Below are 72,089 nucleotides of genomic sequence, written 5' to 3'. Positions count from 1 at the left end.
CAACTCCTGCCTGTGAGCTTCCAGCGGCATCTGGTGGGCCACTGTGTGATACAGGATTGTGAATTAGATGGGCCTTGTACCTGATCCAGCAGGGCTGTTCTTATGTTCAGTGAAAGAGTTAAAGGCATGCTAGCTAGGGGGAAAACTCTGTGGTGCCCCCCCTTCCCTTGGTGCCCTAAGCATGTGCTTATTTTGCTTAATGGTTAATCCAGGGCTGGGCTCTGTGCTGGGTCAGCAGGAGGTGGGGGGAGGGCAGGAGCGACAGTGGCAGGAGGTGGGACGGTGAGGGCAGGAGAGGCTGGGGCAGAAGTTGGGGTGGAGGAGGGCAAGAGAGACTGGGGCAGGAAATGGGGCAGGGTGGGCAAGAGAGACTGGGGCAGGAGGTGGGGCAAGGAAGGGCAGGGCAAGAGGTGGGGTGGGGAGGGCAAGAGAGACTGGGGCAGGAGGTGGAGGGCAAGAGAGACTGGGGCAGTAGAGATTGTGGCAGGAGGCGGGGCAGGGCAGGCCAGGAGAGACTGGGCAGGAAGTGGGGTGGGGGAGGGCAGGAGAGACTGGGGCAGGATGTGGGGGGAGGGCAAGAGAGACTGGGGCAGGAGGTGGGCAGGGCAGGGCAGGAGAGATTGGAGCAGGAGAGACTGGGGCAGGAGGTCAGGTGGGGAAGGGCAGGACAGACTGGGGCAGGAGGTGGGTGGGGTGGGCAGGACAGACTGGGGCAGGGATTGGGGCAGGGGAGGGCAGGAGAGACTGGAGCAGGAGAGACTGGGGCAGGGGTTGGGGTGTGGGAGAGCTGGAGAGACTGGGGCAAGAGGTGGGAACCGCCAGCCAAAAGAGCACACAGATGCTCTGAGCGGGGTCGGCTAGTGTGCTTAAATTTCCGGTTGCCAGATTTGGCTTATTTTAAGCCAAATTCTGGGTTATGGCCCATTTGACCCACAAGTATACCCCTTAGGTTCTGTTAACCTTATACAGGTGAAACTCAGAAAATTAGAATATCGTGCAAAAGTCCATTAATTTCAGTAATGCAAATTAAAAGGTGAAACTGATATATGAGACAGACGCATTACATGCAAAGCGAGATAAGTCAAGCCTTAATTTGTTATAATTGTGATGATCATGGCGTACAGCTCATGAAAATCCCAAATCCACAATCCCAGAAAATTAGAATATTACATGGAACCAAGAAGACAAAGATTGTAGAATAGAACAATATCAGACCTCTGAAAAGTATACAGTGTACTGTGCTTGATTGGCCAGCAAAGTCGCCTGACCTGACCCCATAGAGAATCTATGGGGCATTGCCGAGAGAAGGATGAGAGACATGAGACCAAACAATGCAGAAGAGCTGAAGGCCGCTAATGAAGTATCCTGGTCTTCCATAATACCTCATCAGTGCCACAGGCTGATAGCATCCATGCCACGCCGCATTGAGGCAGTAATTGCTGCAAAAGGGGCCCAAACCAAGTACTGAATACATATGCATGCTTATACTTTTCAGAGGTCCGATATTGTTCTATTCTACAATCCTTGTCTTCTTGGTTCCATGTAATATTCTAATTTTCTGGGATTGTGGATTTGGGGTTTTCATGAGCTGTACGCCATGATCATCACAATTATAACAAATTAAGCTTGACTTATCTCGCTTTGCATGTAATGCGTCTGTCTCATATATCAGTTTCACCTTTTAATTTGCATTACTGAAATTAATGGACTTTTGCACGATATTCTAATTTTCCGAGTTTCACCTGTATACTACTTTACTACTAATACTATTACTAATTACTAATTAGGGGTACTTCAATTTGTGTTTTTAGGGCCTGTTCAAGGGATGTTCCTAGGAAACAAACTCTTGAAAATTCATGACATCTTGTCAAAAAAGAGTGCTAGAACTCAAACTTAGGGTCATCCAATTAAATGGACTGGCAATATATTCAGGACAGACAAAAGGAAGTATTTCTTCATATAAACCACGTAAGCTGAAGCCAACACAAATATAAAACAGAGAATATAGCATAGTCCTTATTCCTAAGGGAATAAAGATATAGTAACACTATATTCCATGGTCTCTTTTATTCTGTATGCAGCAGTACCTCATTATCCACAAGGCTTCTGTTCCTGCGTATTACCACAGGTAACAAAACCACGAATAATGAGGCATTAAGTCTATGAGATCGCAGGGGTTAGGTTCTCAGACTCAAAACAAACAAACAAACAAACAAACAAACAAACAAACAAACAACCCCCCCAAAGTGCCCCTAAAACATGAAAATGGGCCAAATAAAGTACCCTACCATGCTCCATGGGCCTTGGAGAGTCGGATGCCCCCACCCCACCCATCCAAGTCCCAAAGTCCCAGGGACTCCACAAAAAATTGTGGGGGTTTTGTTGTTGTTGTTGTTGTTGTTGTTGTAAGAAATGAGCTATAAAATGACTCTCCTCCACAAAATGGCAGCTGGAAATGACCTTCGAGGTAATTTCTGGCCACCCAACCCATTGATACATGGAATTAACCCCTTTTCTGCTCTTCCCTCTGCTGCATATGCCAAGGTCGGGTGTTAATACTTGTCAGTAGATTTGCAAAATCACGGATGCTGGATCGGCATATAGCGAGGTCCACCTGTAGTGTAATACATTTTGAAAACCACATTTGTTTGATTTCTAAATGGTGGAACCTACTCTAGGTATAAACTAACCAATGTCTATTCACTTTGGTAAGACAAAGGAATGCATAAGAAAAGCCCTGCTGGATCAGGTCAAGACCACAAACAGGGTTAAGATGGCAACTATCCCCCCCCTTACTGTTCTCTAGCACCTGATGATCAGCCTATGCCACCTCTGATCCTGGTGTAAGCATGTAGTAGGAATATACAAAACATTTTGACATCAGAACATTTCAGCTGGAAATGGACTGTTTCAAATGTTTTAAGCTTGAAACAGAACACCCTTTAAATAAAGGACCTGCTTGGAGCTTAGAACAAAACAACCCCATTTCAATTTGAAATGTTTCAGTGTTTCGATCACCATTTTGGAGGTCTGTTTTCCTCTTGCTGATTTGTTTTCTGGCACTGGCTTGCGATGCTATGGATTTTGGGGAAAGGTAAAAGATTAGTTTAAAATCTCCTGCTTGCCCATTTCTTTTGTGGGTTGGGTGGTAGGTATCAACCATTAATGGTGTGCCCGAACCGGTCCGGCAGCCATTCCAAAGAATGGCCGAACTGCCGGACCGGTCCGGCCCTGCCAGGTTCGGGTCCGGGTGGGGGGTATGTCTTTAAGGGCGGGGAGGGCTTGCTTAGCCCTCCCGCCTCCTTGCCCCCGCCAGCGCCCGTATTGAACACTATAGGGGCGCTGGAAACCAGCCACCCCCCCCGCCGCCGCCGCGGCGAAATAACCCCTAAAACCAGCCAGCCCTCCCTCCCTCCCAGCTAGCTGCCCGCCCGCCCGCCCCCCACCCACTCACCCACCCACCCGGTCGCTCACCCGGTCGCTGGATAAAAAGCGAGAGGAGCTCCGGCACAGAGCTCCTCTAGCTTGGAAGGCCTCCAGCAGAATGGTGGCTTGCGCGCGCGCGCATGCGCGCACCGCAAACCACGCCGTTCTCCGGAGGCCCGGTCTACCCGCCGGGAAAGGGCCGGGTAGACCGGGCCTCCGATCGCTGGGTAGACCGGGCCTCGAGGCCCGGTCTACCCAGCGATCGGAGGCCCGGTCTACCCGGCCCTTTCCCGGCGGGTAGACCGGGCCTCCGGAGAACGGTGTGGTTTGTGGCGCGCGCATGCGCGCGCGCGCAAGCCACCATTCTTCTGGAGGCCTTCCAAGCGAGAGGAGCTCTGTGCCGGAGCTCCTCTCGCTTTTTATCCAGCGACCGGGTGAGCGACCGGGTGGTGGGTGAGTGGGTGGGGGGCGGGCGGGCAGCTAGCTGGGAGGGAGGGAGGGCTGGCTGGTTTTAGGGGTTATTTCGCCGCGGCGGCGGCGGCGGGGGGGGGGCGGCTGGTTTCCAGCGCCCCTATAGTGTTCAATACGGGCGCTGGCGGGGGCAAGGAGGCGGGAGGGCTAAGCAAGCCCTCCCCGCCCTAAAAACAAGGCCCCCCTTCGGTGCCGGTCCGGACTTCTCCGGACCGTGCACATCCCTATCAACCATCATGCCCTACCACCCAACCCACCTTGGTGTCCCTAGGAGCTACCCATGGGGAACAATGGAGTGTTTTGAGTTTCCCCATTGTTCTCAGTGGCAAAAACACTCAAAAACATTTTGAGTTTTGTTCCATTGAAACAAGCGTTTTGACTACTGCTTCAAATGAAACGTTTTGGTGAAACAAAACACAAAATCTGTTTCATGTGCATCCCAATTATGTAGCTATTAAGGCTAGTAATTGTTGATAGCCCTATCCACCATAAATTTGTCTAATCCCCCTTTAAAACTGTGTAGCTAGTGTAAATTCCTTTAGACTCTACCTCAATAATATTTATTTTATGTTTTTAGCATCGTATACTACCATTGAAGATATGGCAAAACTATATCCAATACAATATCTCTTCATCTTCTTTCTTCTGTTCTGAGATATGACATGGGTAGAGCAGAAACAGGACAACTCACTTGAGTAAAATAGAAGAATTGTGCAGTTATTTTCAATGAGAGGTTGTTACAAGATTGCAGTTTCTACTCAAGTCACAATCCACCAATGACAGCAGCAGCATATCCATATTTTGATAAAAATTTGATAATTTGTGAATAAATACAGCTTAACATTGTGAATCTGATGACCAAGTAAGCTGTATGTCTGCTCAGGTGCTGAGTCTAGGTTCTGAGTTCTCAAGGCCCATTCTTCTTAACTGTAAATTTCTCACCTGGTTAGGTTTACCACACACACAGTCCTCTGTCCTTCTCTCCCATGGGTCGCCCACCCTGCTCTCCCCAGCTAGGCAAGAACATAAGAAAACCCCTGCTGGATCAGGTCCAATGCCTACCAGATGCCACTGGAAGCCTACAGCCAGGAGTTGAGGGCATGCCCTCTCTCCTGCTGTTACTCCCCTGCAACTGGTACTCAGAGGCATCCTGCCTTTGAGGCTGGAGGTGGCCTCTTGGCTTCACCTCTTGGCTTGAGGCAAGGCAGCCAGCTGGCTACTCAGCCAGCTTTTTTGCATGCTGGCACAGCAGTGCATGCATCGTTTCCCACTTGCTTGCCATTCTCTTCAACTATAAACATTTATTTATTGCTTTTCACAGTGGTTTTCAAATAAAAATAAATAATAAGATGCTCCCCTGTCCCCAAAGGGCTCACAATCTTTAAAAAACCCACCACAAGGTAACACCGACATCAGCCATTAAAGGAATGCTGTACTGGGGATGAATAGGGCCAGTTGCTCTCTCCATGATAAGTATAAGAGAATTGCCACTTTAACCGAGTAAGGTTAATTAGTTACCTGCTAACCTCTCACTGTCGCCGCCGCCGCCGCCACCACCACTACATGAAGGGAGCAAGCTGCACCTGCTGGGCCCACCTATCCGTGCTCCTGCATCATGTGGCTCTGCAACCTGCCACTCAAGCAGAACCTCCCCTCTGGTTTCCCCATTGGATGGATGGTCAGTAGGAAGGGGAAGGAGCCAGAGGAAGAGAAGCTGCCCAGGAGAGCAAAGTGTTCTGAGCGAACAAAATGTTCCAGCTGCTCCCTAGAACTTTGGACACCACAACACATGCCCCCCACAAAAAAATAAAAAATGGTGTTTGGTCCCTAAAATAGTTGCATGTCCTCTACAAAAGTCCCTAGCTGACAACCCTCGTCCTAAACATCTTTTCTTGAAAGTAAGCCTCCTTGATTTAATGGAACATCTAAGCAGCTTTGCTTAGGAACACAACCTAAGTGGCAATGGCAAGTCATTGCTGATTATTCAACTGAGGATTAATCTTGCCAATCAAAATAAAGTACCTTTGGATCCTTTCAAAACTATCACATACTTTGGGAGTCAGAAAATGAATCCTTGACAAACTCATTTACTGACACTGTCATTCACTGGGAGTCTGCTGGGCCATCCTCTCCTTCAAAGTGACTGGACGCCCCGCAGCATCTAAACCAGAACAAACAGCTTTGCTAGGCAATCTAAAAATATCTTGACAAGTTCAACCATCCTGCTTTAAACCCTTGAGCACTTGCCACATTTACGCAGCCACAACTGTGAATTTTGCTGCAGTGCACTAGGTCATATGTTTGTATACCCCAGAACTCAGCAAGCGGCTGTGGACTCATCTGCATGAGAACTATACGTTCAGCTCAATGGGTCAAGAACTTTAATGATGGGTGAAGCTCAACTGATGATAGTGTTTTGCCCTGCAGAACCGGTTTGTTTCCAGGGGTTAATCGGGTAAATAATGTTGTGTACTGTATGCAGCAGTGTTTTCCAGTCTCCAATAAAACAGGCTGTTTCAAAGCTAGATCCTTGTCCTTTCACAACAGCAAATTTTGCTCAGTGAGAGCAGAACAGAAGCAGATAAAATGGCATCACACTGAAGAGAAAAGGGGTTCTAGGCACTGAACTTTTAAATTTCATTTTAAAACCTGAAATGTACTTTTGACTAGAAGTTTGCATTTCATCAACCGAGGGTCTCAGTGGGCAACTCTTTTATGTCAAGGGAAATATTTTATCATTTTTTTCAGCTGTTATTAGGTTGCTTTGTAAACACTTGCAGCCATTGCTGGTTTGAATAGGTGTTGGACAGTTCCATAGTGATACGCTCTTGGAGCTGCTGAAACATAAAACTGTGGCCCAGGGCTGCTGTGAACTCCTCAGCAGTCCCAACACTGCTCTGAATGAGCAGTTGCACAAGCAACACTCCACTGGTTTCCCCATTGCCACCGATAGGAAACTGGCAGTAGCACTGCTTGTTTGACCGGTCCTTCAGAGCCATGTCGGGGCTGTGGAGAAGTTCAGCCTGGTGCCAGCCTGGTGCGTTGTGACACCAGATTGCTATGCAGCATGTTGGCTATTATTCCTTAGTAAAAGAAAGCAACCCCATGTACATTCATTAAGGCTCCAAAGAGCCCTACCTATTGATAACTAAGTGTATGAGAGAACCAATGTGGTGGATTATGGGCCTGTCACTCTGTCTGAGTGATCTCTCTCAAATGTTTTGTTGTGAAGATACACTGCAGAAAAACCCTATGTGATCATGGGCTCCTTGGGAACATGATGGATGCTCATGTTCATGATTGCTTGAACATTTACACCCACCTGTGCTTCCTACATTGTATTATTATTATTATTATTATTATTATTATTTTAAATTTATATCCCGCTCTTCCTCCAAGGAGCCCAGAGCGGTGTACTACATACTCGAGTTTCTCTTTCACAACAACCCTGTGAAGTAGGTTGGGCTGAGAGAGAAGTGACTGGCCCAGAGTCATCCAGCTAGTTTCATGGCTGAATGAAGATTTGAACTCGGGTCTCCCTGGTCCTAGTCCAGCACTCTAACCACTACACCACGCTATGTGGAGGCAATTTTCTCCAGCCTAGCTCCATCCCCCACAGCCTCCTTATGCCTAACCCTTAATCAAGTGACACCCTTTCTTAAAACATTGCAGGAGAAAATTCTATCAACATAAGAGACAGGATGGGACAAAAGGTGGGAGAAGTAATGCTTACAAATAGAATAGCAGGTCCAACATTATTATGAGTGTCCAGAGTTCAGTCTCAGTGATCTGACCTTTTGACCAGGGTGTCTTTTCTGAGAAGGGATATTGTTTAATGAAGAGCATACAGTCTTTAAAATTTCCACAAATCCCTTTGGTGGAATACACTTACTGCCTAAAGCGATGCACGTTTTCTCAGAGGAAGTCCAGGGAGTACAAACAACAGAGCCTTAGCTCTCTTTTAAATAAATAGAATAAGGCTCTCCACATGAGCAGTGTGAAGAGCCTAAAGGGGTTTTGCGGGGAGAGCGGTCTCGGCCTGCTCTCCTCGCAGACAAGCAAGGAGCCCTCTCTGGGCGGCTGGATCGGCCAGCCAGACAATTACCAGCTCTGTCACGGAGCCAGCTGGCGGGGTGGAGTTCGGGCATCTCCCAGCCCCTGGGAGCCTCAGAATGACTCACGTGAATGCACGGGGCGTTCTGGGGAGATGATTACAATAATGGGGTATTGTCATGGAGCCGGTTGGGGCAGCAGGGATTGGAGGGCCTCCTGACCCCCAGGAGTCCCAGAATGCCCCACGCAAGTGTGTGCCCTGATGCCAGGAGGCTTGTTGTAGCCTCCCAGTTGGGGGTCTCCTCGTGAGTTGCCGCACTGCAGAGCTGTGCCATGCTGGCATATGATCAGACAAATGGGATTAGCAGAGCTCTCGCTCCACTAACCTCATTTAAGAGGGGGAAATTAAGTGGGCTGGGCTCCCTTAGCCCGGTTTCCAGTGTGTGTGAGAATAGCCTCACTGTCTGCTATATCTCACATGTAGTTACTATGAAAGACTAACATTCTAACTAAGGTTGTTCTCAAGCAGCAGAGGCACGTGTGTAGCTGTTCTGTTCCTAGTTAAAGAAGCACTGGCACTCATGCCGGACAGAGTGATTTTCACTTATCGCCCCTTCCCCCAGAAGCATCGATGCCACCCACAAATATGTGCCACACGCACACTTAATTTCCTGCAAGAGCATAGCATTAGTCAAGATGCCAACCATTATCATTTCTATTACTATTATTACTATTATGTTCCACAAGCTGAGTAATAAATACTTGAGGGAGCAGTGCTTTACTCATTAATGTTTTAAGACCCTCAACATAGGACACTAGATACTCTTAGCCATAGAGTTTGCTTTGGAAGGAGGAAACTAGAGTTGCAAAAGTGAACAGAGGTTATCCTGACAGTTCATGGGTAGCGTCACACGGAATGCCCTTGAAGCACTTTCTAGTCACTAGTATTTTAAGACTTAGGTGCGGAACTTCCTATCCAAAGTGACAATTGTTGTCAGACGAGAAAGGAAATCAGCTTTTTAAATTCTGAAATGTTGCTGTTTGTCCTGTCAATTTGTCCTGTCCTGTCAAATGCAACATGGCGTGCTCTGTGGCAAAATTTAACATGACTAATTTTTTTATTTATTTATAAGAGAGATATTTTCAGTAGGAAGTCTGGAGGTACAGTGCTGTTAATAAAAATATACATTAACACTTGAGTAGGGAAGAAATGTATGGAAAAGGAATACGGGATGTCTTTCTGTCTTTCGCCAAAGCTCATGTTAATCAGTGAAGCACAATGTGCATTGATAGCAGCATACATTCTCAATTTGCCATTTTGACAATGTGCATTGGTACTAAATCTGCTTTTCTTTGATGTAGAGCCTTCCCCTCAATTCTTCTTCCACCTGATGGCTATTGTATGCTAACTGACAAAACAGACCTAGATAGACTGTTCACTTAACTATGTGTGCTGCATATGGTTACAATGCCAACAAAAGTGTGCTAGCAATCCCTCTTCAACCATGCACCCCACCACCACCACCTCTACTCTCCATAAATATAATGTTTGAAGAGACAAATGTTGTATTTTGGGAGAAATCATCTCAGTGATTAGGAACATTGGGTAATCAGCTTTCTCTTCTCAGCCTTGGGGAGAACCTCTCCCCAGGTACAGTGTTTGTCTATGCAGACAAATGCTTTACCCATGGAGAGCCAGGTGAAGTGGCTTGAGTCTTGTAGGTGCGCTCCTGTGTGTGATGTACCCGGGTACTGCATTCACAGTATGAGAATGTCTGAAGATGGCTAATGTTTGAAAAGTAACTTGGCCTGGTAGTTATAAACTGAAGGTAGGAATTGTCATATGCCCTCACTGCTTATGATGCTCCAGATACAGAGTCACTTCTCACTTCTTTTGCCTATATCGTGTATGGCTGTTGGGCCACAGCAACTGTTAACACGTCACAAAAATACAGTGCACTCTGGTGAATGGAAATAGTCGAAAATGCAAAGGAACATTCGAGGAAACCAACAGTGAAATATGGTGGAGGAATCTTTAGAAGTTTAACTAGCCACCAAGTGTGGGAATTGGGGCAAATGTAATGATGAGGTTTTGTGGCATTTATGACCAGTTCGATTGTGTTGACGGATTGCTTGGCTTTTTCAATGCCTCGGGTGACTCTTATATCCACCATTATTGCCACTTGCAACAGATGGGCAGGCAGCGCATTTGGACAAGCTGATGGATCTCATTTAAATGTTTGTTTTTGCTGTCTCGAGTTTGGCTGCCCCATCTGCCTCAGTTTAGCAAGCCATGCATCTTTATTCCAGCTGATGACTCCTAATTGAAACAATGCACTAAATGAGTCAATGGACGTGTCAGTGCTGGGATCTGGTAGCAGTTCGTTTCCCGACCTTTTGTTTGTTTTCATTCTGCCAGCACCATCATTTACAAACTTCAGATGCACACTGACAAAATCCCTTGCTGTTTTGGCAGTGCCTCTATCAATCATTAGAGTATGGGCATAATGCTTTACCTCTGCTGTTATAGCTATTTCAATTGTGACAGCAATGCATTCTGCAAAGATAAATTAAAAGTGATCATTTTTACAGGGTCAGAAATACTACAGCTTTAAAATGTTCACTTATTTTACAATAGAATGCCTAGAGCTATTGTTTGGTGGGTTCTTTCTATAAGCAGCTTAGAGAACGAGCACTTCTATAAGAGTGCTCTGGAATAGTCCCATAGACTTAAGTAGATCTTCAATGAGACTATTATGGAGTGGGTAGCTTATGGACTGGAACCTTAGTGAGAACTTGCCAATTCTCTCATCAGTTTTATCAAAGACCTCTTTTAATGCGTAAAAACATAAAATATAAAACAAATGTCCAGAGTTAGCATACGTTTTGATGTAACACATCAGCTTCCGTGCTATACACAAGTGGTTGAAGCATGCTCTTGAATACAAGAGCTAAGTATCATGACTCAGCACATGGACAGCAAACAGCCAATTCTATTACAGTACCCATGCCAGCCAATCCTGTTACAAATTTCTAACAGGATTGGTTGGCATTGGTACTGTAATAGGATTGGCTGTTTGCTGTCCGTTTGCTGAGTCATGATACTTAGCTTTTGTATTTAAGAGCATTAGGGATGTGTGAGCCAGCTTGGCTCAAAGGTTCGCCCTCTAACCAAACCGACAGCCTCCGCTGTCCCCACTGCCACAGCCACCTGTCTAAGGCCCAAAATGGGCCATAGCATGGGGGCTTGGTCATTTGGGAGGCCGGCGGGGGTGGAAGGAGCACCTGCCACCGCCATCCCCTCTGCTGTGGCAGCTTGTTTTTAAAGGCAAACTGTTAAGGGGCACCCCAACATATTAGAACCAGAGGTACCAGCCCAGAAGTATATGGAATTCAGGCCTGTGTCTAGTTCCATTTTATTAAGAAATGAATTATTGCCTGAACTCAGGGTGAATTGACACCCCAGATCTCAACTGGTTTGTGAGGGAAGAGGCGATCCAGCATTGTATTGTGAAATGGATACTCAAGGGAGCACAAAAGCCAGGCCCGAACAATCCAAATGCTAATATGTGACTCACTACCAGATAATGTCTGAGGGAGAGGCCAGAGGCTGATCTCCCCTCTCCTGTTGCAAGAAGTCAGCGTTAATCCTTGCCAATGATTAACTCAATTGCTCTCTATAGAAATTCAACATAGGCAGATGCATACAAAGAAAACACCTATAGACTTTAATTCATACCTTACTAACACTTTAACACCTTTTTGGGGTCAGGCTGGCAAATCTGGGAAGATGCCCATTTGTAGCTCAGAGGTGCAGGTATGCTTTGGGCAATGTCCTCCCCCCGCCCCAAGCGCACAGTTTACAGAAGATGAGATTCAGATCTCTCTGGACTGGCCAATATCCTGAATAATTAAAAGACATTGTCCAGAAGGTAACAGCATTGTCACCCCTTTTTGGGGACCCAGGAAAAGATGAGATTTGAATAGATCAAAGGAAAATACAACTATAAAGAATGAGGCTACTGGATAGAGAGTTAGCAATCTTGTGCCTACATGCAAGACCTGCTCACACGCAATCCCAGAGTTTGCTGCTAAGCCGCGGGGCAACAAGCAGGAACTCTGTCCATGGACAGGAGCTGTCTGCGACTTCTACTGCGCAGTGAGAAGTCAAGACTTCCCCAGCCATGGTGCTCTGACTCTCAGCCATGATCTGAGCAAACTGCAAAAGCTCCTGTCTCCAGCCAAGAGCCTCGCTCCTTCAGCTGAAGAGATCCACCACTCTCAAGTCTCTGGTCCTGGTAATATGCTGCCCCTACAAGCCTTGGATCCCTCCATCTTTTCCCCTCCTTCTCCCCTCCTTTTCCTCTACTAATTCCTGATCTCCCCAAACCATGCCAGCCCTCAGCCTTCCTTACCCCACCTTTTTCCGTCTGTATCTGAATTGTATTAGGCTCTAGGAAGATTTAATACACACACATATGGTAGTTAGGAACACTGGTTGAACATTGGTGCTGGCTAGGATGTTCTGTTTAAAATACTGTTAGTAATATTGATAGAGTGTTCTGCTTTCTGCTCTGCTAGATTGATGTTGTTACTCTTTTATACTCAATAAAGCCCATTGAATCCTTTTTAGGATTGGTTTGATCTCCTTTCTTCCTTGCGCCCAGATCCTACATGGTCACTATATAAAAGGACTTGGTCACTTGGTGACACTATGAGACAGGCCTAATTTTATATGCTAGCTAATGAGCATATTTAGTATATAAACCGGGCCTGCACGGTAACAAAACTACTAAAAGGCTACCTTTTCCCTCCCTCCTGCATTTAGCCCATTACTTCTAAAGGAGAATCCTTGCTGAATTCCCCTTTACAAGTATACCTGTTAAGGCCCTCATGCTGACTTGACTGATGAACAGACCGGGCCCAGGCTGGATCGAGCCAAACCAGGCAATTCAGTTCCATGCACATCTCTAAAGAGCATGCTTCAACCACTAGTGTATAGCACTGAAGCTGATGTGTTATATCAAAACATTTGCAACTCTGGACACCTGTTTTCTGTTTTCTTTTTTTACTAATTAAAAGAGGTCTTTGATTTTTGGATTCTTTGATGAATTTTTGAATTCTCTCATTTGCAGAAAACGATAGGCTGGCTTTCACAATCCACAGGAGGATTGTACAGCCAGGCTTCATGCCCTGTGAGCGCTCCTGAGAAGAGGTCATGTGTGAGCAGAAATTGAGGTGGGAGGAGGGAAAAGTGATCATCTGCTAGCCATGATCTGAGTAAGAGGGCAGTGGACAACCCACATTACGTACCCAGCACTGTATTGAGGGTGGAGGCAAAGCATGCCCCACTCTGTCCTATCCAGCTTGTGTCTAGCAGACAATCACTTCCCCCAACTCTAACCTTGATCTTTGCCAACACATGACTGTTTATCGGGAGTGTGTATGATACTGGGAGCCTGGCTGGATGCTTCTCCTACCCAGCTGTTAGTTGTGAGAACAATCCTTATATATGCTCTGTACTGCATGTATCCTCTGAATTGGAGACTGCTCATCACTTTGTAAATTCTCCAGATTAGTTTTCCTTGTGATACCTTTGAGCCTTTCTCCCTGTCCCTCAAACCTCCTCTGTTAACACCTCACACTCAACCTCCACACATCACTCACAAGTTTCTCTGACAGTCTATGGCCAAGTTTGTCTCTCATCCCAGTCTAAGTGTTATGTAGGTCTCCTGATGTCGGCATGAGAACAAAAGAAGGACACTGCTGGAGCAGACCAAAGGTCCGTCTGTTCAGGCATCTTGTTTCCAACAGCCATCCACAAACTTGGCTACCTCACTGCTCACCCCGACTCCAAATTTTTTATGAACACATAAAAATAGCACCTATCCCAAGACTGATCCTGTAGGTCTCCTTATCACTTCCTCCAATCATGAGAACGGTCCATGAACATGCTGGTTCCTGACAAACCACTCTTATGTTGCTTATTTCTGTCAATTACTGTACATCTCTGATTACCAGATGTTGGGAGCAAGCGAGAGGGGACAGCTGTATCCATCATGCATTGCCTCGGAGTTTTCTAAGAGTCTGTAGATGACCACTGTTGTCCTGAGGAGCAAGGTGACCTCTTAGTCTGATCTAGTAGAGGTAGTTTTAATACGACCATATCAAAACAACAACAACTAATATTTATATACCACTGTTCAACAAAAGTTTCCAAAGTGGTTTACATAGAGAAATAATAAATAAATTATTGGGGGGTGTAATTTTTATCCCCCAGTTAATTAGCAGAGCACTGAAGAAGCTACATACTTCAGTTACAGAGTAGTTTGCAGAGTTTAGTTGTTGCAGCTATTTAGAGAAGACACATGGAGATTCTTGTAGAATAAAATACTAAGTATTAATTGGTGAAGTACACCTTTGGATAGGAAAGACCTAATCCTTAATCTACAGAACTATATAATGAATAGGTTGGGAGAGAGATAGATGTTTCCATCTGCTCTCTAAGAGGAAAGGAAGGGATTCCTGTCTCTCACAGGAAATACCTGAAGAGTCACATCAGGGGCCATGATAGAGTAGAGACAGGTAGAACAGCTAGGGAGACCCTTACTTACTATCTCTACTCCCAGTGCCCCTAGTGGTCATTAGGATGGTTAGTGCAAAAGGTTGATGCACTGGAACTCCAACACAAATATGATGGATCCCTGTCCCCAAAGGGCTCACAATCTAAAAAGAAACATGATATGACACCAACAACAGTCACTGGAAGTACTGTGCTGGGGGTGGATAGGGCCAGTTACTCTCCCCCTGCTAAATGAAGAGAATCACCATGTTTAAAAGGTGCCTCTTTGCCCAGTTAGCAGGGGTCACTTTCAGTCATGGTTAACCTTAAAAATTAAGCGAGGTTATTCACACACGTGAGCAAAATGGGGCTAAGGGAGCCCAGCCTGGTTTTGCACATGTGTATGAACCACTGGTATCAGGCCAATCCTGATGGCTACATGGCGGCAAACCCACCTATTTAGCCAACCTTTAAAATGAGGTTAGGGGGACCAGTGCTCCCTTAACTTCATTTTTAAAAGCCTACTTTCCAGTAGGCTTATGAGATCACCCGTCATTCTCTCTGTGTGTCCATCTGTGTGTTCCCTCCCACCCCCGCATCAACTTTGCAACACCTGGACCAATATGAACCAAAATGGGTACAGTTGTAGGCACACACAGGGACACCTCAATGGCATAGTTTGTGATGATATCATCCACCCCAATCCAAGATGCCCTAATGGCGTGGCGTGTGATCATGTCATCCACTCCCATTCAAGATGGTGGCCACGTGAACATCTGAGGCACAAGCGGGCTAATTTGTGGACTGCCTAATGCATTTGAACCAAATTGGTTACAGTTGTAGTGAGTGACACACAGGGACACCTTAATGGCATAGTTTGTGATGATGTCGTCCACCCTGATTCAAAAAGGCAGGTGTGTAAACCTTTGAGGTGCAAGTGGGTTAACTTGTGAACCGCATAAGTAATTTGAAATAAATTTGCTCCAGCTGTAGGGACACATAGGGACACCTCAACTACATAGTTGGTGATGATGTCATCCACCCTGATTCAAGATGGCAGATGCATACACTTTTGAGGCACAATTGGGCCAACTTGTGAACTGCCTAACTGATTTGAACCAAATTTGATCCACCTGTAGGGGCACATATGGATGCTCAATTTGCATGGTGTATGATGATGTCATCCACTGCAATTCAAAATGGAGGCTGCGTGAACATCTGAGGTGCAAGCAGGCTAATTTGTGGACTGTCTAGCCAATATGAACCAAATTAGGTACAGTAGCAGTGAGTGACATCCAGGGACACCAGTGGCATAGCCTGTGATTATGTCATCCACGCTGATTCAAGATGACAAATGCATAAACTTTTGAGGTGCAAGTGGGCTAACTTATGAACTGCTTAACCAATTTAAACCAAATTTGCTACAGCTGTAGGGGCACATGGGGAAACCCCAGTGCCATGGTTTGTGATGATGTCAACCACTCTGATCCAAGACGGTGGAAGTGTGAATTATTGAGGCACGAATGCACTAACTTGAGGACTGTCTAAACAATTTGGACCAAATTTGGTACAGTTGTAGTGATTGATACACAGGGACACCTCAATGGTGTAGTTTGTAATGATGTCATCCAACCTGATCCAAGATGGCGGATGCGTGAACATTTGAGGTGCAAGTGATATAGCTTGTGGACCTCAATTTGAACCAAATTTAGTCTAGCTGTAGAGAAAGAGTAAGGAAAGTAACCCTCTTCTTCTGCATGTTTAATATCCCCCACAATAGGTTAGGGATGTCCACAAACAGGTTTGGAGGCCCTTTTTTTTGACCTCCAAACTAGTTTGAAAGTCTGGCAGTTCAGCCAGTTCAAAGGTGAGGGGGATAGCTTTAAGCACTGGGGAGGGTGCTCTTATTGGCTCGCTGCATTTCCCCTGCTGGTGCTGTGGTTTTAAATGGTCCCATAGGGAGGCAGCATACCTCCATGCCACCCCGTGTCAGATGCATGTCAGATCAGAATTGCCACCCCGTGTCTGATGCGTGTCAGATCAGAAGTGCCTGGTGCACATGCACTTCCAGATACTTCTGGCTCCCCACCTTCCCCCACCTTTGAACTAGCAGTTGCCAGTTCTGTGCACATCCTTACCATAGGTGGTTAACTTAAATTAAATCACTGATTTCAGTGTGACTGAATCACAAATAACTTTTGCTGAATCAGGGTCAAAATGTTCTTATAGTAATGTTTACAAAAACACATACGCATTCATGAAAGCAAATTTACTTTCAATACGTAACATTATGCTTCTTATTATAGACTTTATTAATAATGGAAGCATTTAATTCTTTGATAGAAAGCATGGAACCACTTTCCAGCATAATGTTTTCTATATTTTGATGGTGTAGATATGTCTCGTTGTCTGTGTGGGTGGGGCAGATAAAACACTCTGAATGTTTGGCTACTGTCTTCCACGCCACACCCAGATTTCAGCCCTATTCTGTTTGTTCTTGTGGTTTTTCTTTTTCTTGCTGCTGCTGCTGCTTATATTCAGCCAGTGGCATAGAAATCTGTTGCAAAAGGTGGGTTGTGTTTCCTTCGGCAACAGGTGCATATATATATTGTTTAGTTTCAAGACACAGCTGACAAAGCAGCTCACATGTCTAATAGTTCGACCATGAAAACCAACCTCCCCTCCCCCGCACCTCCCTCTCCCCCCCTGCACCTCTCTCCCCCTCCCCCGTTCTCCCTCCCCCCCCTCTCACTCACCTTTAGACCAGTGGCTTTCTGCCTTAGAAGAAGCACCAGCTGCACTTGAAACAGCATAGCTGATAAGGCCTTGGCTGTCTCAGTTTCGTAGCTTCACTTTATATTTTGCAGTTTTATGCTGCAAGCCAGTTGAAGATAAACATGTTTTTCTTACATCGCCACTTGCGGCATTCTTCCAAGTTTCATAAAAGGCATCTATTTATTCCGGTTCAGACTTCTAGCTTCTTTTTCTCTCCTTTGCAGCACTTTCTTAAGGTCAAGCCACACTACTTTAAGCATGTTCATGTTGGTGTTGGGGTGTGTGTGGAGGAACATTAAAGTCCTCACACAGCAGAGTATGCTCTGGTGGCAAAGATACTTAGCCCAAGAGACTGAGCCCTTTCTCACAGGCAGTGAGAAAGGGTTACCTGTTTTGCGGGGAAGGAGCCTGAAAGCACTTACCTCCCGCCCAGATCGCCTGCCCAGATGAGCACCGGCTGCTGTGGCTAGCTCCGAGGGTAGGGGTGCCAGGACACGCTGCTCTGTGTCACCCCATGCCCTGAGCTGACATAATGCACCGAGCGAATGAGCAGTGCATTATGGGGATCCCCTTCCCCTCCCCGGGCCTGCCAATTGCGGCTGCAAGCAGCTGCAGCGGACACACAGGCAAATAACGAGGGTTAGGAGAGGTTTGCTCTCCTAACCCCATTTAGAAGGGAGGCTCCGTATGCAGGTTTGCCACCGGAATTGGGCCTGATCCAGCAGTTCACAAACACGTGCAAAACCGGGGTGAGCTCCCTTAGCCCAGTGAATAGCCTCATAATCTGGAGACAGTAGGTTGGGTTCATAAACAAAAAAGGATTTATTAAGAAACTAAACATTACATACTAAGAGAGAGGCACTGAACAACATGCTCAAGTGGGCACTAGTCTTCAACAACTGAACAATTCTAACTGACTCTTAATTGATCAAGACAGACCTATAAATAATCACTGTATAAATATTTGTCACAAATATTTGCCATAAATATTCATTGAATATCCGTCATATTAACATCTCATCATGCCTTTAGTGGCCAGAAGAGGTTACTGTGGTGCTAACAGCAATGCTTTAGAATGCTCACTTCTAACACTTGGAACTGGAGCGCTTGTTTATTTTTGCTTTCTAAATAGCAGCTGTGAGGGTCCTGATCTGGATTGGGAATGAAGAGTGGGCTAGGAGGCTTTAACCTTTTGCCCCCAGCACAATGGTCACCCTCCTATTTGTCTTGGGAGGGATGTTCCCATTTGTACCAATGGAAATTTTCTCACAACCAACTCAGTGTCCAGCAGCTGAAACTGGAAAAAGTTACCCTATAGTTACCCTATACTACAGGGGTTCTCATCTATGGTTCACAAGACCACTGCGGCTGAGGATGATGGAAGTTGTAACCAACATCTGAGGAGCCTAGGTTGAGAATTCATGCCATACTGAGTTTCTCATGTGTTTTTTTTCTAGTATAGCTTTCAACTAGTTTACCCAGACAGCTGATCATGTGGTGAAAATTTTGGACAATGGAAGGAACACAGAAACTAGTTTGAGGGGAGGAGTGATTTTTACTGTTTTCCCCTCCCTCTTTAAAGGACTATTCACTTGCAGGACTGTGTTGCTGCCTCAAAAGCTTTGCGTAAGAGTGCAGATATTTTCTGGAGCTCGCCCACACTTTGAAGTGTGGAGTGCTCTGTTAGAATGGAAACACATTGCAGAGGGTCAAACAATGCATTTTCTACTCTAACAGAGCAGTTCCAGAGAGCAGGCAAGCTCTGGAAAGTCTTTGCACTCTTGCACATAAGCACCCACGCACAGGGGCGTAGTTATAATTGAGCAAAAGGGTTCAAAGAACATGGGCTCCCAGCTCCTGAGGGCCCTTCAGCTCCACTCCTCCCTATTTTCTTCATTATCTCCCTCACTCTGGGGGGCCACCAGAGAGAGGGATGAACACAGGCCCCCTCTCCCCAGCTATGCCCCTGCCCACGCACCCACCAGTGTGGGGTCTAGTGCTACATGTCATTAGATGTTAGGAGTGCCGACAGTATGCTGCTCTGGATGTCAGCCATAATTTGATGATGTTCTCAAGGTGTTCTGTTAATCAGTGATGGCTAGAAACATATTTTAAAATCAGTACTCAGAGTCCCAGGATTATGAACCACCTGCATTTCATTCTTTAAGACTGTCTAAGTGGCTGGGTATTTGCATTTCTAGGCGATATATTAATGTCTTCCCCCTACACATTCATTATCTGGACATTCTCAAAGAAACTTATGCCAAGGTTGGCAGCTCAGGTAGCAATTGTTGGCTCAAGATCATTGTAATTGACCTGGAGTGTTACAGCATTTCTGATGCCAAGTCTTAGAAGACTAAGGGATTATTAGAGCATATTTTAGGTTTCTGCTTAAATGATGTTCTTACTTGGTCACAGAGGACTCTATTTATCCACAATTATCTATGGCCTCAATACCAACCATGGTAGCAAAAGTGATTGACTTTCTGGCAATGTACTATACCAGCTTATCCATTAAAGTTATAATCAGTTATGGAAATCTATTTTTTCTTTCTTTCGGGCAAGCCAACGAGTTGATCAGAGAAGGACGTCTGCAGGGAAGCACTGCCTTGCACCTGAATGATGGTAGCAAAAATGTTTCTGTGCTTATGAAGGTTGCTGCTAAAAACAAATTTTGGAAATTTGCTTGTAGTACTTAGGCAATTACATATCATACATTTCATTCAACTGACCATTAGAGAGAAAGCTTCTGATATTTGCCAAGACCTGGTAGCCATTTGCTATGTATGGCTATGACTATCTTACAGATGTTGTGCTATGATGTTATGTCAGCGGAAGAGATAAGATTGGTCTTATAGGACTGATGCAAAGGCATCATTAATGCCAGTAAAGTCCTGGTATCAGGCTCAACATTGATGTAGCAACAGCCATTGGCACCACTGAACTGAAGCCTTCTCCTTGTTCCTTAGACAAAAAGGTGGACAGCCCAATATGGCTCTGATGAACAAAGGGAAATGGAAGAAAAGGCACTCCTATACAGCATTCAGTAGTGGCCCATACTAACTAGCTGGAGGGGAGGTAAATGAGACAAAGCTGTTCTTGTACTGGCAGCTGCTCTCTCACTGCGTTCTGGCCCCATCCCAGCTGTAATTGAGCCCTGTAGGTTGGTCATCTGCCCAGTTGGGAATGGAAATGCCCATTTGCCTTGTTGTGTTGACTGTTGGATCGGGGTTGGTCAGAACCCAAACAGGCCCCCTGCCCTGCCCTACTTCTGGGACCTTTACTTTTACCAGGGGATAGGCTTCCTCGCTTTTTCTTCCTCCTCTCAGAGCAATCACTGGGCTATCTGCTTGCTTTTCTGATAGAAACTTAAGTTTTAAAAGTCAGATTTAGTTTCCTTTAGCTTTCTTTCTAAGTGCCCCAGGCAATCCAAGAAGCCGCTGGGCTGCTCAAGCACCACGTAGGACAGCTTTTCTTCTAGGACCCTGAGTGGAGTTGGATTTTCAATGGGTTTGTCATATAGTCAACAAATTGAGATCATAGTCATGTTTTCACCTCCTTTCTGAAGATCTTTTCAGAATGTAACAAGTCATTATCTCTACACATGCTGGAACATTCAGAAGACAAATTCAGCATGCTAAAATAAATGAACAAAAACATTTAGCAGCATGCGAATAATCCCAGGAACATATAGTTTTGTTCAGTGGCTGAAGGATGTGGTTCCCTTCCTCAGTTAGGATCATAGAAACATAGGAAGCTGCCATATACTGAGTCAGGCCATTGGTCTATCTTGCTCAGTATTGTTTACACAGACTGGTAGCAGCTTCTCCAAGGTTGCAGGCAGGAATCTCTCTCAACCCTATCTTGGGGATGCAAGGGAGGGAACTTGGAACTTTTTGCTCTTCCCTGAGTAGCTCCATCCCCTGAGGGGAATATCTTACAGTGCACACGTCATCTCCCATTCAAATGCAACCAGGGCAGACCCTGCTTAGCTAGGGGAACAAGTCATGTTTGCTACCACAAGACCAACTTTCCTCACTATAGAAAATGCACTAGCTAGAGGGACTACTTGTTGCACTCTTTGCTTTCCTGTTGTGTATGTTGTTCTTGAAAGTAATATGGAACTCTCAAGAGGGATGCTAGGTGGAAACAACTCATCCATAGATAAAGGTTTGAGTAGTGTTTTAATAAAAGTTACATGGACATGCTTGGTGCAAAATGATAAATGATAAATTGTAAAGCACTTGTACATAAAACAACAAAACAACAACACCTTATGCAAGAAATTTCACACCACCAGTTATGTGACCTTTATTGAATTAGTGTGACCTTTATTGAAAAAAACCTATTTTGTTTTTAGACAATGCATACACAGAACAGTAGGCATAATCTTAGAATTAGATTTCCCTCTTGTGTGAGAAAGTTTCTGCCTTTCATCATGATCTTTGTAATTAAAAATAATTACATTTTAAATTTAAAAAATCCTTCCTGATTAATTGGTGACCCTTTTTAATCAATCAAAAGAGTTTTCATCAATAATCTGAGTAATTGACTAAAAATTGCATCCCTATTAAATATAATAGCAAGCTTTGACATGTCACAATGGAGACTTTAATATTCAGAGGCCAGTATTCAGAAATGGAAACATAGATTTTAAAGCACATCATCTTCCATTATCAATCCCCAGAGCCAGCCAGTCTCCCAGTTAAGATGATTTACATTTTCTGTGGCTTCCGTAGAAAGCAGACCAACCTATCAATGTTTTCCTTTCTTAATTACTTCCAGTCTTATTAATATAAAGATAAGCTTTGCTTTTAGAATTCAGGGAAAAGCTTCTTTCTGAATAATACAATTGAAGCAACACTCATGAATAGAAGAAAATATTTCTTTCTGCAAGGGAATATGGTCAAAATACTTAAGACAAAAACCCCTTTTGGACATACATTTAGATGGTAGGTATCACAGGTGCAGGGATCTATCTATGTGTCTTCTGGAACTTTGTTAAATGACATCTAGATTGATGGTGCTGTATAAATCATAATCATAATCCTAACCCTTCAAGCAGTACTTTAGATCTCTTCCATGTTTTAATCAATCATGTTTAAAATTGTAAATAGAACTAAAACATAGAGGCGAGTCTCACAATCGGTGAGACCTGCCGTAAGGGGCTTAGCCTGCTCTCCCCGCAGACAATCAAGGCTGCAGCCCTGGGCAGCCGGATCAGCCGCCCACATGACTGCCGGCTCTGTTACGGAGCCGGCAGGGGCTGTGGGGGTTGGGGGCCGCGCTGCCCCCAGGAGTTCCAGGATGCCCCGTGCAAGTGTGCAGGGCATGCTGGAGAGGCCCCTGAGCCTGGAAGGCTGCTTGCAGTCTCCTGATGGGAGCCTCCTTGTGTTTTGCACAGAGCCGCAGTGTGGCAATACACAATTGGAAAACCTGGGTTAGCGGAGCGCTTGCTCTGCTAAGCTGAGCTAAAGGGAGGGGTATTTAAGCGGGTTGCCTACTTTGGGGAGACCGGGCTTGCCTGCAAGCCCAGTGGTTTCCACACTCCGTGGAAAGTGGACTAAGCTCCCTTAGCCCGCTTTCCACTGATCGTGAGAATCGCCTCATAATGAAATAATTATCAGCCTAATCTTATGCATCTTTACTTAGAAGTAAATTAGGTAAATGTACTTAGTATTGCAGCCTTACAACATAAATCTATGGGTGGGTTAACATAATGCAGAAATTGAGGTTCCCTCAGCCCACGAAAGGGAGGGAAACTGATGTTGACAAAACAGACAATCACATATCATATATCTTGGTTTGTTGGAAGTAACTGAGTTAAGCCACAGATGTGCCTTCTGGCAGGGCCTCCTGGATGCCATCCCAGCCTGCCTTGCACTGGCTGATGGCAAAGGGGAAGGGTTCACCTGGAATTAACCAGAAGTTTATGAAGAGTGTGGGTTCAGACATAATGCACACCTCAGAGGGAAGAGCACTTGGTTCGGTAAGCCAGCTTCAGATCTTGGTTACACATCTCAATTTGAGGCCTGAGTGAACCTGCCTTCACGTGGGTTCCTGCCTCAGCATGGGTTCAGTCACAAACATGTTGGCTTGACATTGTGGCCAGCTTCAGAGGGACACTAACACCAATTAACACTAAATGGAGTTAAAATATAAAACTTCAATTCGTGCCGCAGACGTTCACCAAACTATGGCCCGCAAAACCTCCAGTTCCAGGATGTCCCAGCAAGCTCCGCAGCCTGGCTGTAGGTAAAGCGTAACCACATCAGCCAAATGGCTGTGATTGGCCACGATCTCAAAGGGGGCATGTCCTTCGTGCTCTGCTAGCTTCCTCGGGTAGATGGCAGCTTAACCCTTTCCTCACTCTGCTCCTAGCGATGTTGTCCTAATTAATTTTCTGCAAAGCAGTGGATCATGGGACTAATACTTGGCAGTAGAGGGGCACATCCTCCAGCAGGGAGTATGGTGCTGGGGCAGACTGCATATGAGTCCAGGGCTGCTTCCTCCACAAAGTGCAGAGTGGAGGTGAGTGGAAAGGGCTGGTGCTGAACATAGCATGCAAGGTCCCCTCCTGGTTTTCTGCAAAGCAGTTAATTTTTCCTCTCCTCTTTCCCCCATCTTCCTCTGTCTGTTTTGTTTGGTTTTTTTAAGGAGACATAGAAGCATAGCAGCAGAGAGCACCGTTCCATGCAGTCCTTTCCCCCACCCCCTTTTGTCCCTCTGCTTTGTTTACTACTAGGCAGTAAACGTCTTTCTCTCTTTTCCTCTTACTCCATTTCACGATGCCTCTGTGGATGCATGCTCACTCAGCCCTTCTGGGCATGGGGAGAAGCGGGGTGACAGCCTCAACGCTGTGTGAAGTCCCTCCTCTCATCCTCTGAGTGGTGGTAGCAGCAGCACCACCACCACCAGCAGCAGCGAGCAAGCAATGGAGCAGAGCAGTCCAGGGCAGGGAGAGAGAGAACTGTTCCTCTTACTTAAGAGGAAGCCCATTGAACTAAATCATTTTACTTCTGAGTAATCCCTGCAAGCCTGCGAGCCTCTAAACTCAGAAAAACAGCTACTATTTCATGATGCACATACATCTTAAGCCTGAAATGTCAGGATAAGATCCGAAGCAGGCTGTGGCTGTGTGAAGGGCACCCTGGGCAGTGACTGGGAGGAAGGCGGGCGTCATGAAATAGTAGCTGTTTTTCTTGAGAACAGTTTGCAGGCTTGCTGGGATGACTCAGAAGTAAATGATTTAGTTCAATGGGCTTCTTCTTAAGTAAGAGTGCATAGGATTGCCGTTGTAGAAGTGTGGCTTGCTTTTAGAGGTGTGTGTGTCAGCTCTGCACTTCTAATTGGAAGAATCACAACAGATATAGAAATCACGATTTTACTTTACTGGGAAATAAAAGACTTTACAGCACCATGCAGCAGGAATTAGTAGGAGGTTTGTATCTCTTTAAATTTCACGGCACACGTCGCTGTTGCCAGACAGAACAGGGAAGAGAGGGAAGATGTAGGGGGGTGGGGTTGAATCTCTGAGAGGCGACTACTGTCAGAAAGAGGCACTTAACAGTGGTTATGGGCAAGTTAGCCTTCGGGTGTAACTCTTCAGTGACAAAACTGCAGTTCCCTGCAGCGAACCTTAAAGAAAACCATAGGACCCAATTGGAGTTTTTCGGAGAAAACTGGTGTTAACTTTTGAGGCTTAACAAAAGTTTGGGCATACTACAGTTAAAACCTCTGCAGCTTTAACTGCAGTTAAAGTGTGTGTGTGAATCGGCCTTATGTGTGAAGCCATTGTGTATTTACTCCCTCCGCACATGCTTGGCATGAAGAAAGACCCAGGTTCAGTCCTTGCCAACTCCCGGTATGGCTCAAACCCTGAAGAGCCACTGCCAATACTGAGTTAGATGGACCTCTAATCTGATTCAGCTGTGTAAGGTGGCCTTCTGTGTTCTATTTCTGAGCCAGATTAAAAAGAAAAAGAAAGTCAACAGAAACAGCACTAGGGCTAGATTTAGGGACAGGCAGACCTGAGGACTAGGCTGGGCACTTGGGTTACTCTTAAAATGTAATTTAAAAAATAAGATTGGAAACTAAGTGCTGCTTCCACTGAGGTGCACAATATTTATTTATTTAAACCTGGCCTAAATGTTTGTTTCTGGCTCATTTCATTTTGCCTGCTGAATTCTGAATGCTGGGGAGAAACAAGAGGAAACTATCATCACACTCATGCCCTACTTGTGAGCTTCCTGGTGGGTTGGCTGGTTGGCTTTTTGGAATCATAATACTGGATTAAATGGGCCTTGGTTTGATCCAGCAAAGCAGTTCTTATGTCCTCATATTCCCTGTAGCAACCGGAAAAGGTGGGTGTCACAATGCTTTGTTAAATATTCAATAGGCTTCTGTTTTTAACTTAGCCACATGGCTATGACTCAAAGGAAGCATGCCAATAACTAGTTGTAATGTCTCACACACTCTCACATTCACACCACCCATTTGTGAAAGTGATCGCCATGTGATAATTTGCATCTTCATGTGGCCTAAAGCTCTTTGCCAAACTCCGTCCAAAAAACGTCATGCCTTAGGATTTCTTGTTAAGGTATCCAACCGCTGCACATGTTTGATGGCTGCATGGCGTATGCTGGTTCCTGTTGCACTCAGATTCTTTTCCTCTCCAACTAAAATGGAGAGGTCCAAATATGCAGCCATAGATAGTAATTGGTTGTCTATTTACATGGCTTGGTTTAAATTGCAACATTCCTGGGCACACTAGATACCAACTTGGAGTGAAGAGTCTTCTAAACTATTTAAATATGAAAATGTTATCATGAACATTGTTGATGGTCAGTATTTCAAGTCAAACATAAGCACCTGACAGATAGAGTGACAAATATAGAAATGAGCAGGAGAATGTTTCTCCTTCACATGCAAAGTAGTGCTGAAGTGCTGAGAACAATCCATACTCAATAGAGCCAAATGCTATATGCATACTTATATGTATGTTGACTTCCCAAAGTTAATTCAACTGCTAAATTTACACCCAGCTTCTAAAGATATTGAAATGGAAGTCATTTCTTCAATTTGGAAATACTGGATCTTATAACTTACCATATTGAAATCTGTTTTCCACCTAGCACAGGCTAATCATAACTGTTACAAAGTGCAGACTGTGGGGATCTTACATCATCATCATCATCACATTTATATCCCGCTTTTCCTCCAAGGAGCCTAGAGCGGTGTAGTACATACTTGTGTTTTCTCCTCACAACAACCCTGTGAAGTAGGTTAGGCTGAGAGAGACACGACTGGCCCAGAGTCACCCAGCTAGTATCATGGCTGAACGGGGATTTGAACTCGGGTCTCCTCGGTCCTAGTCCTGCACTCTAACCACTGCACCACGCTGGCTCTCTGGCATCTGTGGGGATTTTCTCTCCTCTCTCTCCCACATTAACACATCCAGTTTGAAAGAGAATTCTGGAACATTCTCTTTGCCTGCTCATGACTTTTGGCATCTTATTCCCCCCTATTTTATCCAACTCTGGCTTTTGAATTTTTTCTAATGGGCCAATACAGCTATGATTTTTAGGCATGATCCTTGTCTGTTTTGTCTCCATGTGGCAAATAGCAGCTTTGGGAGTGAAATTCAGCTGGGAAAATGACTGGGGTAAAAGGCTTACCCCACTGATCTCCCACTATCTTGCCTTATTTGATGTTAAGCAGACACATTTAGGATTTGATAAATAACATAACCTTTTCATTAGGAGTTCTAGACTTTTCTCCTCTTCTATACCCACATCAGTTTACAGAACATAAACTTATGATAACTTTATAGTGTCATATCTAATAAGTGTCACAATAGTGATAATAAAAAAAATTACGACTAATACAAAATAATGATTTTTTAAAAACCTGCTATAGCTATTATCCATTCACAAGAAAATGACGCAACTGAGCAATTAATTTTTCAATTATGGTGAATGGAATTAATCAAAGCACAACATGCCATGCTTTCTTCTTTTCTTAGCTTCTTCTTTCCTTTTTTTGTCTAGCATGACAGGGAGAAGGATATCCGTTTGGATTCAGAATGGACAAAGAGAGAAATAAAATTAGAAATATAAACTATGCATTCATTCAAATTAATTCACTTAGGGTTAGGTGTCTCCAGTATTTTCCAGTGTTCTGCAGCTAGTTTTAACTGCTCCAAAGGGCTGTGCAGATATTATCCACTTGCATAGCAAGGATGTGAAGCAAGCTTTTCTGAAGGCAGCACACCACATGTACCTAGGGGCTTTTAGGATGCCAACGATTAAATAGTCAAAAAGAATTAGCCATACAATATCTTCAATGTTTATTAGATGTGCAGCACGTATTTACTCAGAATTAAAGTAAAGAAGTAAAGAAGAAGTAAAGCATGCACGGAGGTCACACAAATTGCCTCTGTGCATGCATAGAGGCTGGAACCGGGCTGCACTGGAGCACTGGGCCCAGTCCAGAGAGTTTGGAGGAGCTGTGCCACCACACCGCCACCTCCAACTACAGATGCCCTCTCACCGCCACTATTAGGATTATTTTAAAAGTAGGTAGGGTCCGCCACCCCTGCTCCCCCAGTGCATGCAGGCCTCACTGGATTCCCCTTTACAAGCATTCCCCTTCACTCGAGCCAAATCCAACTGGTTCAGCCCTGTTTGACACTTGGACTAAACTAGGGGCTGGTTCAACTTGAACCAGCTTGCGGTCCAGAGGTCTGGTTCAAGTTCAGCTCAAGCTTGAACTAAACCACCAGAACTGGTTCCTTGCACACCTTTAATCTCTGAATCTGGTTTTCTTTGGCCCTCACATGTGATTACTTAGTTCATCTGAACAAAGTCCCTCCCCTGACTCTGAGCTAAATCTCCACTCTGTCTTAACTACCTTCTTTCCACATAACCCAAGTAGTAGTTGGTGCAGACTTCATCCACACCACATAATATTTTCCTATTTAGACAACCTATTGTGTACTTCTGCTTTGGAGCTTAAGTGCTTCATAGTTCCATCAGTGTTTGAGGATGCGGGACTAGACTCTCCCCTATTAGAACAAAGTGCTAGACCAGGGGTCAGCAATCTATGCTACCCATGCCAAAAGTGGGACCAAAATTATTTTGAGTGACATTCACACTGTGCTGCTGGGTGCTGTTGTGAAGATTGGTCCTGCTCTTTTGCTCCACTGCTTTTCCTCTGTCACCATCTCCTCTGTCTTCTTCGCCTCTACTGCCAATGTGCTCTAAATCCCTGATAATAGCAACAGGGGAGTTACAGCACATCAGTGGTGGTAGTGGAGGAGGAAGAGAAGTGGCACAGGAAGTAGTAACAAAGATCTGAGACCCTTCCTCCTCCTCCTCCAGTTCTGGGAGCAGCAACTGCTGCTATGGCCACCCACTCTGGCCTTGTGCACGCAGGCCTTAGAATCATTTGATGTGGAACAGTGCATTGTGTTTGACGGTGTGCATGCTGTCTGTCACAATTTGTTTCCACTGGCATGTGGAGACTTAAATTAGAGTGAATAAATGAAGATTTGGCATACTACTTCTGAACAGTTGCCAACCCCTTGCTAGAAAATCTAGACTAGTAAAGTTTAAGTAGGTCCAAACCAGGTAGAGTTCTCTTCATCCCATGTGTTGTAACAGTTGGACATATGGCTTAGAGAGAAACACACAGGTTCTAGCTTGACATTGCAGAAGCCTAAGTCCATTTATGGTATCTAGCTTGCAAGTGAAGTGTTTAATCACTCACTGCAGAAGATATCTGTTTATGAGATTATAGGCAAGACAGGTGCCTGTATTCTTCATTCAGGTGCTTGACTCCTGAGGCATTAATACTCCACCCATTCATTCATAGGGAGTGTCACCTTCAGGAGCAGTAATATTCAAATGTTCCACAATAAGTTCCCTATGATGTATTCCATTCATTTTAATTAGGAGCTTTTTGACTCACACCTGCAGGAATTCCAGAATTCTTGAAATATGAGAGTCATGCACACATGGGTTTCTTTTTTAAAATCTTGGTTTGGATTGTTCAGGGATCAAAGAAAAGTGGAGAATCTCACACACGAGAAGACATCCCGATGCTTCAGAGAAATTGGGATAGTCTTAGGCCACCTAATGGCACAGCAGGGAAGTAACCTGCCTAGAGAGCAGGAGGCTGTTGGTTTGAATCTCCGCTGGTGTGTTTCCCAGAATATAGGAAACTCCTATATCGGGCAGCAATGATACAGGAAGGTGTTGAAAGGCATCATCATCTCATACTGCACAGGAGGTGGCAATGGTAAACCCCTCCTGTATTCTGCCAAGAAAACCACATGGCTCTGAGGTCAGCAGGAGTCGACGCCAACTCGACAGCACAACCTTTCCTTTCCTATGGGTATCTTTATCAGCTGCAGTGGCACAGTGAGGAAGCAGCTTGCCTAGAGTGCAAGGGGCTGTTAGTTCAAATCCCTGTCAGTGTGCTTTCCACTAGTAAATGCTGTGCCTAGTAAATACATTTGTAGTCACCTATATTGGGCAGCAGTAATATAGGGAGCTGCTGAAAGGCATCATCTCATACTGCACGGGAGGAGCCAGTGGTAAACCACTCGTGTATTCTACTAAGAAAAACACGTGGAATGTGATCACTAGGAGTTGACACTGACTCGACAGCAAAATGGGTATCTTTTTTGGGATAGGCTATGGGTATCTTTATTCATCTGTTTATACACAGCCTTTTGGTGAAATGGTCCTCAGAGCAATAGTTAAAAGAGCAAATAATCAATAGCTAACATCTTGACTACCAAAGCACTTGACTTCAGAGATGTGGGGATGTGATTGGAGCTCATGCACAGCTCCTTCAGTCCCTCTATGCATGTGCTGTTGCACAAGCGTTAGAAACATCCCTGCTCTACTGGCACTCTGGAAGAGAGGAAACACACTGCTAAGGATCAGCAACATGTTTCCACACTTTCAGAATGCCAACAGAGTGGGAAGAGTGGGAATGTTTCCATTACTGTGTGCGCACAATAACTGGAGGAGTTGCATGCAAGCTTCGGTTATGTCCTTGCCATCCTCTTTACATGTGTGCTTCAGTAGACAGGATATTAAAGTAAAATAAAGTTATGCCGTCAAGTCCATGTCGACTCCTGGTGACCACAGAGCCATCTGGTTTTTCTTTGGTAGAATACAGGAGGGGTTTACCATTGCCATCTCCCACGCAGTGTGAGATGATGCCTTTCAGCATCTTCCTATATCGCTGCTGCCTGATATAGGTGTTCCCGATAGTCTGGGAAACATTCCAGCGGGGATTCGAACCGGCAACTTCTTGCACCCTAGGCAAGTCATTTCCCCACTGTGCCATGGATGTTAGCCAATATAATTTAAAAGCAATTGCTAAATCTTTAATAACATACATCATTAGAAATATATGTGTCAGGAAGTTTCTGGATATCATTTAAGTATTACAAATCTGTAGTGAGTATTTAAATGCTTTTTCTAATTCAGAACCACTCACTGCTTCCTACATGTGTGAGGCTGGAACAGCCTAGCTAGCATTCTTCCTCTAGGCAGGTCACTTTGATCCCTCCACTTTAGGCTGAGCAGGGATGTACCGTACATATCTTGCACAGAAAGCCCACTGTGGATCTGCAATGGTCTCTTTTTGGACAGATGTAAAAACTTCCTACTGAAACAAACCTAGGGGAAAACTGGTTCTTCCTGTTTCCAGCAGATTCCACTTTTGCAGAGCACTGATATTCCCTTGTGGCAATACTGAAGCCCTCTCCTTCCAATCTACAGCAAAATTTTAATAATAAAAATAATTTTACATTTTAACAAGGCACCAGATAGTACACATTTTGGTGCCTTGTTTTGATGACACTTTAAAGTCTACATTTTAAAAAGGCACCGAATAAACATTTAAATCAGGGCTGCTTAACTTTGGCCTTCCTGCAGATGTTGGCCTACAACTCCCATAACCCTTGGCTATTGGCCACTGTGCTGGGGATTATGGGAGTTGTAGTCCAAAAGCAGCTGCAGGGGACTAAGTTGAGCAGTAGTGGTGTGCACGAACCGGTCCGGAGGCCATGTTGGAGGCCTCCGAACCGGTTCGGAAAAGGACCAGTCTGGCGGGGGGGTGTCTATCTTTAAGGGCAGGGGGGTAGAATTTACCCCTCCTGCCGCTCTTCCCCCTCCGGTGCTGCGGTAAAATTTCAAGTTTTCGGGGCGGCAGCGTTCTTCCCTGCCGCCCCGGCCCCCGTCGTTGCCCGGAAGAAGCCTTCATATCAAACACGCATGCGTGCGTTGCGGCGTGCGCGCGCCTGGCGCCACCGTGCGTGCCGCATATGTCACATGCACGCTTTTTTTTACCGCAGCGCCGAAATTTTACCGCAGCGCTGGAGGGGGAAGAGCGGCGGGAGGGGTAAGTTCTACCCCCCTGCCCTTAAAGATAGACCCCCCCTTGCCGGTCCGGACAGATCCGGACCGATGCACACACCTATTGAGCAGGTCTGATTTAAATGGATAAGCCCAGCTCAAGGTGGGCGGGGTGTTGTTTTTTTAAAGTTACCACCTCGGCAGCCCCGGGGTGTGTGTGTGACCCAGTTCATGACCCGGCCATACAAATGGCCAGAGCACAGCCTCCAAAATGGCTGCTACGAGCACAGAAAGGGCCAAAATGGCCCCCCAAATGGGCCAAAATGGCCCTTCAGAGACCAGGGGGAGACCAGCAGGGGAAAGGAAGCCACCAGAGACCACCCGAAGCCACCAAGGGGTATTGTTTTTGTCTATAGAGCACCTGAACCAGCCTCAAGCCAGGTCGGGGGGTTCGGCTTGACCTCAAGGCGAACTGGGCCTGGTCTGGCTCTAGGATGAGCCGTTGAGCTGGGCCAGCTCAATGTCGGACCAGCTCAAGGTTGGGCCGGTCCGCACATCCCTTTTCACCTGTAACCATATGCCTATTGACAATCTGAAAAACTATCAAAAAGGCAGGCGCAGCTGCATGGGGCAGCTGGAGCACTGTCCTTGAGTAGGCTTATTTGGAGAAGGTGAACTAAAAACACTCAAATAGGTGCACAGCAACATCAATAACCAGCATTTAGGCATGCTGCATAAGGGCCATATCTTTATGTCCTCTGCCAGTGCCATGTAACTTGGAAGATCACGAGAGACTGGAGCAAATTCAGGGCAGCAATGGTGCAACTCTGGCAGTGGCAGAGGAGGCACAGGGGCTGGGTCCTAAAGCTGGGCTGATGAAACTGGAGCACTCTTGGCTCTAGTACTGGATCCTGAAGGACAGTCCTTCATGCTCAATAGTGAATATGAAGCCTAGGATGGGGCTGATACAGCATACTTCCTCCTTCATTGTTTGCTCTGTTGGAGTTACAGCTCCTGATGGCATCGACTCTTAGCACCAGCAACTGATGTGAACCCCAGGACCGTGGCTGATCCTCCCAAGGGCTTGGAAGGCTGAGTGTCTGGCTGTTTCTCTCCTATCCCATCTTCTGTACATTTTACTCCTTTGCATGAGAAAACAAGGGGTTGCTGTCAGTGAAAAGGCATTTTCCTTCTTCAGTATCTTACTCATTCTACTACTTTTGCCAGGCATTGTCTGTGATGCGGGCTTCAAAACTACACAAACTAAAGCATGTCAACAAGGGCTGAGGGGAGTAAAAGGGAGAAGCCTTCCAGTTCTCTTGGGAATGGAACCAAAGGGCTCCAAGCTGCATCCTTCTTGTGAGAAAGAGGATGGGCAAACTTAGCTGCTGAAAAAAAAACATTTTTTAGGTTAGAGATAGCATTGAGCTGAGCAAACAGAATTATTTGTCTGGGGGAACCACATTCAGTTCTAAAGGCAGATCTCCTTTCAAGGGTTTGAGCTGTGATGAATGAAACCATTTGCTCCATGGAACTGAGAATACTTAGGGATTCCCTTCTTGTTACCCCTGTGGGCTTCACATTCTAAAGTGCATTTCAACTTAGGAACATAGGAAACTGCCATATACTGAGTCAGACCATTGGTCTATCTAGCTCAGTATTGTCTTCACAGACTGGCAGCGGCTTCTCCAAGGTTGCAGGCAGGAATCTCTCTCAGCCCTATCTTGGAGAAGCCAGGGAGGGAACTTGAAACCTTCTGCTCTTCCCAGAGCGGCTTCATCCCCTGAGGGGAATATCTTGCAGTGCTCACACATCAGGTCTCCCATTCATATGCAACCATGCTTGCTACCACAAGACCAGCTCTCCTCTCATAACTTGGAGGGGAATGTTGTGCACAATGGGTATGTTTTGAACTGTGCCTCCATAACTGCTGAGCTGAACTGAGTGGCTGGTGGGCTTCCTGCCGGATGTCCACTCAGGTAACAAAATGGTCAGGGCAGCTCCGGTGTCCAGGAGGAGCCGGGCTGGAGTTTGGCTATTCCTACTTTAGCTTCTGTGTTTGGCCTCCCCCACAGGCCACAGGTCACCACCTCCCCCACAGGTCACAGGCTACAACCTGAGGTTCAGCAGGCTTGGGGGCTTTTACTGAGGCGAGAGGGGCCTGTGCTGGTACAAATTCCTCTGCTTCAGGGTTTAAGGTTGCAAGTGTGCTGGTGTAGCTGCTGAAGTGTCTGTCTCAGAGCCAGGGGTTTCAAAGAGTGAAGTTAGAGGGAGGTCTGCTTCAGTAGAGACCTTGGGAGTAAGTTTTTCATACAGGCATTTAATTGCATCTAAGGGGTACTCTTTGTCTCCTACAATCCTTTTAAACTTTTCCACTGCAGGCTTGGGGTCAGGAAAGAACAACCACACATCTCCTTTCCTTTGTCTTTGCTGTGAAGGAATTTTTCCAAAGACGTCTCTCCAGACAGTATCTGTCGGGGCTTCATCCGAGTCCATTTGGGTTACTTGGGAGAGAAATTCCTTGCTATGATCTTCTTTGGAACTAGAGGAGTTTAAGCTTGAAGCTGCAAGTCCTGGATCTGCCTCTGCAGCTTCACTGGTTGAACCGCCACCCATGTTGCATTTTGGTGAAGGAGCAATGAGTTGGCGTTCTGCCAGACCTGGGCATTCCTATTGGTTGCTGGATCTGTTTCCCTCATCTGGGTTGCTGGCTGAGGGTTGAGAAGAGGCTCTCTTGGGGCCTGCAACCTCTGGTTTTAAATCTGCAAGGGCTTTTAGGAGAACATTAATGGGCTATTTATCACAACCCTATTGACCACTAGGGGCACTGGGGTAGAGAAAGTCAGTAAGGGCATTCCCCCTCTGACCATGCTTTCTCTACTCATGATTCCCCTTCCTTAGACTGATAGACTCAGGTTTCTTCTCTCACCTGGAGCATTTCTTGATGGGGCTTTTAGCTCAGAATGGAGGGTGTACATTCACACACTGGCTGGATTCGCACCGAAGTCCTTGTAGGGTATTGGGGAGCACTTCACACATGATTCAGGTTTTTCATTGCACCTTAGGCTTGGAGCCTAGCCCAATTTATGTTCGGGGTAAAAAAAAATCCACTTTTCACGTCAGTTTTTTTGGGCGAATTTGAATTCGCAGTAAAGCCTTGCAGTAAACCCGTGGTAAAGCCTGCTGTCTGGGAAAGCTCCTAGAGAGACAGTCTTCCTTCTCTCTCGCTCTCTTCCTGTATGTAACTATCAATGAGACATGTAGATCTCAATCTATTTCCCTGATGGATTTCCTGAATCAACAACTTTATTTGGAACTTTAACTCGGTGTCTCTGGACAATATTAATTAGCAGTGCTCCCTTACCTGTGCACATCCACTGTAGCTGGGGCAGATCAAGAAATCAAGCTCTCTAACAGGCTCCACTTCCCACGTTGTGGACAAGCTTCAGAAATAACTTGCTGTAGCTATTGTCTGGCTCACAAAGTCTCAACCAGTTTGTCCCGGCTCCTCCGATTTTTATTAATTTCACTACAGGTGGGAGAGAGTTACATAATGAGACTATTTTGTTTACATTATATATGAGTCTGGAAATCTGCCACTGGAAAAGTCCCACACATGCCATACAGCATTAGAGAAGCACGAGGGTGTGTGCATCAGATAAAAGAGGTGGAGGCTTCATGAAAAGAGGGCTATAACTTGTCCAAACAAGTAAATTACACCTACTGAGTCCCACTTTCCCAAAAGCGAGAAATTCATAATTATAAAAGGAAGCCATTTTGGGGTGTAATTTAGACTTGGCCTTGGGCAGCTCCAGTTCATTCCCTCGCTCTAGGATCTTGACACTCTCTACAGCTACATTTTAGCTGCACATAGGAAACTGTACATTCTGGAAAGTTTCAAATTATCCATATGATGTGGCATTTGAGATGATGAATGGCACATACTGGTAATTTGCTTACATCTACCTGCTTTAATTTAAGGCTCCCTGCTTTTATGTTATTGGTTTTGGCATCTGCAACATATGTACAACAAGAAAAAGTGGAGCTGATTACAAAATAATACAAAGGCAGTATAATTTTAATGGCTGTTTCCAGCTGGCCATTAACTATGTTACAGAAACATAGATTTGAGCCATACACCATATATTAATATCCATGTGTGTCTATAATTTCAGTTCTCAGGTTATGCTGATAGTAAAAATGCAAGTGTGATATTTTGGAGGCATTAATATCTATATGGGTTATTCCAGAGGCGTAACTAGGGAAAACGGCTCCCGGGGCAAGCACTGAAATTGCGCCCCCCCCATCGTGCCCCCCCGCCGCCCCCCAACATACATCTGACTGACACACATGTGTTTTTTCCTCACAACAACCCTGTGAAGTTGGCCTGTATCTCAAACATCAGAATTATGATGCAATGATGATACATACTACATTAGGTTTTTCCTCACAACAACCCTGTGGAGTTGGCTTGTATCTCAGACATCAGAATTATGATGCAATGATGATGATGATGATTATGATGCCCTTCCCTCACGCCCTGGTTCTGTTCCTGACTTTCCCTTGTGAGTGACTGTATTTTAACAAACCGAAAACCAAGGACTCCAGAGTAATTCGAGGGACTAGGGTGATAGTGCTAAAGACTCCTTATTCATGCCATCCTTTTTAATCCACTTTTTGCCACTTTTTGAGCCACTTTTTGGCGCCCCCCATGTGACCCACCAGGGTGGCGCCCGGGGCACGTGCCCCCCCTGCCCCCCCTATAGTTACGCCCCTGGGTTATTCCGATAAACTTGAGAAAAATTGAGTTAATATTGACAAGTCAGAACACACTTGCATGTAATTACTGTGGCTTGTGATCAAAGGTGATAGTCACATCCCTTTTGTAGTGGATCCATCACTACAACTGAAAAGACACTGTGATTCAGCAAAGCACTTCAGTACTACTTACAGTATTTACTTTATAAATTGATAGGCTGGCCTTTAGTAAGAGGGCTCTCTCAGGGCCACGTACAATTTATAAACAGATACAATAAAATATAAAACAAGACAATAGAAAAAACAATAAAACTGCAGTTACATCACAGAAGCAGCAGCAAGAGAAGCCCTATTCAAATATAAGGGCAGTAGGCATGATAATTACTAGGGTAGAAGCTGCAGCTGTGCCTAGCTGCTGAATGAGGTAGGAGGAAATGCTGCCCTCTGACCCAGCTGCTGCTTAGCACACAAGCATGGAAGGAGCCGATGGCCTTGTTTTCCCCTTGCAGACGATCAAATAGTGGGAGCGTGCACAGCTCCCAAACTAGGATAGGACCAGTGTTCCCTCTAACAGTGATTCCCAGATATTGTTGACTACAACTCCCAGAATCCCAAACTACAATTGCTTTTGTTTGGGGATTATGGGAGTTGTAGTCTACAACATCTGGGAATCTTTGTTAGAGGGAACACTGGATAGGAGGCATTTCCTACTCCAGTAATCATCGTGTGAACTACCCTATTATGTTGTACCTGCATTCATAAGACTGTTCCCATGTATTTGTTTTTGTGTGAATTAATATACCTGTGTTCATTGTTAAAGTGAACCCGAGTGCAAGTCCTTTAACTACATGGAAGTGTATTGCATTTGACACAACATATGAATAACTGTACCTGTCTACACTGTACACAGGGCGGAGTGTGGAACATCATGTGTGAATAGGGCTACGGAGAAAAGAGAATATTGGATGTATCCTTACAGGAGCTTTCTATGATTATTTCTTGGTACTTCACTGAAAAACTGGAAATATGGGAAACAGCGATTAGCAGCAGCATACATGCAGCACCAGCCTCAAAGCATAGAAGCTCTTGCACAAGACTACAACAATTTTTGCCCCTTTGCCCCTGCTCCAGAAGTGCCATTTGACAGTGGAAACATTTCCCTGAAGGTTGCACAGCCCTTAGGGATGTTTCCATGGATCACAGGTCAAACAGTGCTTCTGGAGCATAGGAAGAACTGCAAAAATGGTTGCACATTTGCACAGAAACGCCTATACTTCAGAAGTTCCAAAGCTGATGCTGCGTGCATACTGTTGCTAATCATCATTTCCCTTATTTCTATATTATTACTATAATGCCTAAAAGATAAACTATTGCCACCTAAGCAGGCTTAAAATAGCCTTAGAGCCCTTTCTTATGAGTATGAGAAAGGGCAAGAGGGCTAGTGGGGAGGAGGCCTACCTCCCCACAGACAATCTGGTTCCAGTAACAAACCATTACCAGCTGTTGCTAGTAGCTCCAGAGGTCGGGGTGCCGGACGCATCGCCCCATGCCACCCCACCCCCTGGAGCTCGCATAATGCACCATGCAAGTGTGCAGTGCATTATCGGGATCCCCCCTCCCCAACTGGGAGCCCCACAATTGGCCAGCCCTGGCTGCAAGCAGACAGTCACAGAAACGGGGTTAGGAGAGCAGTCGTTCTCCTAATCTCCTTTTGGAGGGTGGCTCCATAGGCAGGTTTGCCACTATGGTGCCACTGGGATCAGGCCTGATCCCAGTGGTACACACGCATGTGTAAAACCGGGCTGGGCTTCCTTAGCCTGGTTTTGCACGCACATTCTTAGAAATGTCCAGGATGTCATAGGGCTGGCACTAGGGATGACATCCAATAGCATTGCAGTACTCACAACCATCCATATGCCAAGAGAACTGGCAATGTCATCAGGGCCTCAGTCCTGTACATGGGAACCTTAAATTAGGGACAGCTGGGGCCAGATGATGAATTTGGGCTAAAGAAACAGTCCTTGCTTACAGGTAATTACTCCAGGCCCCACCTATATTTGAAAAGAGAAGGAAGGAGAGCCTCAAATCAACATTAAGCCACTGGGCTTCTCAGAGGTTTCCCCATGTAACCGCATCACTCTGCCAGCTTGGATGAAAGTGAAGAAGCCTGATAAGGGAGTTCCTCCTGCTTTGGCTGTGATGAATGTGTGTGGTGATGGGTGGCAGGAGAAGCCAATGAATGCAGGAAACGTAACGGAGGAAAGGAAATAAGAACCAGGAAGTGGAGTAGCATGGACAAAACTATCAGAGGGAGGTACTAACCTTCCTGTTGCCTGAAAAAGTGGGAAAGAAATGCGGACTGGCCTAGGATTGAGCCAGCCTAGAAAACCATTTCAGTTTGTCCTGTAATTTGTCCCTGTTCCAAGAGAAAGAGCAGGGCTCCCGATGAAGCTTGGGATGGAAGGAAGCAGGTGCAAAGAGACTGGAGAAGGGAAGTTACAACAGATGATCTTGGAAGGAGACTGTGAGGCTGTTCTCACATGCAGGCAGAACCAGGCTAATGAAGACAAGCACAGTCTTGCCTGCACGTGAGAACTGCCGGGATCGTGCCTGATCCTGGTGGCATCTTGGCAGCAAATCTGCCAAGCCAACCACCCTCTTAAATGGGGTTAAGAGAGTGAGTGCTCTCTTAACCCCATTTTGCTGATCATCTGGAGGCTCCCCATAATGCAGCGCACACTTGCACAGTGCATTATGGGAGTTCAATCCGGCCCTCAAACCTCTCAGGTGCCAGTAGCAGCCGGTGAACGTTTGGGCGATCCACTTGCCCAGCAAGAAGACCAGGGCCTTCTGGGGAGGTAAGTGTTTCAAAGCTTCCTCCTATACAGTGTGGAGCCCTGTCTCCGTGATGGTGAGAAAGGGTTCTTTGTGGGCCTGTTGTGAGGGAATGAGTAACCAAGTTAGGATTTTGATGATGACTAAAGCATGTTGATTTTCCTCCTCCTTTTTATTTCCTTCTTTGGATATGCTTTATGGGTGGATTGGGGTAGTGGGTTGGTTCTATTAAAGTTTATTGAAACTTTAATAAAAATATATTAATACAGCACAGGTTTGAACTGCATATAACTATTTCTTTCCCAATGGTTTCCAGAATTGTGTGGGACTTGTAAGGAACAACCTTGAAAGAGCCATCAAGCCAGAACACTTAAAATGTCTGCCACAATCTTGCTGTTCAATTCATAATTATGACTCTAGACTTTATACTCCTTAGTCCAGATCAGGCTACAAAACAGATCTCTATGTAAAAGTAGATGTTCAGAGAGATTTGAGGTTTGTGTATGTTTCTGGACCACGTAGGTACAAAATTAACTTGGATAGACATGCCCTATCTGTGGCATTAATTCTATACCTATAATTTTCCAAGATGGCAGCAGACATGTGAATGTGGATATGAGATAACTCATGAGAGCTAATTTTTGTGGCAAAATATGTTTTTTGAGTCAGGGAGACAGAAGAACTATTACTATCCACAATGAACATCAGTGTGATATGATGGATTGAATGTTTTAAAATAAGCAAGGAGACCTAGGTTCAAATCTCCACTCATAACCAAAGCTCTCTAGGTAGCCTTCAGCCAGTCACCATCTTTTCATACAACTTGGCTCATAGAATGTTTGTGGTGTAGATTATCACCTACTGAGATTAAATGAACCACAGATTCATTTAACCTTGGTAAAACCCTGGGTTAAATAAAAGGGCTATCGTATTCTGGGGCAGCTGGGAGCAGAGCGCTCCCAGCGCTCCAGACAACATGAGATGCATGGGTTACTCCAGGCGGCTCATGTTATGTGAGCAGCCTTAATGTATATGAAGAATTTTGCACACGAAAAATGCTGTACATGTTGTTTCGTATGATATTTTCCCATGGTTCCTGCATGGCCATTTCTTTTTGATATTCTTCATGAGAACTTTGATTACAAAACAAGCATGCAAAAACGGAGGGAACACTGCATTTGGATTTCATCCATGTAATCCTCCAAATTAAACGGATATTAGTTTCAGTTTATAGTTTTGGTCCATCTTGATTCCAGTCCTTTAATTAATTAGCAAAACTTGCATTGACTTCAACAGAAAGAATTCGCCTTAAACATCCAAAATTCTATTAATGTATTAAAATGCTAATACATTACTCAAAATGCAGTTATTCTGCAGCTTTGCAATTACAGCCAACAGAGAATTTAAGAGTAAAGGAACCAGTGAAGCCAAAGTTAAATACTTTTGTCTCACTGATTTGAACAGTAAAGCATGGCTTCATCACTGGGGTGGCAGGGGAAAGCAACTTAAACATACCCAACTTTGCTTGGATTGTGCCCCAAATAAAATTAAAAATTTGAAGTTGTTTGATAATGAGACAAAGGGCATATCAAACAACTCTACTTTCTCTGACAGATCAATTGCTGGACTTTGAATTTTTTATTTTTCAATCAAAGCTAGCTTGTTAGCTCTCAATGCAGACTCAGCTTAAATCATGATCAACATCCAGCACTAATGACAAATTGAAGAATTCCATTAAGTTGTAGATATTAGTTTTAGGGCAAAATAATCTATCTTCAGAGTCTAAGGGAGGATGAAGATATCATTTTTTATTGGTCTAAAAAAATTCCATTTTTAAAAAAAAAAATCACAGAGCCTAATTTTTCAGAAAATACTGGCAGGGCTATGATTCACCTATTCAGTTCTAAGACTGAGTGGTCAGTGATCAAATGCATCAGCAATTCATTTCCAGCAAGAAATGGAAGATTAAATTTACATTAGTTTTATCAGGCATAGGCACACATCTATCTGTCTTTATCTATCAACAAGAAATAGCAAGAAAAGAAAAGGATGGGCAACTTGTTCATAGGGCTGAGAACCACTTATGAAATCCATCATGATGGAAGGTTGCCTTGAATTGCTGTATTTATCTGCATGCCATTAAGGTGTCATCTTCATGCATAGTAGACACCAACCTACAAGTGATGGCCTTATTTTACCTAACAGTAGTGTTACTACATATAACTATGTAAGTGTATACAACACTGCTTTTCTTAGGTCCTTAAAATACTTAATATATGTCATCTTAATAATCCTTCAAATACTTCTATAAAGTGGGCTAACATTACTATCCCCCCTGACTAAGAAGCTATTCACATGCACACTGAAAACCGGGCTAGGTAAGTCCAGCCAAGTTTTCTGTGTGTGTGTGTGTGTGTGTGTGTACCACTGGGAGTTGAATGGCTCCCAGTGGCAGCATGGTGGCAAGCCCACTAAGTGTCCCTGCTGCGTAGCCTGGGTTTTGGGTGCAAGGACGCCTAAAAAGTGGGCTAAATGTTTGTGTGTCAGTGCTGCATGGCTTTGCGTGGCACCTACACACAAGTAGGTGTGTAGCAAGCTGCTCCAGCCAATCTGATTCCTAGGGGGCTCCAGGAAGAAGGGAAAACCCATCTTAAAAATACACTCCCTGAAGGAAGTATGAACCAGGAAGTGCATTTTTAACCCAGTATTTTAGTTCTTCCTGTAGGTAGTACCAGGAAGAGCCCCCTAGGAATGAGATTGGCTGCAGCAGCTTGTGTAGAGGTGTTCCAGCCAGTAAGATCAAAAGAGGAAATTGCAGGCAAGGGAGGAGGGGCTGGAAGAAGCTCCCTGTTCTAAAGATTTCCCTGGCTGCTGGTAAGTCCTATCCATTATTAGCTTGTTTGTCTTTGCCCCTCCTGACCATCCACCACTGCATTGTGGCCTCTGTGAAGTCCCTGTCACAGGATGTGTGATGATTATAGGGTCAAGATGGGGAGTTCATGAGAACATAAGAACAGCCCTGCTGGATCAGGCCCAAGGCCCATCTAGTCCAGCATCCTGTTTCACACAGTGGCCCACCAGATGCCACTGGAAGCCTACAGGCAGGAGTTGAGGGCATGCCCCCTCTCCTGCTGTTACTCCCCTGCAACTGGTATTCAGAGGCATCGTGCCTATGAGGCTGGAGGTGGCCTATAGCCCTTTGACTAATAGCTGTAGACAGACCTCTCCTCCATGATGTTATCCAAACCCCTCTTATAGCCATCAACACTAGTAGTCAACACCACATCTTGTGGCAGAGAATTCCACAAGTTGATTTTGTGTTGTGTGAAAAAGTACTTCCATTTGTTGGTCCTAGACCTCCTGGCAATCAATTTCATGGAGTGATCCCTGGTTCTAGTGTTATGTGAGAGGGAGAAGAATTTCTCTCTCTCCACTTTCTCCACACCATGCATGATTTTATAGAACTCTTTCATGTATCCCCACAGTCTTCTTTTTTCTAAACTAAATAGCCCCAGGTGTTGTAGTCTTGCCTCATAAGAAATGTGCTCTAGGCCCCTGATCATCTTGGTTGCCCTCTTCTGCACCTTTTCCAGTTCTACAATGTCCTTTTTGAGATGTGGTGACCAGAATTGTATACAGTACTCTAGGTGTGGCCACACCATAGTTTTGTATAAGGTCATTATAATATTAGCAGTTTTATTTTCTATCCCCTTCCTAATAATCCCTAGCATGGAATTGGCCTTTTTCACAGCTGCCGCACATTGAGTCAACACTTTCTACGAGCTGTCCACCACAACTCCAAGTTCCTTCTCCTGGTCTGTCACCAGCTCAGATCCCATCAACGTATACTTGAAGTTGGGGGGTTTTTTTGTCCCAATGTGCAACACTTTACCCTTGCCAACACTGAACCACATTTGCCATTTTGTCCCCCACTCACCCAATTTGGAGAGATTCTTTTGGAGCTCCTCACAATCTGTTTTGGATTTCACTACCCGAAAGTGTTTGATATCATCAGCAAATTTGGCCACCTTGCTGCTTACCCCTACTTCTAGATCATTTATGAATAAATTAAAAATCACCGGTCCCAGTACAGATCCCTGGGGGATCCCACTTCTTACTTCCCACCATTGTGAAAACTCTCCATTTATACAGTACCTACCCTCTGTTTCCTGTCCTTCAACCAGTTAGCAATCCACACATGTACTTGTCCCCTTATCCCATGACTGCTCAGTTTCTTCAGGAGTCTTTGATGAGGAACTTTGTCAAAAGCTTTTTGGAAGTCCAGGTATACTATGTCAACTGGATCACCTTGATCCACACACTTGTTGACACTCTCAAAGAACTCCAAAAGGTTTGTGAGGCAAGATTTACCTTTGCAGAAGCCATGCTGGTTCTCTCCCAGCGGGGCCTGTTCTGTGTGCTTTACAATTTTATTCTTGAGGATGCTTTCCATCAATTTGCCTGGAACGGATGTTAAGCTAACCGGCCTGTAATTTCCCGGATCACCCTTGGATCCCTTTTTAAGGGACCCCCAGACTTTTAGAAACAAATGTTATTCATCTGTCACTACCAAGCAACCTTCACACTGCAGGGATGCCTCTTATCAAAGATCCAAATATGACCCCACTCCACTAATTATGGAGTGTCAAAAACATTCATTGATTGATTGAGTTAGTTAGTTAGTTTAGTTTATTATTATACAGCAGTATATTACTTTTCAATGAAAGAGTTCTCAAAGTGCGTTACATAGAAAAAAATAAGATGATCCCTTGTCCTTTCAAAGGGCTCATCTGAACAAAACAAAACAAAGTAGGTGCTATCAATAGTCACTGGAGAAAGGTGTTTGTTTGCCCAGTTAGCAGGAATTATAGAAACAACTTTATTTATTTATTTAGGGATGACTCAAACATCCTCAGTAAACCACAAAGTGATTACTAAATAACATTAGTTAGCCAAGAGACATGGGAAGGTGAGTAAATGAATGAAAAAAGTAAAGTGGTATTTATTTAAAGACATCTCTGTTTGCGTGGTGTTGACCTTTGCGTGGTTTTGGCCTATCTTAGAATAAAAGAGATCAAGAGAAAGAAAAAAGAAGTTCCTTCATGCTGACTACATGCCCACCTGGATATTCTAGCCCCAGGGAGGCTGGCTGGCTCTATGAAGAACTCTGTATCTTTTGCATCTCCCAGCCTGGCCAAACTAGTTTAACTGGAAGGGGCCAACCCACTTTTTAATGTGAGCCAATCTCTGTCAGTAGTCATACAAGATGGGTGAGATGTGGGCATAAGCCAACAGTACAACAATGACATCATTCTAAGGTCAGCCTACAGGGAACTGAAATGAAGCATTTATGGAGTAGTAACCAATTCATACCCCACTCCGATAATCTGCCAACAAATCACAGATCCCCTGTAGCTATTTACGCTTGTTAATAGCACATATCCAGCAAATCCGTAGGGACAAAGGACTTGGGAGGTGTTTGGATGAGGAGACAGATGCTCATCCAAACACAAAATGAATCACATGAATACACATCCAGGCAAGTAGGCTGTTCCCAAATGAGGTTTTCATCTCCAGGATGGAGCTGGTTGAGAAAACCTTGAAATCCATCTAATTTCTGTCACTTATGGCAGGGAACCTAACAACATAAAAACATCCCTGCTGGATCATGCCCAAGGCCTATCTAGTCCAGCAACTTGTTTCCCACAGTTTCCTACAAGATGCCTCTGAGAAGCCCATAGGCAAGAGGTGAGGGCATGCCTTTTCTCCTGCTGTTGCTACCCTGCAGCTCATATTTAGAGGCATCTTGCATCTGAGGCTGGAGGTGGCCCATAGACATCGGACAGGGATGGTGCCCCCCTACAACCTATAAATCAGCACCCCCCTACTTTCGGCACTATAAATCGGCACCCTACTTTTAAGCAAAATGCTGTGCAAAGTGGCTTAAAATAAAATCACAATATTAAACCAGTATATATACAATTTATTAATTTAAACAGCATTAAAAACTGCACCAAGGCAAGGAATTTCTAAAAGCAAAAGTGTTTAAAACATTAATATGCTAAAAACCAACAAGAAATTTGAAAGATGTCCGGCGAAAGACTTAAAGGCCTTGATCATTAACCTCAAAACAATGACCTTCCATTTTATTTTCAGTCATTTAGGGCTTCATATTTTGGGCTGTATCTCCATAAAACTGAAGCTAGACATTTCAGAATTTTTTTTCCAGTAAGATCATATGGAACATATTAACATAGTAATTGTCATGTAAAATATGTGCTGTATTACTTGCCACACAGACACAAATGCTGTTTTTACTTGGTAGGAAACTACAAGTATTTACTATTTTCCAAGGTTAGAAATAATTGGGTACCATATAAGCACATTTTATTGAGAGAACTAGGCAAGAGATAATATAGAGTAGCAGTTAAGAGACTTCTCTGGATTGAATTTCACTTCTGCCACCGGCTTGCTAGGTAGCCTTTCCTTCTCACCTTATCAGGTGATCTTTTCCTTCTTCACCTTCAGTCTCTCCCAACAGCAATATGTTGATGTTAATGCTTGCTCTCCCTTCTTGTAAGGATTACATCAGCATAATACACGTGACATGCTTTGCACACTCAGAAAGTGCTATACTAATTATTACTACCTGTTATTATTAGCTACTTATTTCTCACCTCTTGAAATCAATGGGATTGAAAAGCACTTAACTTTGGCTGTGTCATGCCTATTATTTTAAAACTGTAATAGACTCTCATGCCCATTATTTTTAAAGTATAGCTGAAGATGTTTAGACATGTCAAGAACCAGCCTAGCATAGTGGATAGAATAGAATAGACTAGTCCTAGGGTGCACTATGACTGGGAAGACCTGAGTTGGAATCCCTATTCAACCAAGAAACTCTCTGGGTGACTCTGGGCCAGTCATGTATCTCTCAGGCTAACCTACCTCACAGGGTTGTTGTGAGGATAAAAATAAGCATGTACACCACTCTGCGCTACTCAGAAGAAGAGCAGGATATAAATGTAAAAAACAAAATAAAATAAATAAGTGTAAGCAAAATCTAATGAAAGCACATTTTATCCTAGATTTACTTTGTTCTTTCTATAGACAAGTGCATTCTAATATGCCAGTCCAGCTCTAATTGTGGGTATCTTGTCGCTGATGGCACCTGATGGATATCCCCATTCTTATGTGCATGAAGAAGACACATCCAGCCAGTTCACTGGGGCCTTGATGAACAACTTGGATGAACATTGTGTGCATTTAGATGTGCATCTGCTTTGCCATAGGCATACAGAAGGTTGCTTCAAAACTTTTTTCCTTCCTTGCTAGATTACAATAGAAACATTTAAATAACTTCAAATATAAAAATGAACTTGGGTGTGTCGATGCCTTGCTTTATTTTCTGATATTGAACTGAGATCCTGGAGGACATAAGTTTGTTCCAGCAATGTAATGCTCCTGGCTCGCACTTTAAGAGCCATAGAGGGTATTCCGATGATCAGGTGAAATCGGGCTAGGAGAGCCTAGCCCGATTTCGGCTGACCATGTGAACCACTGGGCCCGCCAGGCGGTAAACCCACCAAAGTAACCCTCCCCTTAAACTGGGTTTGCAGAGCGAGCGCTCCGCAAACCTGGTTTTTTTGCTCATGAGTTGCTGCGGCGTGGCTACTCACGAGTAGACCCCTGACCAGGAGGCTGAAAAGTAGCCACCCGGCTCGGGGGTCTCTCCAGCATGCCCTGCACGCTTGTGCAGGGCATGCTGGAGCTTCCGGGGGCCTCATGGCCCCCAAACTCCCCAGCCCCAGCTGGCTCCATGATGGAGCCAGCAGTTGTGTGGGCAGCTGCTGCGGCTGCCCAGAGCAGACTGCTGCTCATCTGCGGGGAGAGCGGGCTAAGCTCGCTCTCCCTGCAAACCCCCTAGAGGTTCTTCTCAATGATCCTGAGAAGAGCCTCACTGACTAAAAACAAAACAAAAGGGGTGTTGATTCATACTTGGGTGTGCACAGCAACCCTATGGAGGGAATCTCACAGGGCTCTACCGAACTCTGTTCCCTATGCAGCCCTCTGTTTCTCTGCAATGCAAGTGACCTGTGCTCCTGAGCAGGAGTAAATTGCATGAAGTATGGATTCTGGTTAGGGATATGGGAAGCATGCACAGACCTTGCATTTTCTGCAGTGGCCCCTTGCTTTACGTTTGCATGTACATGTAGGTTGGGAAACAAAATGCAAAGTGATCTATTAAACCCTATGGAAATCCTCTACTCATGGGCAGTGTGCTACATTTAGGCTGGATTGGGTCCTGCTTTTAAGATCTTGCCCATCCCAGGGCCCAGTCTCTAAACATTTTGTTTGCTTATACACAGTGTGTATTGCAAATGTGTAATTTTAACAGAGAGGTACCCACAGACTGAGCTCCAAAATCAATATAGTAAATTCTTGGTAGCATACCAAGCTTTATTATTGCTTTTGACACATCTTCAGGTGAGACAAAGTGCCCATTTCTTTCCAGGCTTTGCAAATCCCCTTAATCACATCAGGGTACATAATATTTCTAATAAATGTAATTTATAGTTCCCTTACTTTGTTTAATGAACAGCTTGTGTGGTGGTTTTAGGTGAGAATCTTATATTTCACTCCGTGTATTATTAGACGTCTGGTTGTACAAGTAACCTGGGGTTACTGCATACCAAGTGGCTAGACTAGCAATAAACCTATGGCAGATGTAATGATCATGACTACAGTTTCTTTGCAAAACTCACAATAATCCTTTGTCATGTGCACATACATAGCTGCAATGCATTCTACTTATAGATGAGAAATGGATGTGAATTCATTTTATCCTGCAAAAGAGCTGGATGATGTACCCACACATATGGCAACTGATTTTCAGGCTAATATAAAGGGATGTTGTGAGTACACAGAACATGCAGGACACCCTCTATTGATGAAAGGGAAGTTGCCTTAGATTGGCCTAGCTCCATCCCACTCCTGTCTCTGATGCTGGGGCAGTTACTGGCATCATAATGGTGATCCATGTGCTTCACTGGTACTCAAATAAAAGTGGAAGAGGAGAGGCTGGTGCCTGTCCATGTGCATTTATAGCAGTGCAATGGACTAGTATCCTATCTGAGGATACCATGGACAGCCAGGAAAACAAACAAATGAATCATAGAACAAATCAATCCAGAATTTCCATTCGAGGCACAAATGACCAGACTCAAACTATCATACTTTGGACACATTCTGTGCAAACCCAGCTCCCTTGAGAAGTTCACAATACTGGGAAAAGTTGAAGGAAAGAGAAGAAGAGGATGACCAACAGCAAGGAGGATGGACTCAATTACGGCAGCAATGAATGCACTACTGAGAGACCTTAAAGGCCAAGCTGAAGACAGATCATCCTGGAGAGAATCTATCTATGTGGTTGCTAAGAGTCAACACTGACTTGACAGCACTCAATCAATCAATCAATCAATCAATGGACTAGAACATGAAATGTTGTTCCTAGAGTGCTGCACCACCCAGTGTGCTTTTGCTAGTTGACAGTAGTAGTATTCCCAGCCATCCACCCACACCAAAGGCAGCTTGCTGAGAATGGATATGATCTCAAATATCACATCTTCAAGGACGAGAAGTCTCTCCTCATACCCATCCTTTCATGCATATGAGATTCTTGTTCTGGTGGGCAGAGTGGAGCCTTCTGCCTCACACCCTACACCGCTCCCCTTTGCTGCATGTAAAGTTCTGTATATGTGCCTAAGGAGTGTACATTGGTAAATACAGTGGTGGGACTGATTTTGGTCCTATATTTACTGTCAAGGCTAGATAGCTGCAAGGAAGGTGGTGCCTGGAGTAATGCATTCACTCTGAGTTTTCAGGCAATCCCTTTAATCAATCACACATGGTCATACTCTGCCCCTCTTATTATCATCATTATTTTTACAAATAATTATAAGTGCCCCCAGACCTCAAGTTGTCTTAAAAAGTAAAAGTCCAGATAAACTGTCTCTCCTGCCTTTCCCCCCACTTTGCCCCCCCCCCCCAGCCCACAACCTTTGGGCTGGCTACGGGCTTGCAATCAGGTAAAAACAAAACAATCAGCTATAAACAATCAGCTTTAAACAATCAGCCATTTTTGGAAGGGCGTTGTAGAAATCAAATAAATAAATAAACAAACTGACTGATGGCTCACTTTGACTGCTTGTATAACATTTTCACCTATGTTGTTTTATACATATTGTATTATTTTGGGCCTTGGGCTGATGCACTGAAAACAGAATTGAATAATGTTGGAAAGGACCAAAGGGTTCTCTAGTCCAACCTCTGGAGCAACTGTCCACTAGCTCCTCACAGTTAAGACTACCTAGTCCAGATTACTTCATTCAACAATCAAAGCCAAGTCCAGCACAAGTGTTACCTGTGTGTCCTGAAATAGTAGAGTCATTGTATGAACAGATCCACCTCTCACTTTCTAATTTAACTCATAGTTGTAAAGATATATTTTTGCCCTAGCGTTTTTCAGAATAAACATATTTTCTAAAATGACCCAGAGCATAGAGTATAGTCTTCCAAAATGCACTAAATCATTTCCCCACCCCCCGCTTAGCTGAACAGCAAATGTGACACACAAAATTGAAACTGGCTCATCGTCCTGTGTGATCAAATTATGTCTGTTCAGTGGTGTTTTCACTAGAGGGTTTGATTTGAACTGCTGGCACACAGTGGGCTTGGCAGGATAATGGGGAGAACAAACAGAATATCCAGGCAGAAGAAGTCTTGCACTGTGTACTACTTTCTGAAGGAGGTTAACAGCCGTTGCACCTGCTCACACTTTCTCCTAGGACTTGTTCCCATAATAACATTTGAGCACAGTATAAACTTTCTTTATGGAGCTAGAAGGGCCTCCAGCTGACTTGAATTCCAGCTCAGTTTCAAAATGATTTGCAACATTTTCTGGGAAGATTCACTCACACTTACCATGTAACGTATGCATTGAAACATTTCAAATTGTAATTAAAGGAACTGAGGAAGAAGAATGAACAACAAACACAAGTACCTAAGACAAGAATGACTACTATACTGGCAGAGATGAATGGGATGAGCTTTTTTTTTTTTTAAAAAAGTATGCATTGTGGTATTCAACTCTTTTTCGCAATATATAACCCCGGTGACTTTTCAGATGAAGATCAAAAAGAAAATCTTGATGTTGTGTCAGACACAGCTCCGAATCCTCAAGGAAAGAAACTACTTGACAAAGGCAAACAGGCTTTTACATACAGGTATATATTCTCTGTAGCTTTTAAAGACTTCAAGCATATGAAAAATGTACTTAAAGGAGGGGCATGGATAAAACACGTAAATGACTCACTTGCAAGCACTAGAATGCAAGATGATGAGCATGGTATAGGGTCATCCTTTGGCAGATCATCCACTGGTTTGGGCAGACCAAGCTTCTGACAAATAATTAATTCTTTAATTCAGTGGTGTATGGGAGTATCTCTGAACTGAAGGCCTGTGCTTGCTTACAGGTATCCTTCTAATATGACATTGTTACTCAGCTGAAGTATCCAACAAAGACTATACACAGACTATACTAGCCAGCGTAGTATAGTGGCTAGATTGCCGGACTACGACCAGGGAGACCCGAGTTCAAATCCCCATTCAACCATGAAATTAGCTGGGTGACTCTGGGCCAGTCACTCTCTCTCAGGCTAACCTACTTCACAGGGTTGTTGTTGTTGTGAGAAGAAACCTAAGTATGCTATGCACTGGTCTATGACCACAATAAAGGACTGACTGACCTAAGTATGTAGTACAACACTCTGGGCTCCTTGGAGGAAGAGCGGGATATAAAATGTAAAAATAAAAATAAACAAACAAATAAATAAATACTATAGTAGCTCTGTAAAAATATTTACTCTTAATGGACCTAATAGCATTCAGGATGGTTAACTGGTGGCAACACAGATGTTTCTGTGTTAGTGTTCGATTATGGTAGTTGCTCCAATATTTTTTATTCTGAAATCTCATTAATTGGTGCCATATTTTACCTTTTATTTTGTATGAGGCTTAACCTGCACAAAATAATTGCACAAGCATTCTTTACTTAATAAATAGTTTTGGAGTCCTGTAGGAAAGACCATGTCTTACTTTCCATGTGCTGCTGAAATAATTCATCTCAGTATCTTGAACTGGCCATAGACCCATTTGGCAAATGGTCTAGAAAAAGAATGCAGAAAGTAGATCTGGAGAAGCCAACCTGTGTACTGTTGCATGTGTTGCTCCTCAACATGGGAAGAGGTTCCTCATAGATACTGTAATGCTGCTACTTGAAATTTCTGTTCCTTCCGGGATGTGAATGATATCACTTTGATGGCATTGGCTGGGAAGTGATAAAAAAAGCTTTTAATTACCAAAGTTTTAAAATAATCATTTTAGCCAATTTTTTAGAAAACTACTCTGGCCTGGTCTCTTTACAAGTAGACAGATTTTTTTTATTATTTTTTTTAAAGATGGGAATTAAATGGCAGCATTCCCTGGAGATAGAAAAGACTTTAAAAAACAAACAAACTACCTTGCATAAACAAGATTCCTAACATAACAGCAGAAGTGTGAGCTAGAGATTAGGGATGAGCCCAAAGCTTTTCAGCACCTCTTTGGAGAGGCACCGAAATGTTTTGGCATGGGGTGAGGGGTTCCCTTAAGAGGAGATGGGCACGTCCAAACCCTCACCTTGGCGCTTTTAAAATGGAAATACCTCTGTGCAAGTGGCAGCTTGTGCCACTTGCCCCTTTAAAATGCCACACCGCAGCGAGGGGATGCATCCCCTGGCATCCTTCCCTCGGCGTCAGCACATAAATGGCCTGGGCTTGGCTGCCTGTGAGAAATGCTGGAGTCCACATGGATCCCAGTGGTAATGTGATGATAAACCCAGCGCTTAAGCCCGGCTGTTAGCCAGGGTTAAGGGTGCAAACACACTTTTAACCTGGCTCCCGGGATTGTGTGTCAGCTCGCACTGACACAGAGATGGGCACCTAGAGTGCCCGTTCCCTGGGAGAATCCCCCGGTGCATTGTGCTCAGCATGCGGTACACTTTGGGATGCCCAGAGGCCTGAACAAATCCCAGCCTCATAGTGATCTGCGCTGCTTTGCAGTGCACAGAGCAGCAGGGATTGTGCGGGAGCACACTCAGTGCTTCCATCAGACAATTATCATATGGTGGGGGGGAGAGGCAAGGTTTGGGAAGTCTTTTGCCCACCCACCCGCCAGGTAGGTCATGTGAATGGCCCCTATGAGTGCAAATTAGTTTCAGCAATATGTTGGGAGCTGAAATACTTGTGGTTGCATATAAAAGGAGTCACAAGCTCACATGAACTTGAAATTTTGATATTATACTGCTCATTCAAATATATACAGCTCCCATGAGCAGTTTTATTTTGCTTTGGTTTTTTTTTTGTAAATTAGCCACAAGTGTTTCATATGAACCAACACTTAAAGTCAGCAAACAATTGCTCAGATGGCTGCTCTACTTATATGAACAGAAGTGAGCCAGCTGATCATCAGAATCAGCAGTGAGACTAGGAGGAGACTATTTGACCCATCTATCGGTCTATTTCTTTGATAAGGTTCTGTGATTGCATTGTATGTTACTATAAAGCATATTGTAGTCTTATCATCTGGGGACCTTGGATGAGCGACAAAAGTTCATGCAGCATCTGAAACCTGCAATGCACAGCAATATGCAACATAATAATTTTACATAAGACATGGAGAATCTTGAACCCAGTCCAGCCATTATGCTGTAGGAGTGTACAGATGTCTGTACACTCATACACGTGTTTGTGTGAATGATTGTACCTGTGTTCATTTTAAAAGTGAACCTGGATACAGGCCCTTCAAATTCATGGTACAGAGAGGAACTGTACTTCTGTACCCGCATTCAACATAACATGCAAATGATTATACCTGTGTACAGATCTGTATTATACAAGTGTTGAACATAATGTGTGAACGGGCCTTTGGCCACAGCTTGCAAATGAAGAGGGTGTACATTTTGTAAGAAGGCAGGATAATGTTTTCCCCCCAAATTTGTATTATCGTGGTCTCTGTGATACTATTTATGACAGAAAGGAGCAAGGATACCTGTATGGCTGGATTCCTATCTGTATCTAGGTATAGTGTGGTTGAGTGAAAAATTAAAGGGTCAAAATGGTGTCTACTTTGCGGTTGTCCTATTCATTCATTCATTCATTCATTCATTCATTCATTCATTCATTCGATTTCTATACTACCCTTCCAAAATGGCTCAGAGCGGTTTACATTAAAACAAAACAATTAAAATCAATTAGCAGTTAAAAACAGAGGTTGTAAGACACCATAAAACAGCAACAGTTAAAACATTCAAAACAGTTAAAAAACCCTGAAAAACCAGGTTACAACATTAAAACTATTTACAACAATTTAAAAACCCTGGAAGGCCAGACCAAACAGATAGGTTTTGAAAGCTCTCCTAAAGGCCAATAAAGAATTCAGATTACGGATTTCTGCAGGGAGTGCATTCCACAGCCCAGGAGCAGCTACAGAGGAGGCCTGCCTCTGAGTCGCCACCAGAAGCATTGGTGGTTGATGGAGACAGACCTCCTCAGATGACCTTAACATCTGGTGAGGATCATGCAGAAGAAGGTGCTCTCTAAGGTAACCTGGACCTAAGCCATTCAGGGCTTTAAAGGTAATAACCAGCACTTTGCCCGGAAACATATCGGCAGCCAGTGCAACTGTTTCAAAATAGGCATAATATGGTCCCCCTATCTCCAACTCCCCCAGACAATCCAGAAAGATACCATGGTCGATGGTATCAAACGCTGCCGAGAGATCCAAAAGAACCAGCAGAGTCACACACCCTTAGTCGATTCCTCAGTAGAGGTCATCCATCAGGCCAACCAAGACTGTCTCAACCCCATAGCCAGCTCTAAAGCCAGTTTGAAATGGGTCTAGATAATCAGTTTCCTCCAAAACCATCTGGAGCTGGTCGGCCACCACCCTCACAATCACCTTATCCAACCAAGGGATATTGGAGATTGTCCTATAACTATTCATCACTAAGGGATCCAGGGAAGGCTTCTTAAGAAGTCTAAACACTGCCTCTTTCAAGCATGGAGGCATCCTACCCTCCTTCAGTGATGCATTTATGATAGTAACTAGGCCGCTTCCAACAATCTCCCTGCTAGATTGAAGCAGCCAAGTCAGTCAGGCAAGGATCCAGCGAACAAGTGGTAGGCCACACTACCCCAAGCAGTTTGTTCACATCCTCAGGAGTCACAGATTGAAACTGATCCAACCTAATACCACAAGAGGGATTGCTGGACACCTCCTTCATGGACCTTGCAGAAGTAGTAGAGTCCAAGACAGCCTGAATACAGGAGATTTTGTCTACAAAGAACCCATTGAAAGTGTCACAGAGGACACTGCCAGGGACTGATCTGAAGTAGAAGGAGCAGAAATTAAACTCTTCATGACCCGGGATAGCTCTGCTGAATGCGAACCTGCAGATGCAATGCGGGCTGGCCAAAATCCCTTTTTCACTGCTCGCACCGCTACTGCATAAGCTTTCAAATGGGTCTTATGCTGCATCCTGTCAAATTTGAAACGAGTTCTCCTCCACTTGCATTCCAGTCACCTACCCAGCTGCTTCAGCCTTCACAGCTCGTCGGTATAACAAGGGGCCATTCTTGGAGCAGGACGGGAGGGATGCTTAGGAGCAATCATGTCTACTGCCCTGGTAAGTTCCCTATTCCAAGTTCCCACCAGGGCATTGACAGAATCACCAGCCACACCAACTTCAAAGCCCTTCAAGGCCTTTTGAAAACCTGCTGGGTCCAGCAGCCTTTTGGGGTGGACCATTCTAATAGGATGGTCACTCTAATAGGATGATCACCTCTGCTTTGGTGGATTGTGGCTGTGAGACCAACCTTAACCAGGTAGTGGTCTGTCCGTGACAATGGGGAGACCACCAGATCCCCCACCCACAGAACATCCCCCTGATCTGAACAAAAGACCAAATTGAGTGTGTGGCCAGCAACATGAATTGGTTCAGAAACTAATTGGGATAGGCCCATAGTTGTCATGGCCACTATGAACTCTTGAGCTGCACCAGACAAGCCAGCCCCAAAGTGGATATTGAAGTCCCCCAGCACCAGAAGCATGAGAGACTCCAACACCACCTCCTTATTTATAAGGAGCTTACGGGCTGGGCAGCTTGGAAGTAACCCAGGAGACTGTCTTGCATCAAAGCAAGACAAATTGGCTTAAGCCAGGGGTTCTTAAGGGATTATGGGAGTTGTAGTACAGCAACATTTTGGGACCCCAGTTTGAGAACCTTAAGAAAAGCTTAAGGATAGTGACAACACTGTCATAGTCACCCTGACATACCTTTAAATATGATAGATAGATAGATAGATAGATAGATAGATAGATAGATAGATAGATAGATAGATAGATAAGGTGGCCAGGAACAGTAGCAAGTAACCTCAGTTGGCCATTACAAGCCTCAAAGTTAAGAATGAATAACTAAAGAATTGAGGGAAGCAAGACTCTGCCAATCTGATATGGGGAAATGTTGCCTGTTCTGAAACAGGACTTTGCCCATATTTGCTCCTATATTAGGTTAGGTGGGTCTGTTGATTATCTGTTGCAGATCCAGTTTCCAATAAAGAGTTAGCTTTAGTTAATCTAAACTTTTGCCTCCTTTATAAAACATTGTATATTGCTGAAGTTAAGCTTTTATGATCTTGGTCAAAGGGAGTACAAGACCCTGGAATGGGGAGAAGTATTTGGTAGTGTGAATGACATTTGAGGCATTGGTGTCTCTTAAAGGCTTAAAGTGATTACAGATCAAGCAGGTTAAATACCAAGTCACAAGTATGTACCTGTAGCTCATTAGCATTCCTCTCTCATTTCCTTTTGTTTCATAAGAACATTCTTTCCTATCCCTTTCATTAAAGTTAAACTTGCCATAGCAAAAATGAGATCCATGCCAGAAACAAACCAAACAAGTATTATCCAACGTGCAGATGCACCCTCTGTTTACATGTTGGCTACACGTTATAACAATTTCATTGAAGGCCCTTCCCCACAGTGCTATATTAACAAACGTGTGTAAAAAGAAGTGAATGTGTCTCCGACTTTTTATTGCCATCGATGGGCAAACCTGCAATATAGTATGAGCCTATTCTCATGAGCAGCCTGAACAGACACAGAAATAGGCATCTGTCTCACGGGGGTAAAGCATCTGATCACGGGGGATCAAGCATCTGTCTCACGGGGGTAACCCCCACTGCACCATGCTTGCCGTATGGTGAATTGTGGGATATCCGGAGGCCGGGACACATCATCCCAGCCTCCAGAGATCCATGCTGCTTGGGGCAGCATGGATCATCTGGGAGTGCGAGCCGAGCTCCATGGAACATTGTCTTGATCATCAGGACAAACACAAAGGAGATACCCACAATATGGCACATATTCACACTGGCCTTAATATGGACACTTGTTTTCCTCCTGCTGAATATAAGGGAGCCATCACTATAAATACTGCCTCTTTCCCAGTTAGAAGGCATAAAATGCCTCTTGCCCAGTTAGAAGGCATGTATAATGTAGGAGTGTATAAAAGGTAAAAGGGTAATGTGTGCCATTGAGTCAGTTTCGACTCCTGGCAACCGCAGAGCTCTGTGCTTGTCTTTTGGTAGAATACAGGAGGGGCTTACCATTGCCTCCTCCTGCGCCGTATGAGATGATGCCTTTCAGCATCTTCCTGTATCACTGCTGCCCAGTATAGGTGTTTCCCATAGTCTGGGGGAAAATACCAGCGGGGATTCGAACCAGCAACCTCATGCTTGCTAATCAAGCCATTTCCCCGCTGCGCCAATGTATAGAGCTAAATACATAAAATACTAGCTGCTTCTTTAACATTGGGAGGATTGGAGAGTGTGGTTTTCCCCAGGACAGGGCTCTGGAAAACATGGCTGTCCTGACATAGTTGGGACAGTAGGAAATAGTTCACAGGAAACTCTATGGTACTTCCAGCTTTTTTTGTATGTGGCCACATTCATATTGTTTTACACTCCAAGCTCAACAGAGATAATCTGCATTCTAAATTCTAAGCTACTTTTCATTAGAAACAGTCCATCCCTTTATATGTGATAAGTATAGCCAGTTGTGTGTATACATCTGTCATCACACCTCTCTGATTGCAAACTCAAATGCTCTTAAAATAGAACAGATGTGAGCACCAACATACTAATAAATCATATAGACTGGAGATGAATGCATAATGACAATGTTTTGTACTTTGAAGGCATTCTGGATTTTTGAAAATGTTTGTAACTGATATTCTGTCTCTGTTTGGGTGTGATTTTTAATTTGAAAAATAAAGTGAAATAAAAATACAGCTTTCTCTGATTTCTGAAGTTGCTACTGCTATGAATATAAATAAAAACAGAGAACATAAAATGTTAGGTTAATTAAAGCCATGGGTTTCAATGGGGCTTCTGTATGCATAATTGTGTACAGGTCAGGACTGTGCCCAAAGAGACATTTATGTGCACAATCATATCCATTGCATAACTATCTGAATGCTGAAACTGACCTGTGGAGTTCTTGCTGCCAGCCACTGCAAGGATCTCTGTTGGTTCAATAAGTAATTCATTTGTTTATGCGTATGAGGTTTTTCCCCCTGCATGGACCACCTACTGCATTGAGTATCACTGAGCATGCTCTTACTTTTGGGAGCAGCTCCCTGAGTGGTGTAATGGGTTTCAGTAGGAAGGAAGTGAGGCTTAGAAAACCAGAGTGTAAACCCAGAAACTTGCTAAGGTTGGTTTGAAGGCATGTGAGACAGCCACTGGAATGAAACTAAGCAGGTCTGGGTTTGGCCATTGCCTGGATGGAAGGACACCTGAGAACTACATGTGTGATACCTTAAGTGCCAGCATGGAAGAATGGTGGAATAGAAAATGTAATAAACAAACAAACAAATAACCTTGGTTGTTTGGGTCCCACCTGTTCCTTTTTAGTTATTGTTATGGCTTCAGTCGAATCCTGTATTTTGGAATTATGGGCATGATCTGAAAGCACATAAGATGGTGAACTTGCAGAAGCTAAGGAGGTCAGGATCTTATCACTTCTTGGATGAGAGATTACTTGGGAACCCTAAATATATCTGGAACTACAAATATATCTTGGGAACCCTAAATATATGTGGACTATAAATAGTTTGTTGCCCATTGATTTCAGTGGGATTTGCTCCCAATTATAGACGATAGAAAGCTTTACAGCTTTCATCAGTAAATTAATAAACTGAAATGGTGCAGCCCAATCCTATGCATGATTTCTCAGAAGTAAGCCCCACTGAGTTCAATAGGATTTACTTCCAAGAAATTGTTCATAGGATTGCAGCCCTTCCTCTCTCTAGCCCTACACAGAAAAGATTTATAAAGGCCTGCTGTAAGTATATACAGTGGGCAAAGGAGTCGGAAGTTTGCTAATCAAAGAAAAGGGTCCCATCATGCTTAGGGCATTGACCTCTTCAGACGACTGACCTAGGCTAAAAAGACAGAGCCAGCAGCAGCATGACTGACATGCTGGAGATGCGCTGGAGGTGGGAATTCCCTCTCTCTTTGCCCCCTGTGCAAGCTGGTGAAGCTGAGATTGAGGGGCACATGTGTTTGTGTGTGTGTGTGTGTGTGTGTGTGTGAGAGAGAGAGAGAGAGAGAGAGAGAGAGCCTTTTGGCTTTGCTTACTTTTAGTTATCTGGGAGAACTCTGTCAGCCAGGCTTCAAATTGGACTCCAGGGAAAAAGAGGATTATTTTTTACAAACCTCAGAAAATAGCTTAGATTATTCCAAGCCTAATTTAGGCCTGTCACACTCATGGTGGTGTAATCAGCAGTATGTCAGTGTACAATCCCTTGCCTATGGTAAGTCTCCCAACTCCTTCTCCCTCCAAACAGTCTTGCTTACTTTTGTTGCTCCTCTGGTAAAAAGGTAAAGTTGTGTCCTCAAGTCAATGTCGACTCCTGGTGACCAGAAAGCCACGTGGTTTTCTTTTGTAGAATGCAGGAGGGGTTTACCATTGCCTTCTGTTCCCCATATTCTGGGAAACAAACCAGAGGGATTTGAACTAGCAACCTCTTGCTCGCTAGGCAAGTAATTTCCCCGCTGTACTAGCAGCAAAAATATGGAAGGAGGTGTATTTTTCCTTTCCCCTCTGTTACATGAGAAATGTAGTTTTGCCAGATTTAGTACTGGAAAACTACCTTTCTCAGTGCTCCTGACACTTCAGACGAGGGAGAGAGAGCAAGAGAGTGTACTCCATCTTTACCTCCATTCTTCTGCTAATGGAACAACTACAAAGGTAAGTGAGGCACTTGAGAGACAAAGAGAGCTGGGAGGGAGGACTAAAACCCAACCCAGAGAAGAATGAATGAATGAATGAATGTATTTATTTATTTATTTGATATACTGCCTGATTCCAAAGGCTCTAGGCGGTTTATGCATTATGAATACCCTGGATTTGTATTTCCCAGCAGGAAATATGAATTCCCCCCATGTTATTGAGGGAATACAATATCTCCAGAAAGGCTCATACTGAGGTTTTTGTAATATGCTAATTTGATTGAAGTTCATTAATTCAATTTAATCAAATTCATTGACTACATTTAAATGCTTGATCTCTGGCAACAAATTAATTGGTCAATATCCTACATATTGTTTTGGTGAATGGTATGGATTTTTTTTAAAAAAAAATACATAGTCCCTTTCCAGCCCCAGCTCTTTCCAATTGGCTCAGTTGAGTACTGTCATTATTTGGACATTTGCTGTCATGCACAGAGGCACTCTTACCCCTGGACTTTGGGGCTGATGTTCAGGGCCTCCACACCCACTGCCCTCCCCCAATCCTCTTTAGTCTGTCCTGGGTGGTGTGGTTTGTGCCCTCAAGAATCTACGTGTTAAAAAATGTTGCTTAACTTGCAGCGGGGGGCCTCCAAAAGCCTTTAGGTCCAGGCTCCAAAATTACCTAGATGCACCTCTAGTCGTGTGTGTGTGTGAGAGAGAGAGAGAGAGAGGCAGGCAGGCAGGCAGGCAGACACCATCCTGCGCAATGGGCTAAGAAAGGAAAAGTAACAAATGCCTGAAAATTCTACTGAAATCACTTGTGACTGTCTTTATTTTAAGCCTGAGGCAAGTTGAAATTGAGACAATAAATGAGAGTGCCTCATTCCAAAAGAATGAAAGAGCTGGCAGCTCTGCAGAAAACTTGCACTTGTGTGTGTGGTGGAATTGGAGGACAGACAAGAATGCCTAGAGGCCATGCTTCCTCTCCAGAAAGAACAGATGACTTTATGTATACATCAAATAGGCTTGTGTTTCCTTTTGTCATGTTTGCCTTTGTTTCTAAAAAGCACAGCTTTGTTTTGTATAGGTCCACTGACTTTATGCAGAGACAAAGAACTTCTGTGAGTCCATGCTAGAAAGAAATGGGAAACCTTTTATTTATCACTTTGGGGTGTGATGTACCTTAAGAAACATATTTGCATTTGATCTACAAGACAAACCAGATTTTTATTTTTATTTTTTAATAAATGAATTTTAATCTTTGTTTTGGAAAGGTCTGGGGTTCCCCCGCCCCATTTAAATGAAATGCAGTTTAAGTATCAAGGCTGCCTGTCTGACAAGCATATATTCTCCTTGTCTAATCTGATCTAACACTTGATATATCTAAACTCCCAGTTGACATCTTCCAGCTTAATAGAAAATGACACAATTCTTGGTTTTCACTTTTGTCATCCTGCAGAATTTGTAAATGGAGCAATGACCACTAAATGAGAAGTTTATTTCTTTTAAAGAAGCAGTTATAATGAACAATATTTAAAACTGTGAACAGATGGAAGCATTCAGAGTCTAGCACCAGTTTTGCCATGTATATGATCTCTTTGTTATTGCTGTTTGATGTTCTGCTAGTACCATTAGTGGAATTTGTTTGGTATGAACTGGAAATCTAAATAGCTGTACAAACACAATGACAGATGGCAAAATCCCAGATGGAACGTATGGCCAGCAAACTGGCTGCTATTTGTTTTCACTCTAGGGTAGACAGCAGACATACTGTGTCTGTAAAACAGCTGTGACAAACATTTAATTCCAGAACTTTCTAAGATGCGAGATATTTCCAACAAGTGGGAGATTGGGCGGAAGCCTCTGAAGACAGGAGTTTACCTGGATGGCATTGTTGCCTATAATCTATCTCTCAGACCCAGAGAGCAACAGAGAGAGACTGACTTCTTCTGAAGACTTTGAGTAAATGAAATTCCCTAGGAGGTGTGAACATGTATGAAATGTTTACCCTTGATGTGAATTTGTAGCACATTTTGTAAATGAGGAGCTGCTGATGTAATGGCTGGTAGTTTTCTATGGGAAGAAAGATTGTTTTGAAATGAATGAGATTGTTCAAGTAAGCTGACTTTTGAAAAACAAGTTTCCTCAAAGGGCTTTTCTTAAGGAATTTGGACTTGTAGATGATTGTTGAAGGGGTGGGTGGGAAACACTCTTATGTTGATTCAGATCCAAAGTATGTGACCATAGAAACGTCTTAGAGTGCATTCTTTAGAAACGGAGAATATGATCTTATGTGCAGCTTGATTCTGTGTGTGTTTACTCAACTCCCTGTGAGTTCAATAGGTCTTCCTTCCTACTACGTGTGTTTAGGATTGTAGCCTAAGGCTGCAGTCTTTTGGACACTCATTTGGGAGTAAGTCCACCGAATTTGGCAGGTCTTATTTCTAAGGAAAAAAATGCATGAAATCAGGATAAATTAAACAATGCCACAAAACCACAGAATCAAATCAAATCAAATCAGCCCATACTGTATCTAAACTATACTGGGCATGTGCACCCCTCCCCACACACACGAAGGCTTCAATCCAGAGTTCATTGTGCTTAAGCCAAATGGAACAACAAGATAGTCATTACCAAATTAAGCTGCATTAATTTCAATAGAAATCTATTTGTTTGTTTGTTTGTTTGTTTATTTATTTAACATATTTTTATACCGCCCAAAATAAAATTCTCAAATAAACTACTAAATAAAATAAACTACCGCCCAGAATAAAATTCTCTGGGCAGTTTAGCAGTGATTAATTTTTTAGCAGTGATTAATTTTCTCCAGATTGGTGCTTTGTATGCTAAACATATCCAGAACATAAACATGTTCCTGATCATTTTAACAATGACTTCAATTCTATAAATAGCATTCTGTCTCTCCATTAAATATTTATTTATTTTTACATTTATATCCCACTTGTCCTCTGAGGAGCTCACAGCAGTGTACATGGTTCTGTTTATCCTCACAGCAACCCTGTGAGGTAGGTTAGGCTGAGAGATACATGGCCGGCCCAGAGTTTCATAGATGAATGGGGATTCAAACTCAGGTCTTCCCGGTCGTAGTCCAACACTCTAACCACTATGCTATGCTGGCTCAAATATGCTTGAAGATGTTTTGTGCTGGCTATAGACCAGGCCTGCTCAACTTCGGCCCTCCTGCAGATGTTGGCCTACAACTCCCATAATCCCTGGCTATTGGCCCCTGTGGGCTTATGGGAGTTGTAGTCCAAAAACAACTGGGGGGCTTAAGTTGAGCAGGCCTGCTATAGACACATTTATGATTTTATATATGCACAGTGGCTAACATCCAGACTAATGCTGCACTAGTGCAAACATGTTGCACTAGTACAGGGTTATTGCACTAGCTAGTTCCACTAAGCTGGGAGCTTGCATTCCAGACTAATGTTATACCAGTGCAATGGGATGGGTTTGTGTAAACTGGGGCATGTCTCCTGCTGCGGAACCACTTCCTCAGGCCATATATTTATTTATTTATTTATTTGATTTATATACCGCCCTTCCAAAATGGCTCAGGGCGGTTTACAATTAAAACAAGCCACACATGCCCAATGGCCATCTGCATGACCTGGCCATTGGGTATGCATGGCAGCCTCCAAAATGGCCACCACCACTGCAGAGAGGCCCCAAATGGGCCAGAAATGGCCCATAACGGGCCAAAAAGTACCAGAGAGTCTACCAATCATAGAAAGCCAGATAATGAGAGAGACAACAACAGAGCAGTAGAGCATTCTGCAGCAGAGCAGAGAGCAAGAAGCAGTTTGGGAGCAAGAAGGGCGGGGAGAAAGTCTGCCAATCATAGAAAGCCAGATAAGGAGAGACAAGAGGGAAAATAAAGAGAAAGACCCTTCCTCACTGTACTACTCCTAATGCCCCTAGTGGTCCCTGGGATGAAATCTGCCAAGAATCAATGCTCTTGGAGTTCCAGCTGCAGCATTTTAATGGGTGTGTATCTTTCTTTGTTTCATTAGCACAGCATGAGTCTGGATATCAACCAGTGTTGTTAAAAGTTATTCTGATATTGTTTTAAATTATTTTTCTGGCTTGTTAATCATTTTATAGCAGGGCTTTCTAAGTGTGTGAACTAGGGGTGTGCATGGTCTGGAGTCCCCCCCGGTCCGGCACGGGGGGGACTGTTACTTTAAGGGGGGGTGGTAGTACTTAACACCCCCCCCGCCGCTCTTCCCCCTCCAGCGCTGGGTCCTTTGAAAAATCTTCTTGGGGTGGCAGAGTTCCTCCCTGCCGCCCCTGCCCCCGTCATTGTTCCTAAAGCGTTAAAGAGATGAGCGCTAGCAGCACGCATGCGCCCTGCGCGGAGCGTGCACTCATCTCTGACGCACCGCTAGCGCTCGTCTCTTTAACCCTTTAGGAACAACGACGGGGGCAGGGGTGGCAGGGAGGAACTCTGCCACCCCAAGAAGATTTTTCAAAGGACCAACGCCGGAGGGGGAAGAGCAGCAGGGGGGGGAGTACTACCCACCCCCTTAAAGCTACATGCCCCCGCCCTCCCAAACCTCTGGACCGCCGGACCTCTGAACCGGTCCGGTGGTCTTTTAAATTGTGCCCAGACCGAACCGTGCACACTCCTAGTGTGAACATTGACTACATTTGCTCTCATAAGAACCACTAAAGTAGGTCATTATATTCTAGATGAGGAACTGGCTGGGCAGAGATTTCAACACAGACCTTCCTTCCCAATCCAGTTTTGTTTTTCATTCCCCAGCAGGCCTTTGGTTTAGTCAGTGGATGACTTTGGTCTGCCTCCTCCCTCTGTCTCCCCTGAAGCGAGGAGCAAAGGGCTACCATTCATTTCTATGAGAGTCAATAGGATAGTGATCCAGATTCTGAGGCCATGTGATCCAGATTCTGAGGCCCCCTACTAACTGGGCAAAGAGGTAGCTTTAACCGTGGTGATTCTCTTTATTTAGCAGGGGGAGAGTAACTGGCCCTATCCACCCCCAGCACAGTACCTCCAGTGACTGTTGCTGGTGTCTATCTTATGTTTCTTTTTAGAATGTGAGCCCTTTGGGGACAGGGTTCCATCTTATTTGTTTGTTATTTCTCTGTGTAAACCGCCCTGAGCCATTTTTGGAAGGGTGGTATAGAAATCGATTTATTATTATTATTATTATTATTATTATTATTATTATTATAATATAATGTGCTTTGGCTAGAGGTATATATACATTGAACCAAGCCCTGAGACAGTTTCCAAGCTATTCTGCTTTCCCAGAGGGTGGCAGATTCCATGCAAGATAAAGAAATCTATTGCCACTTCAATTTAATCACTCTGAGGATAGCTTGCCCACCAAAGGCAAGGGTAAAGTTATGTAAATGTGTTGGACATGTTGAATAGAACTGCTGGGCTGACTATCCCAACAACAGGATTCCTCCCTCCAGGTGTCTAGATTATACATTTCCAATGTTGATGCACTCATTTCCCTGAGTCTTTGTTTGCCACTTTGAATCCCCCTTGGTATGTTTCCCAGACTATGGGAAACACCTATACCAGGCAACAGTGATATATAGGAAGATGTTGAAAGGTATCATCTCATACTGCACAGGAGGAAGCAATGGCAAACCCCTCCTGTACTCTGCCAAAGACAACCACAGGGCTCTGTGGTTGCCAGGAGTCGACACCAACTCGACAGCACACTTTACTTTTGCCAGCTAAGTTGTTAATTCAAAAACAGATAAGGAAATGGCTCCTCTGTTATCTCTTGTGAAAAGGGAGGTTATCTTCCCTGATTGTTTCTCCTTTTGAAATGGAGTCTGCTCACCGGCTACTGCCTTCTCTCTGAAACAGAGAGGTGTGGGTGTCTCATTCTGTCTCCACTATTCTGACCTAGGGTATGTTGCCCCACACTTTGCTCACGCTGAGCGACCAGCTGTGAGTCTTGCCAAACACAGGCAGGCGAAAGGTTCAGTTTCAGGCTGTAGAGCTTTCCAACATAATATAGATAGAGGGGTGCTCTCTGGGCACTCCTCTCTACCCCAAAATTGGGCTGTCTGGCAACATTACATGTTGACATAATTAGGCTTCTAATGATCATGCTTTATTGCTAATTTATAGGTTGTGTTAAATATCAGACTTGATACATGAAGTTTGTTAATTCTTAAGATGTTAGTAGACCCATAGGAGATATCAGAAGATGCTGAATTTACTAGTATGTCTCAAGGCTGAGGGCCAAACTAAATGATGCATTGACTGCATGATTGAGACATGTGCTGCTTGATATTTTTTTTTAATGGGAATAGAATGTTCAAGGGGCCAAGTCCAGATCAGGATTGTGGGGAAGTGGGCTTTAATCCTCCACTCCCATTGACATCCTGATCCACACTGAGGCCCTATGCTGCTAGTTGCTCTAGGAGGAAAGCTCCCACTGGCATCAATGGGAACCTTCCTTCTATAGCAAATAGCAGCAGTAGATGCCCTCAGTCTAGTCCAGGTCTGCACAACATACGGCCTGTGGGCCACATGTGCCCCGCAATGCCTTTTTTCCTGGCCTGCCACTCCCAAGCCCTCCACGGAGCTTGTTTTCCCCCACCCACCTGCCTTTCCGGCAGCTACGGCTGCCTTAACCGGCTGAGCCCTACATGGAGCTCACCTCCCCCCTACCTGCCTGCTGCCTTTCTCTTCACCGGCCGAGCCCTCCATGTGGCCCGCTTCCCCCTGCCCGCTTTCCTCTCTGGCAGCTCTGGCTGCCTTTATTGCCCAAACCGAGGAAGCTTCAACCTTCGCTCCGAGCACGTCGGCTGCTGCTGGGGCAGGAGCTTCCTGGCAACAAGGGCGCACGCGTGCTCAGAGGCAACAAGGGTGCATGCGTGCTCTGAATGCACCCTCATTGCCAGGAAGCTCCTGCCTCAGCAGCAGCCAAGGTGCTCAGAGCGAAGGTTGAAAGTTCCTCGGCTTGGGCAATAAAGGCAGCTAGAGCTCCAGAGAGGAGAGCGGGTGGGGGGAAGTGGGCCCCATAGAGGGCTCAGCCGGTGAAGAGAAAAGCAGCGGGGGGGGGGGAGCTCCGTGGAGGCCTCGGCCGGTGAACGCAGCCGTAGCTGCTGGAAAGGCAGATAGGTGGGCAGGGGAAAGGGCTTGGGAGACTTAATTACTGCAATGCGCCCTACAGATTTACAAATTTGCTGTCAATATTGTCTTGTATCTTGTTAATAAAAATATGATTTGTGAACTGAAAGGCTGCAAGCATTCAGGCGATTTATTTTCATGAATGGGGGAGGACATTCACCACTTTGGGAGTTGCTTCTCATTCCTCACTTCCTTTCCCCTCCATATCCACCTCCTGCTTCTTTTTCCCTCCACCTTCCGAGACCCTCCTACATTCAGGGCAGCCAGAGTCAGCCACCAATCAAGCTCTCTCCTCCGCCTCCCCTGCCTTCTCTTGCATCCTGCACCCCTCCATCTCTCTCGCTAAGTCTGCCCCATTATTTCTCAAGCCAAGCCTGGAATTTTAAAAACAACAACATGGAGGCTCATGGCAGGGTAAGGCAAGCGGCAAGCAGCATGAGGTGCGGTGGGGTGGGGTGGCTCTTTCCATCAGTTTCTTTTTAAACTTTCTCTCTCTCTCCCCAAGTCTGCCTCATTCTCTTTCTCAAGTCAAGTTTGCCCCATTCTCTCTCTCTCTCTCTCCCCCAAGCCAAGCCTGCTCCATTCTTTCCCTGTCTCCCTTCTCTCTTTCCCTCTTATAAAAGCCTGTGTGGTGAAGGATCAAAGTGTAACCTTCTTATCAAAATTAAAAGAAAAACTTCTCTAATTTTTTTTTTCTTGGAAGTGCTCCATGTTAAGTGTGATGATTTGGCAGAGGTGGCAAGGAAGAACGATGCATTTTATTGTTATGTATTTTGTACAGATTGTATTGTATTTATTTTATTAGAATTTTTAATTCAATTCATTTTAATTTAAATTAATCATGCCCTGCCAGAACTTCAAATTTTGATTAAATTCATTTTAATTAATTTCACTTTAATCTGATTTAATTAATATTAAGTGTTACTTTGATAATCAGCACCCTAAAAATTGACCTCGGCCCCCGTGAGCCAAGTCACAGTCAGTTTTGGCCCACCAGGTCATTTGAGTTGTGCAGGCCTGGTCTAGATCAATCAGTCTTCATTATGGTCCAGCAAATATCCCAGTCTAGATCAGGACTGTGGCCGGGCAAAGGATTGAATTTCCTTCTCCCTTCCATGGTCTTGATCTACCTGTAGATCTCTCCCATGTGTACAAAAATAGGTCCCTTAGAGTCACAAAGCCTTCAGGGATATAATTCTGGGAGTCACAGTTGATTTCAGAGGGAAGGGGAATTCGACTAAAGTTGTTAGTTGCATGCATTCTTTATTTTGTATTGTTGACCTTTATTTCTGTCATTTACAGTAAATGGCAACACTTAACATGGCATGGATCTAAATTCATGAAAAGTATCATTGTTGAAGCAAATATTTCTGACATACAGAAAAACTGAGAACTGATGCATGATGGGAAGGACCCAGTTCTAATCTTTCCTCAGCCATGAACACATGAAGTGACCTCAGACAAGCCACAGTTCCTTTGGTCTCTACACTAGGAGGGTTTGGTCTGCCTGACATGGATTGTGCAATGACTGCCGAAATAATCTTTGTGGAATACATTTAATACCTGAAATAGGCTACGTAAGTGCATCAGCAAAATTCCCAAAGCACTGTGACTTTAATGAAAGACATTTTCCCCCTTCAGTTTTATAATTTACCCAAAATTACTAGTATTTGCCAAGACAAGACAGGAAATATCCAGAATGATGAAGAGATTTAGTTGTTTTGCAAATGTGTTTGAATCTGCTTGAAAGCATTAAAAGAATTATCTTTTGGCAGCATTTTAGGCACTAAGGAGAACCCTTCCCCCATGCAGGATAGAACTTTGTGCCCATCACTGGTGGGAAGGGACAGATGCATGGTACATTGTGGAAAAACAAAAGCCGATGGAAATTGTGAGCAGCTCCAGCATTAAACCTGACTCCTGCAGTTGTGACTGAGAAAGAGTTCTCCCCTAGGAGGCTTTACACACAGGGCTTCTACCCCAAATCTCCTTCGGGAGAGAGTGTGTGTGTTCACAGACCAGCCAAACCCACCCCGAAGTCCCTTTGAGATCCTTGGATCCACTCCACACACAAGTCGGGCTTTGTCTTGTGAATTCTAGCTTATCTCGAGGTATTTCCGGGTTTCTAAAATGCTGCTTTTAAGCTACTTTTTCTGAAAACGCCAGAGCAAATAGGGAGAGGCATTGACGTAGAATTGTAAGCATGATAAGAGGGATACTCTCTTTAGAAATGCAGATATAGCTCTTTAGTAATCTCTCCCCGCCACCCAACTAGAAGGAAAACACGGAGGCCTGCCATGTGAACTTGCATCAAAAGCAAAATAGAGAGCAGAGGGGAGGGGCTGTTTCCCTCAATGCGGCGAGTGTACTTCGAAGTGGCTTCGCTCAACATGTACCCCGCAGCAAGAAGCCATGTGCAAATAACTCCCAGGGAAGGCTAGCTTGTGCTCAAGAAGGTTTTTTCTTTTCCTCATAATGTGTGGCTTGGTTTGTGGCCATTAATAACTGGGTTCTATCATTTTTTCAGAAATTGGTCGTCTTGCTTACTCCTGCTTTCTGATCATGACAGAATATGGTGTAGATTTTGTGGGTTCCTCTGTAAGCTGTTGTGTGATGTTTCCCCCCCATATGTAAATATCTCAATAACATGTTTTTGTCAAAAGAGGTATAAATTACAACAATAATGACTGACATCTTATCCAGTCCCTGCTGCAACAGCATTTTATTGTAAGATCTGGTGAATCTTTTGTCAGGATGTCACCCACCAAAAATAATAAAGTGGTCCTGAGGGAAGGTGACGTCAGTAAAAATCACACACACCCCTTCAACTTGGGGTGTTTGTCCAAATGTTTGTCAGGAATGGAACAGCTGCATGCATGCTACTTTTGCTCAACAGGTGCAGCATTAGTCAGGATGTTGGCCATTAATAATATATGGGCTTGGGAGACCTTCTTAAAGCCTTATGGATGTAACATAAATGAATGTAATGTCTAGTCAATCCCTGCACTTACAAGTAAGACCAGTGTTTATATTAGAGTTGCCATGTGGAAGCCACTGGAAACATTGCTGGTGTAGAGCCCAGGGCAGTAGGGAAATGACTTGATTATCAGGCCAGAGTTTGCCAGCTCTCATCCCCTCTGATATGTTTCCCAGACTATGGGAAACACCTATATCAAGCAGCTGTGATATAGGAAGATGTTAAAAGGCATCATCTCATACTGTCCAGGAGATGGCAATGGAAAACCCCTCCTGTATTCTACCAAAGACAACCACAGGGCTCTGTGGTCACCAGGAGTCGACACCGACTCGACGGCACACTTTTCCTTTAGATCCCATCAGCGTTATCATGGTGGCTCACACAGGACGTGATTCTCAAAACACTTCAGCTACTATTACATAGCAATGTTTCCAGGTGGCCAGCCATGTGGCAGCAGCTGTAATATTAGAATTGTTCTTATTTAAACAGAGTCACTGTGATCTGAGTACTTTTATCTATATGGCAAGCACTAATTCTTGAAAGCCTTATTCAAATAAATGTTATTTATTTATTTGTCTTAGCCAAGATCTGTGTTGTTATGGAGTTGCTATGGGAACTTATGTAATTGGCTATTTCAGTTGCCATGATACCTCACTTAAAAAAAAAAAAAAAACACCCATATTTTTAATCTTCAGTAAGATTCCCCCTCCCCCCCGCCAACATTATCCTGCCTTTTTTTTTCCTTCATGGGATCTGGTGTTTTTCAGCCACTGTTCCCATTCTTGCTGGCAGCCATTCTGTTCAGTCCAGACAACACCAGTGATGGGAATTATTCATAATAATAATATCACTTCTTCTAAATGTTGCATAACAGGCAATGTTCAATGATTATGCAAATATGAAAAAAATCAAGAAAAATATACTAAAGAAAAAAGTTCTTTAGAAATGAGAGGAAAAGTTATACTTCTTTAAAAAAGAATAAGCTGTCCTTCACAGAGAATTGGTAGATTCTCTACCAGGCAAAAGTGATGTGTCTGTCAAAACCTAAGCAATAGAATAGGTATCTGCAAAAGACATTGTTATGCACTGAAGAAAATATACATTAATCTATGGAATTAATCTATGGAATTCTCTACCACGGGATGTGGTAATGACCACTAACTTGGATGGCTTTAAAAGGGGCTTAGCTAAATTCCTGGAGGACAGGTCTAGATTCCTGGAGGACAGCCCAGAGCTGTGTACTACGTACTTGAGTTTCTCTTTCACAACAACCCTGTGAAGTAGGTTAGGCACTTAGCTGGCCTCCACACATGTGTGGAGATCATTTGCTGACCACGCAAATGGCCTCCGCCACCTGAGTGGTGGAGCTGATCTCTGCAGGGGGTGCTGGGTGCCACGCCACTGCTCACAACAGCTTTCAGGTGCGTTGGGAGGAGAGTTAAGCACCTAGTAATTTAGAGTTAAAGGTGCCTCCTGCTGCCCTCCCCCCAGCGGTACCTGCACCAGACTCTGCTGCTACCTAGTATAACTAGCAGGGGTGTATTAAGCCTTTTGCCACCCGTAGGTGGTCAAGGATTTGCTGCCCTCCCACCACAGTGAGAGTAGGGGTGGCAAGGGGGAAGTCCCCCCCTTTTTCTTCTAAAAGTGGCCACAGTGGCAGGATGGCGGGCAGCGAAGGCCCTACAGAGGTGGCTGTTGGAAGCTGGTGATGAGAGGAATGTCCCCCTTTTACAGTAAAACGCCGCTGCCTGTGCGGCAGAATGGGGTGGCAGCAGCTGCAGCAGGCAGGGTTGTGTGTGGGTGGGTGGGCGGAAGGTTCCCGTTTACCTTCAAGCAGCATCCACTGCTTCCGCGTGGAGGAGCGGCGAGGGGGAGCCCCTTCCAGCTCCCCTCCCTCCCAAATGAGTCCATGCCCCCGTCGCAAACCATTTTGGACGTTTCTCCATGTGTGGCATTTTAATGTAAAAGGCAGCTTGGAGAAGAAAAAAGGAGGGACTTCCCCCCTCGCCATCTCCGCTGCTGTCCAGGCAGGCAGCGCCCTGTGCCCGGCATGATTTGGTAGGCGGGCGGGCCCGCTAGGCGTTCTTGCCGTTGCCACTAAGCAGTGGCAGTTTTAAAAGCTTTTTGCTGCTCCCCCATGATTTGCATGGTAGGCAATTGCCTCTATTGCCTATGAGATACTCCGCCTATGATTACTCGGCTGCCGTGAGGATAGATTGAGAGAGCCTCAGTACAGTCAGCTCCTTAACAAACTGGGGGCCAGTTAGACTCAAACCAGCTTGTGGTCCAGCGTTCCGGATTGAATTTGATCCGAACCACC

At 44.4% G+C, this 72,089-nt stretch overlaps 1 long non-coding RNA gene across 1 annotated transcript; it reads right to left on the bottom strand.

Annotated features, from left to right (window-relative positions):
- Positions 1 to 32,358: 32,358 nt before the first annotated feature.
- Positions 32,359 to 58,002, bottom strand: LOC128340522 (uncharacterized). Its single transcript, XR_008313774.1, has 4 exons — positions 57,902 to 58,002; positions 51,521 to 51,643; positions 35,027 to 35,191; positions 32,359 to 32,804 (listed from the first exon to the last, which is right to left on the bottom strand). It is a non-coding gene; the product is annotated as an uncharacterized LOC128340522 (long non-coding RNA).
- Between the last annotated feature and the right edge of the window lie 14,087 nt (positions 58,003 to 72,089).

The sequence above is a fragment of the Hemicordylus capensis genome, chromosome 1 (genome assembly GCF_027244095.1).
Source record: "Hemicordylus capensis ecotype Gifberg chromosome 1, rHemCap1.1.pri, whole genome shotgun sequence".
Classification (NCBI taxonomy): Eukaryota; Metazoa; Chordata; class Lepidosauria; order Squamata; family Cordylidae; genus Hemicordylus; species Hemicordylus capensis.
This window is presented reverse-complemented; position numbering and strand designations above follow the sequence as displayed.